General features: G+C 37.0%; 1 protein-coding gene across 4 annotated transcripts; it reads right to left on the bottom strand.

The window, feature by feature from the left end:
* Positions 1-24,653: 24,653 nt before the first annotated feature.
* SLC6A15 (solute carrier family 6 member 15) lies at positions 24,654-68,783 on the bottom strand. 4 transcript variants are annotated; one of them, XM_032346862.1, is made up of 12 exons: positions 68,476-68,781; positions 49,231-49,703; positions 44,021-44,178; positions 43,531-43,657; positions 42,002-42,183; positions 40,256-40,366; positions 36,358-36,599; positions 36,056-36,248; positions 34,629-34,821; positions 31,652-31,811; positions 27,582-27,744; positions 24,654-26,014 (listed from the first exon to the last, which is right to left on the bottom strand). In XM_032346862.1, the coding sequence occupies exons 2-12, from the start codon at positions 49,517-49,519 to the stop codon at positions 25,643-25,645; spliced, it is 2,190 nt and encodes a 729-aa protein (XP_032202753.1). In that variant the 5' UTR covers positions 49,520-49,703; positions 68,476-68,781; the 3' UTR covers positions 24,654-25,642. The 4 variants fall into 4 exon arrangements, with proteins under 4 accessions (XP_032202753.1, XP_032202755.1, XP_032202754.1 ...); XM_032346864.1 differs by lacking the exon at positions 68,476-68,781 and adding an exon at positions 68,072-68,420; XM_032346863.1 differs by lacking the exon at positions 68,476-68,781 and adding an exon at positions 67,804-68,045.
* Between the last annotated feature and the right edge of the window lie 204 nt (positions 68,784-68,987).

Genomic DNA, 68,987 nt, shown 5'->3' with positions numbered 1-68,987 from the left:
GAAATTCGCTTTCTCTCTCTTGACTTCTTAAAAATTTTCATTCCAGATCCCCCTCCAGACACCTCCCAAGACACACCTATATCTATGCGCACTCTTGGCAGAGAAAACCATTCATGTAAGTCGGTGGTTCACCTCCCTGGCTGAGACTCACAATCTTACTAACTGCCCACATGTCGAAGACTCACTTGGGTGACACGGGATTCACATCCGGGGTAGGGCCCTGGCCTCTCTTGGCTGAAAACCTCCCCAAAGCAGCTTCGACAGGCAGTCAGGTATAGGATCAATTGCCTTAAATCCTGGCTACTCAGACTGTAGTTTAAGCAATAAGAGCATTATCTGGGAACCTGTTAGATGGGCAGAATCTCAGACTTCATCAGATAACTATGGAATCAAAAGCTTTATTTTAATGAGTTCCTCAGATGATTTGTATGCACATTCAAATTCAAGATATACTTCTCCAAATCATTCCCTCAATTCTCGATTTTTTTTTTTTTTAACTTAGTCTGAGAAGATTTGCCGAAGTACTTCGGACCTGTTTCTTAGATGGAAGCAAATGTTAACCAATAGAATACAAGTATCTCCCCAACAGAAACTCTTCATGGAACTTCTTATGTAAATCTCTTCTGGTTCTCATAGTATTTTTATAATCTGGAAACAATTTGTTAAATAGTTTATGTGAAAAAAAAATAGTTATGTGGCCAGAAATCTATCACACTAATTCTATGTAATTTGATATCATGATTATATAATTATTTGTTAATTCACTGGAGAAACATTTTTAAAAAGTTTCTCTGAAACATTCTTGAAATTTATTTTTTTTCTTCTAGCTTGGAAATATGAGTGGGCTCTTTTGCATGTTTGAAATTAGAAAATGATCAAATTCATATAGGAAAAAATTTAGGGAATATATTTCTTAGGGTCTGGCAAACAATGTAACTTCTTTTCAATTTGTCCTTTTTCTCTCTTCATATTTGATCAGTAGACATGAGTAGTACACTTACACGTTCAGAATCTTTATCCACATAGGTTTTAAGAATAAATAACAGCCTATAATTGAAATAAAATATTTTAAATTAAACAAATAAATTGAAGGAAAAGTACTTAGGGTTTCTTCATTATAAACATATGTATATATGCATATTATTCTTACATATATCATTCATATATATATACTGTGTTAAATGCAGTGATATATTCAACAAAAATAATAAACTTCAAAACAGTATACAATTATACCCACTAATTTCCACAGCTGTCAGAGTGATAGCTCACAAACCTCAAAACCACAACCAAGGAACAAAAATATATATATATATCAGAAAATATCTTTCTCTTAGGGTCATGGCAAAAGGGACTTATAATCCTGATTGAATCATCACATCTGGAAGTAAAAATAGTATAGAAGTAGCAACCTGTGGTTGACGATGAATTGAAGCCATTCCCAATGACTCACATTTGTTTCTGCATGGTCAGCCAGTTGAAAAGCTGATTAGTCTATTTAATATCCAATTTTGAAGCTGAAGGTGTTTCTTCATCATTAGGAGTCCATGGTTTATGACAGGGGAGAAATTTCAGTTGAAAAAGAACAAGGCTGGTTTGTTAAATGATACTTCGCCCAATTCTATATGGTACACTAAAAGCTATCGCATGTTGGTAGGGTCACCTCTAATGATGAAAGTTTGTTAATTGAGCCACAAATCAGCCAAATAAGTAACTGATTCAGGAGAGCAAAAAGTACATAAATTGTTTTGCGAGAAACTCAGAATGCTGTTACAAGTTTTTAAAACTGGCCTGCATCTTCTAAAGGCAAACTTGATTTAAAACATTGTGAGATAAAATATACCACGTGTAGAAAGTGTTCCTTAAAAATGAGTAAATTTTTCTTTTTAGAGAAGTTTTATATAAAATATTTCATTTTAGCCACACTATAATTCTGTGAATTTAGGACAAAACCTTAGTTAGGAGTGTCTCGGTGGGGGGGGGGGGGATCCTCTTTAACAATTTATTAACCCATCTTCTATCTGAATGTGCACATCCTGAATTAACTCTTGTCCAGTCGCTTCCACATCTTCCAAAGATCCAGTGGTATAAGGGAATGGAAAAATAAAAAGATGCATGCTATCTTGTAATTTGATCTATTGGCATAGGTTCAAAAGGAAATGCCACTAATTCTTCCATGTTTAAGGCTACAGAAATTGTTTATTATACTTAAATTAAACTGTCCTTATTTTAACTAAAACCACCAGAAAGGCTAATATACAGTCATAATAGCAGAAATAAGAATAAAATGAGAGGTTTTCATATGGTATTAAAGTAGTTTGAATAATTCAGGCAATTTTTTTTTTAAACTGAATTACCTTGGTAGAACAAAAGCATGGGTTGTATCTCTTTGCTTGAGTTGCAAAGAAATTGGAAAGATAAGGAACTAACTAATCAATGACTATCTATTTTTAGCAATCCTAAACAATATTATCAAAACTTCTTCAAAATAAAGTCATTGCAAGACCAGAAATACAAATTTGATTGAGTCACAATCAAGAGGGTGTCATCTTGGGGAAAAAGATTCTGGAAGGAAGTTCAAATATATTGAAGACAATTTTTAAAGGAAAACAACTTTTTAGTGACATCACATCTTTGGCCTATTTTAGTAGTTCTTGAGCTTATCTGCACACTGGAGTTGCACATATTATTTAATAAAAATGTAGAATTCAAAAGTTAATCCCTGGAGATTCTGATTCAGTGGAGTTCCTAGAATTGGAAAAATGTTTTAAAACTCCTCAACAGACTCAGATGGGACTGGTCTACATATAAAGATATAGGATCTATGCCAAAATATGAAAATCGACAGAATCATGTAAAGGAGAAAGGAAACCACCACCACCACCACCACCAACAACAACAACAACAACAACAACAAAAAACAGGTAATATATAACAACTGCCTAAAAATCTATCAGTATTGTATCTGAGTGCAGTTCCTACTTGAAAACTTAGATAAATTACACTTTTTCTTCCTATAAGCTATTTAACCTGCTTTAGGCCATTTATTATCTCAGAGATCAACCATATTAACCACTAAATGCAACTGGACACTCACGCCAGTGTCCTGTGGTAGAAGGAATGATTTCAGGCAAGAAGAAAACCTCAAGTAAATATCTCTGCAATTATTATTTTCCACACTCCATTATGCCATATTTATTTTTACTAGTTTTTCCTATGAGATTGCTTCATCTATGATTATTTCAAGATTCTGCTTAGGTAAGAAAGAAATGCAGTGTTTGGTATAGAGATTTTAGGGCTGTTTGTAAAAAGCTTATTAAAATTTTTTCTAGATTATTTTCCGGTTGCTGGAATTATGGGTGATATACTCTTATGATTTTTTTCTGTATTTTCCAAATTTCTATATAATGTATTTGATGTACTTCCATAATTAGAAAAAAATTATGTATTAAATGGGAATTGTGAATGGTATGAACAATGTTATAATCATCAAAAATATCAATACCAGTAGATTAACTCAGGTGACAAGATAAATTAGTGATTCAATAGTTTGTGCATTTTTATTCTTGATAACTCCCCTTTATCACGTCATAATTTGGGGCTCCTTTGTCTCAGAAGCAAAGCAAAAATTGCTTGCAGCCTGCCTACTATTCTCTCATGCAAAAATTTTAGTTTATTGAGAATTAAAGACCTAAGGTTGGGGGAGCCTGGATGGCTCAATCTGTTTGTTAAGCATCCCTCTGACTCTTGGTTTTGGCTCAGGTCTGGATCTCAGGTTGGGGAAGGCAGGGAGGGAGCCCTGAGCCCATGGGGAGCTCAAAGTCGGCTTTTCCTCTAGGTTCTCCTCTGCCCTTCCCCCTGCTTTATAAGTAAGTAAGTAAATAAATAAATAAAATTTCAAAAAAAATTTTTTAAAGACCAAAGGTTTGAGGGAGAACAGAAGGAAATGGGTCTTTGTGGGGGGAGACAATGAGCCAAAGACTGTATGGAAGCAAGATCCTTTGCAACGTCCCGTGTTTCACAGTGTGCTGGAGCTAAGAGCTCGAGGGAAAGTGAAATAATTGGCACATCTGAGTTAGCGATACACGATATATACTGACTACACTGTTTTCTTCTCTCAATTACTGAAGTTTATTTTATGTGTTTCTCATATTTTATATTATAAAGTTTATTTTATATGTTTCCCATATCTTATATGAATCCCTGTCCGGAAGGATGAAAGGTTACTCCAAATTTTGCTGTGAAAGAGAGAGAAGGGAGGGGAGTCAACACTCAGAGACGAAGACCCTTTGCTCTTTGATCCTGCTTTTTATTGGTCCTTTAAGATAATTACACCTCTTTAGTGCTGTTTCTCAAGCACGTGACCTGACGTGTGACAGGGGTCTTATTGGAACGAGGAGATGTGTTTACCGGAAAGATAGGATATGCTAATCTGCGTGTTCGATGAGTTCTGCCATACATAGCCTAAGTGACAATGCAGAAGTCTCTTAGGTCACAGGGTGGTTTTGGGGCTAGGAAAGCTTCAGGGAAGGGAACTCCAAGGGCATTCCAAGGGCAGAGTGGTCACACAGGCCTAACATCAGCTATTCCAAAGGCCTAGCATCTCTCAGAAACCTTCCCTGCCCTCAGTGGCCTCCTTGTTACATTTGAGCAAGTCGGATATTATGGCTGATGTCATGCTCTACATTAACCCCAACATGTTGATACTCTGTGACAAAATACTTCTCACAGTGAATGAAGATCATTTGTGTCCAGATCCCTGAAGGTATTGGTTAAAAATTATGCTGATCACTGAGTACCTCTCAGACTTCTTGAATCAGAATTTCTGAGAATCAGAAAGCTATAATTTAAAAATAAGCTTCCTAAATAGTTTTAATCACAGTTGTTTGAAAACTATTATTATAAAGGCAAAACTAATATGTATTAAAGACTTCAATGCTTATAAATTAACATCATATCATCACACATATAATTTTAATACTGAGGGAAAATCTTTCATACTTCTGTCAGTCTAAGAGGAAGTCTTTTCTGGCCCACAGTAAGGTGGGAAAATAGGGATAATGCAATGACCGTGAGTGTCACTGAGCGCACACCCTCTCCTTTTCCTTATTCTTGACCCACTGGGGGACTAATTACTATGGACAGGAGGATAATAAATCCTTATGCTACTCCCATTCATTTACATCAATTTGCTTCTGTCTAAACTATGGTAAATGTCTTTTTTCCTCCTAAAAGAGTTTTTGTAGAAGAAGGTATCCACAAGGGACAGAGGCTTCAGCATTGTACAGCAATAAGCACTATTTCTCATTGGCCCATTGCCCTCTGTAGTTGGGAGAAGGGGCATTGGTGTGAGAGATAACATGTTAGCATCTGCGTGATAGGTGAAATACCCTGGAAAGAATTTCATGTATTTAATATGAATCTGGATCATAATGATCCTGAACTTACCCTCAGGTATGGGTTTATGATCATGTAAACATTTTACATGAATTACCCACTAACAACCACACATCAGACTACGGTAATGGAGGGGAAGAACTGATTTTAGAATGAGATTTGATTCTGCAATTATGGATGGAGTTTTCTAACATGGATATCTCTCAGGAGATGGAGAAACAGGCAGGCTTTGAAATAGTGGGGCATGACTAGGTTCTGAAAATCAGTCTACAAGGGACTAGATTCTTCTGCAAATCACTTGGTTAAGTAGTTTATAATAGCATGGTGGATTTCCTACCCCTCATCATAAAAGAAAACACTTTTTCCTATCCTCACAGAGTTTAGCAGGGATATAACTTTTGATTGTTGACAATTTACCTTAATATCTGCATTAACTTTTGCAGAGGAAGGTACATTAACTATAATACAAGCAACATGTATTGATTCCTTGCTATTTTATGTTGTTTTTAGAGAATAGAAAGGGACCACCTGTTCATTAACCCTATCTGAAATGAGGTGGTAGAATTATGATAGCTTTTTATCATGACCTATTGTTTTTGCCTAAGAGGAAGTATAAAAGTGGCCAAACTCTCTCTCTACTTTGTAACCAACTGTCACTTTGCTGTAAACAAAAACCACTATGGGAAGCCTCGAACTGCTCAGAGTTTTAGAAAAGAAGGAGGAACAGAAGGAGTCATTTTCATTAAGACTGAAGGCCGAAACATATGGGGATGGAACCTGAATGTGTTTAATAAACTGTGTGTTTGTGTGTGTCTGTATAGTGGGGGCGACAGGGAGTTGGTGATGAGAGGGGAGGGTAAATAATAAAGAAGTACAGCGGACTGGTTTCTGCCCCTGTCTAAAGTTTCACTTAGAAATAAAATTAAAATTATATGATGTCTGAAATTGGCGTTAAAATACTCCCAAGAGGGTGCCTGTGTGGCTCAGTGGGTTAAGCCTCTGCCTTGGGCTCAGATCATGATCTCGGTGTCCTGGGATCAAGTCCCGCATCGGGCTCTATGCTCATTGGAGAGCCTGCTTCCCCCTCTCTCTCTGCCTGCCTCTCTGACTACTTGTGATTTCTCTACCTGTGTGTCAAATAAATAAATAAAATCTTAAAAAAAAAAAAAAAAAGTACTCCCGAGAAAGGGTACCTGGGTAGCTCAGTCAGTTAAGCATCCAACTGGTGATTTCAGCTCAGATTGTGATCTCAGGGTTCTGAAATCAGCCCTGCATTGGGTTGCATGCTCAGCAAGGAGTCTGCTCAAGATTCTCTCTTTCTGCCCCTCCTCTCCCTGCTCTATCTTTTTGCAAATTAATTAATTAATTAATTAAATAGTTCAGGGAAAACATAGTTGTAGAATAGAATAAACAAAAGAAGCCAATCCTTTAAAAATTTTTAATTTGTGTGAAAGAAATTCATGAGTGCTTATTTTATTCTTTTCTATTCCTTGCATATACTTGAAAATTATATAATTAAAACTTCATTGTGTTTTATCTTAGGAAATGACACCATCTTTGATTTAAGCCAGCTCTAAAGCAATGATCTTATTAAAGTACTTTTTTTCCACATTGCAGTATAGAATAAGCCATATTTACTGTGCGGTTTCATATTTTTTTCTTCTATGCTTAAATTGTCTATGTATCTCCAGGTTTTCAGTAATGTCTTACAAATATATAGCCTTTAATGGGGAGCACAAAGATACAGCACAATAAAGGTTGACCTTTTGCATATCAGTACATCTTATAGGCAATTGTAGCATCATTCTAGGGAGGCAATGATCCAGAAATTTTCAACCATAATCAGCAAAGAAGTTGCAGTAAGTGGGAGATGTTAGAAGTAGGAGAATTGAGAAGGAACACTAAAGAAACCTGCCTTAAACTAATCTAGCTAGCCAAACATACAACTCCTTTTGTTCCTGAATATAGTTGAGGAGAATGATCCTTGAGACGTGTCTGTGGTATGTCTGCCTGTGTCTATGTTGAGTGGTAAGGTACTGTCCTTTCTGTGAAGGACTGACTTTGATTTTGATAGTATTTTTTCCCACCATTTCTATTAAAATGTTTTTCTTTGTGAAGTGATGGCGCTAACATATGGTAGCATGACAATTTTTTTTTAATGTTGATTTTATATTGGCCTTCATAATAGCTTTAGAATTATTCCCCAAAATTAAAATCTAGGAAGAGAAGATCTAGGAAGAATCTAGTAAGAGATTTGGAGGCCTCAAAAGATTTATTTTTAAAAAGACATTCAAAAGGACACATGCACCCCCATATTTAGTGCTTTCAACCAGTCTCCAAGTTAATGCTGGTCCCCAGACGCAGGGCACTCTCGGATTGGGGTATTACTTTCCAACCAGTCGCCTCTGGTGGCTCCCTCCCCCTTTCGTTTATCTTCCGATATCAGTCCGCCGTTCCCACTCTGCTTTACCTGCCCACTGGTGTCTTCTGCCCCTGTAGAGATCCAGACGTGTATAATTCTGATCTCAGGCTGATTTCATGGGTAATCGGAGTTCTTTGGTAGGTAATCAGCTCACTTTAGGGTACAGGTTGAAAAAGCGCCTCCTCCTACTTCCCCGCCATCTTGTCCCGCCCCCCGCACCCCAATGTTTATAGTAGCACTGTCAACAATAGCCAAATTATAGAAAGAGCCCAGATGTCCACTAACTGATGAATGGATAAAGAAGATGTGTCATATACATATGTGCAGTGTGTGTGTGTGTGTGTGTGCGTGTGTGTGTGTAGTGGCATATTATTTGGTGACCCAAAATAACAAAATCTTACCATTTGCAACAACATGGATAGAAATAGAGTATATAATGCTAAGCAAAATAAGTCAGTCAGAGAAAGACAAATATCATATGGCTTCACTCATATATAGAATTTAAGAAATAAATACACATGAACATAGGGCAATGGAAAGCAAAGTAAAATAAGATAAAAACATAGAGGGAGACAGACCATAAGAGACTCTTAACTATAGAGAACAAACAGGTTTGCCGGAGAAGGGGTGGGTGGGGAGTTGGGGTAATTTGGTGTTGGATATTAAGGAAGGCACTTATTGGGATAAACCCTGGGTATTACATGTAAGTGATGAGTTACTAAATTCTACTCCTGAAACAAATGCTACCCTGTATGTTAACTAACTTGAATTTGAAGTTAAAAAATAATCTAAAAATAAATAAAAATTTTAAAAGGTAGCACAAAGATAGTACACAGAGAAAAGAGCTACCATTAGTAGGTAGGGGGGAGGGGAAGAGGTTGAAAGGATTAGAACGCAGAAGCTCGGAGAAGAATTTCTGTAGAGCTTTTAGGAGGGTCACAGCAGTTCTAAGACCCATGCCTTGGAATAGAAGATACTGCCTATCCAATGCTTGGTACCTCAGGATCTCAGAGCCAGTGTTTTTGCAAAGAGGGAGCCCAGATTTCTAAGGGAAGAGTTCTACTCAGCTGGAACTTGTACTTCTGAGGGGACATAATGAGACTGTTTGGGGAAATGTGTTAAAAAAAAAAAAAGGAAAGAAAGAAAGAAAAGAAAAGGTTAGAAACTTGAATTAAGTGCTGCTCCCAAACTGAGAAGCTATTGCTGGGGAAACACTATCAGGAACAACCTGCCATCACAGAACACGGGATGGAAGGATGGGTTTGAAGATGAGAGAAAATAGATTAATTACCAGCATGGTGAATCCCTTCAGCTACACACCACCTCTATTCACTCTTACCATATGCTAGAAAACAATATAACAAAAATAACAATTTATGCTTTCACCTAAAAGTATTCAATTATCTTTTATACTATAAAGATCTTTTCATCTACTCCCTAAAAAGGGTGACACAAAATCCCATTGGTCATAGATTCCACCGCTGGATATCGTAATTACTCCCCATATTCTGTTCCTACCTCTATATTGCATAATCTAAAGACCATATCATAAAGTTAACCATGCACAACGATCCTTAATAAAATAAGAAAGGTAAGAATAAGAATGGGAGACAAAGTAATTAGTATACACAAACAGAGTATGCCAACGAAAACAGGCATAGCTGCTGCAGTATTTTGCTTCGTAATAGGTCCTGAAATAATGAGCTATACAGGTCCTGCCTTATAGCATTTGCCGATTACTGTGGTGTAAATATTTCCAAAGGCTGATTTCAAGCTTCCAAGGATGTGTCACTGAAGACAGAATGAGAAATGACACACACCATCAGTTCTTGGGAGTGCATACCCACCTGCTCCTGTGCACTCCGGCTTTCATAGTCCTGGAAGTTGATACCTGGCCATGTTGCACTCCTCATGCCATTCAAGCAAGAGGCAAAGGGAGTAGTATACTGGTCACATGATGGATTGGAAATAAACAGGATAAACTGTGGTTGCTTTTACATAGTGGAGGAAAGAAAACTTTCTCTGGAATCTCTGGCCTTCTCGAGGGTTACTTTTCATTGCTTCCATTCCAATCAGTAAAGATAATTACAAAACAAACAAATAAACAATCAAGCAAGCGAAAAACCAAACCAAACCAAACAACAGACAGATGAGGCAGGTCCACTCATGATTCAGATCCTTCAGAAAACAAACATTAAACATCGCATAGAGAACTTCAACCAGTTGAGATCCCGACATTAAGTAAAGGGCTTTGGGAATGTGTAATAAAGATCATGGCCTATTAAATTTTGTGTCCCCCAAACCTAATAGAGTTTCAGATGCATTTAAGTGCTTAATAAATATTTGACAACTGAATAAAATTTATCTACCAAGTTAATTATCTAAATTGTCATTAAACCAAGTGCTCTTTTCAGAACTAAATTATCAGATTCATTACTGACTTCAGGTTTGAAAGTCCATTGTTTGTTTCCCATAAGTGTGTGTCAAGTGTAACAAAAAAAGTGACTAAATTAACTTTACCGTCCTGATAAAGATCTGAGTCATCCTGATTAGAAATTCCCCAGTTTCTCACATTGCTTTTTCATTATATTGATATAAGGATTCTGGAGAACTACAGACAAAACGTTCACTTTCAACTGACTTTAATATCAGGTGTGGAGAAATAAAAAACCATTAATTTGAATATTGAGCTCCAAGAAAGAGTAACATCAGTCCACCTGTGATTGATATCGTTTGCTGACTCTCAGCACTATCTTTGTCCTTCAAAGCTCCCCCAAAGGCTGCAGGGCAAGAATGCCAAAAGCCATACTTCCCAGACTTCTTCATGAGCTGGGAGATGGAGGTGAGAAAAAGGGAGTATTCTATGGTAGCTGCAAACAGGTGTGTGGGCATCAGCAGGCAGGCAGAGATGAGGATTTTCAGCAGGCATCCAATTTTACCTATTGCCAAATTCAGTGTTCTGTGCCTTTGGGGTCATTCATGGGAGCTTCCAGAAGCTTCCTCGAGTCCTCCTGAAAATAACCCACACAGGTACTGCAGGCAGCTGAGGTCACTGGTGATGATCTTCAAATTCTCCCATTATTTCCCTGTTTCTTAGAAGGGCCTTTTCTGCCCTCCACATCTAGAAAAGCCTCTAGTTAACCCATTTAAAAGTCTTTTCTGTATCACATTAATCTAGAATGTCCTCTGAATGACATACCATTCTATCCCACACTTTTTTCCTCATAAGGGATGTGACAGAGATGGATGAAGCACAAAGAGGCAAAAAAGAAGGCAGCAGAGAGCAATATTTGCTGATTAGTCTTTGAAATTCATGCAGATCTCCTAGTACCAGGATCCTTAGAGAAGGATCAGATGAACATTGGTCAGAAAATACTGAAATACAGTATTGTTTTATTAGTTACTTTCAAAATTACTTTTAATGCTACCATATTGTAATTCTAGGAACCAAAAAATAGCAACTAAAGAGTGGGCATTCCGAACCATTATGGAATGATTATTAAATGATACAAAATGTCATAGAATAATAGAGGCAATCATATCGATAGCTTACATTAGCACTTTAAAAATTTTCAGGGTAAAAAGCCTGCATAATTTCTTCATAAAACATTCACTATAGAGACATTATTCTATAATTACATCTACCCTTACAATTATTTTCAAATGATATAAAATTATCAGTAAGCAGATATAAAAAAACACTGGAATATTTCATATATGCAAGACTGTATGCTATGCATATACTTTGGGACATAACAAAGAGTAATTTACATGTTCCATATTTCACAGAGAGCCTCAGGGTCATTCTTAATCCCTCCACTCAGTAGCTGTAGTTTCTAACTCCAAAATATATGTAAAATCTACTCCTTTTCATCTACCTTACAGTCACACTGGGTAAGCAATCATCATCTCCCCCACACCTGCCTTACTCCTGTTTCTATACTTCTCCCCACCCCACCATCAACAACTCAATCCACACTCAGCACAGAGTATGGTTTTAAAACATAAATCAGATCGTGACAATTTACCTATCATACAACTTTCGGGGCTTCTTCCTTTCATGATAAAACCCAAATACCTCTGTCCAGCATAGTCTTCTTGCAAGATAGAGCTTCTGCCTAATTCCCAAGCCTTATCTGGTTCATACTATATGCTTTCCCTCACGGTGCTCAGCAATCCTGCCCTCCTGGCTCTTCCTCCCTTCTCTGCTCTAGCCGCTTGCATTTGCTGTTCTGTCTCCCTGGTAAACTACTTTCCTACTGCTTTTTGTTGTTGTTGTTTTCCTTTTTTTTTTGAAGTATTCCTTTTTATTTTATTTTAATTTATTTTATTTTATTTTATTTATTTGACAGAGAGAGAGAGATCACAAGTAGGCAGAGAGGCAGACAGAGAGAGAGGAGGAAGCAGGCTCCCTGCTGAGCAGAGATTCCCAATGTGGGGCTTGATCCCAGGACCCTGGGACCATGACCTGAGCTGAAGGCAGAGGCTTAACCCACTGAGCCACCCAGGTGCCCCTCTTTTGAAGTATTTCAAATTTATATAAAAGTTGCCAGATAGTATTAAGAGCTCCCATATATCTTTTCTCACATTAGGACACTTGCTTTCATAAGCACAGTAAAATCATCACAATCAGGAAATTACCATTGATTAAAACTGCTTAAATATTACCATCTAATTCACAAACCCCACTTGAATTTCAATGATTGTCCTAATAATATGCTTTAAAGGACTAAGATCCCATCCAGAATTTATGATATACTTATTGGACATGTCTCATCAGACTTTTCAAATCTGGAACAGTTCCTCAGGCTCTCCTTATATTTCATGTCTTTGACAGGTTTAATGAATACAGGCCAGTTACTATGTAGGATATTTTATATTGATTTGTGTTCTCCTTAATACATTGTATTAGGAAGTACACCATGGTTAATTGTATTCCTGATGATGCTAACTTTTACCATTTGGTTAAGATAGTGCCAGATTTCTCCACTACAGAGTTCATTACTTAATGTATTTGTTAATAACTTTGAACTATTTTATAGAAAAATACCTTGAGATTCTATAAACATTATGTCTCTCATTAATGTTTGCATCTATTTATGATTCTTATATGAATTATTTGTATGATGGTTGTCAAATGCTGATGGTCCAATTCCAACGTTGCTTTTACATATATTAGTTATTGTTCTACTTAAAGAACTTGCTGTTTCTGTAATTTAATACATAATTATTTTTGTATAGATAGAATTTGAACTTCTGTTTTACTCAAAATGTTGATAATTGTTACAATTGTTATTTGTTTTGATACTCAAATTCTCCTCTATCTGGTCACTGGAAGCCTCTTCAGAGGGGTTGCTGTATCTTTTCGACTCATCTATGTCATTCTTAGAGCACTTCCTCGTTCCTAGCCCGAGGAGTTGACCTGAGCTCATCTTGCTTCTTCCCTACACAATCCTGGAGTCAGCCACTTCTTCAAGATCCCTTCCATCATTTTCATGGAGAATAGTATTTAAATATAAATAGTATAAATAATACACACATACACACACACACATAGTATAAGTAGTATTTATAAACCAAGGTCTGTGTGCTAGTTGTGGTCCTTTCAAATGGGACATCTGTATTCATTGGCTGGTCAGTGGAGAGAATTGGGAAATACATATGTGTATATACATACACACGCACACATATATGTAAGCATGTATTTCTACACCTACTTCTCTACAATTTTTTTTATTTTTATTTATTTTTATTTTTTATAAACATATATTTTTATCCCCAGGGGTACAGGTCTGTGAATCACCAGGTTTACACACTTCACAGCACTCACCAAAGCACATACCCTCCCCAATGTCCATAATCCCACCCCCTTCTCCCAAACCCCCTCCCCCCAGCAACCCTCAGTTTGTTTTGTAAGATTAAGAGTCACTTATGGTTTGTCTCCCTCCACACAGGGGCACACTGGTCACAAGTAAAAATACAGAAAGATGGCCTATCTAGTTTTTGTAAACTCTTATTTTTTTTTTTAAGTGTGTCCACTTTTTCATGCTTTCTTCCAGCCAACTGGTTAAAGTCTCAGGTTCTTGAGACCTGATCTGCCACTTACTAGCATTGTGAACTTGGGCAACCAGTTTTAATCCTTAAATATAAAAAGGTGATCATAGTATTAGGATAGCTAACACAAACAGATATCATGAAGAATAAATGAGACCAGAACTGTAAAATTCTGCTGTGAGCTCTACTTGGCATGTAGCAAGCACTTCATCAAAAAACGCTGTTTATTGTTGCTGAAATATATTTTGGGTAAGATTGTTATTGATATTAACTTCACTTTATCTTAATACTAGCATTAACACTCCAGATTTATGTTCTTCAAGAACATAAACATTTGTGTCCCCCAAATCATACCTTACACAGCCACCATTAAAGTATCTATACATTTTTAAAGAAACATTATAAATGTATATCAACATTACATACCTATCAACACATTATACAAAATAATGAGAATAGGTTTATTTTCTAGACTATCTATTACAAAGAGGTACTATTTATTTTCAAAGATGTTTCATGGCACTCTACACACTAACACACACACACACACACACACACACACACACACGCACGAGTAAATATCCAAACAAGGATGGAAATTGTCTAGTATAGTATATTTTAACTACTTATATTTTGATTTAAAAAAAAGTGTTTTCAAAATATTTTATTAATATCCAGAATTGTTACTGGAATATCAATACATTATGTCAGTTTTCTTGATAGTTTGCTTTCATTGAGGGAAACAAGATTTTTTAATGATTGTTTATTTGTATTTTGTTTTTAAGAATCAATTATGTTCGTCTTTTCGTATTTTTAAAAAAGGTTTTATTTCTACATAGAAATAAAATTTTTTTTTCTTTAAGTTTACAAGGCAATAGAGGTGTAAAACATAAAGCTTCAAGCCATAAAAAACAAGATTTTTACATAAACATACACCTTCCAAAGCACCAATTATTACTGTCAATTTACTGGGACATAATGTGAATGAAAATATTTTGAAATCTATTGATACAGAAATGTACTACTGCCCTCTTATGGAATATCCTTGAATGACAGTCAGTGATTTTACACCTCTCTTGAAGTAGAAATAAAAAATATTTTAAAAATATGATTCAATTCATTATATTCCATTCTACTCATGTCGTGTTTTGTTAGTTTTCTGACCACAGCACATTTCAAAAACTTTATTTGTATGATTTTCTTTTCCCCTAATCAATACAGAATTTCTACAAATTTCCTTCTCACATAGTATCCTTTTGAGTTTGTATCAGAATTAGGCTAGTATATTTAATGGAAAACTGAAATATAATACTTGACCATCTAATTTTGAGGGTGGCTGAAAATACTCATTTTAATGTTTAAATCCTAGCTGGTCAAGATGGCTAGTTAATCCAGATGGAAAAACTGGCACAGTTTTTGTTGAAAATAATAATTATCACTATATAACACGTACTGTTTGATATGTATTGTTCTAGGTACAAAGCATTCTAAATGTATTAACTCACTGCCTTCTCACATCAACCTTGTGAGTTAGTGCTATTATCATCCGTAATTTACAGGTAAAAAAAAAGGATGCAAGGAGATGTGAATTATTCAAGGTCACTTGGGGGACTAAGTACCAGGGCTGGCATCTAAACCCTGGCAACTGGCTTCCCTGTGTTGAATGTCAAAACTCTACTGGTTCTCTGTGATCAAGACAATTTATATGAAGATCTGATACATTTATCAATGATCCCTGAAATCACCCAGAAATCGTCAGCTCATCTCTGTTTAGATCATTTTAATGAGCTTGAACAAATTGAGTGGGTCAGTGAGGTGATCCTGTTTAATAAGCGTGTGGACATTCAGATACGTGTTTATTCTCCTCTAATCCTTCTTCCTCTTTCAATTTCTCCTCCTCTCCTATTCCTCTTTCCTTTAAAAAGGGGAAAAAAATAACGTGCATGTCGTTTCTGTGCCAAGCACTGTGTAGCTCCAGGAAATATAATTCTAAATAAAACAAACGTCTAACCTCTGGGAATTTGTTAGCTAATGTGGGAAACAGAGAATTTGAATATAATATCAGGAGCGCTGTTCCAAGGGTAAGGAGAGCATGCAAACTGGGCAAACAAATCCACAAAGGAAAATGCTTTTTACACTGGGAACTGAAAGATATGTTGACGCTAGCCAAAGACAAAGGGAGAATGGGGAGGAGTAGAGAGCAATCTGGATACACAGAACAATATGTGCAAAGAAATGGGTTCAAAGGGATTTAGAACCTCAAAGAAACACAGCTATAGTGATTGTACATGACCGCAGGGTAGAATGTGCTAGAGAAGAGATGAGCCGGGGTAAGGCAGAAACTTATTATGGAAAATCAGGTCTACCATCTTAAGCAGTTTGTAATTTATCCCAAGTATCTTAAGTACAGAGCCTTAGAAGGACTTTTAAGAGAGTCATAAGACCAGAATCACACATTAAATGTTCTAGTTATCTGCATTTTTCCCCAAAATATGAAGGAATATGGTGAAACCTATATTTTAGTATTACTCACAGCCGTGTTAGACGTACATTTCACCTGGAAGGCTGAACCTAAATGTTGTGGCTTGACCTGTGTCTCCCAAAAAGGTATGTTGACGTACTAACCCGTGGTACCCATAAATGAGACCTTATTTGGAAATGGGGTTTTCAAAGATCAAATCAAGTTAAGATGAGGTGTTACTGAATCAGGGTGGGCCTGAATCCAATAGGACTGGTGTCTTTACAAGAAGAGAAGATACACAGACACATGAAGACAGAATGTCCTATGATGGAGAAGAAGGCAGAGATCTCAGTGACGCATCTTTGTCCAGGAACACCAAGCATTGCCCAACCCCGCCAGGAAAAGCATGGGACGGACTCTCCTCTAGAACCGTCAGACTTGGAGCTTCCAGAACTATGAGAGAATACAATTCTGTTGTTTTAAGCCACCCAGTCTGTGGTACTTTGTTTTGGCAGCCCTGGAAAATGAACATACTCTCCTTCCTAGCTGTATACTGACTTCATTCCAGGAGCACACAGAGCCCTACAGAATTCACCAAGGGATAGGCAGTTGTCTTAGGAGAAAGAACCCTCATTGTATCTTGCAAGACATTTTTACATAGTATTTCCCCCTCTCTGAATTTTCTACACGGTTCTCTATTTAGGTAAATGCAATGATCCAAGCAGTCATGTTTCGTAAGTCTTGTGTCTTCTCATTCAAGCAGTCATGTTTCAGAAGTCTTGTGTCTTCTCATTTGCCTGCGAAGATAATAATAGTGTACGAAGAAGTATTCCCTGGTCATACGATTCTCAAGAGTTTGGAAGGACACAGATGAGATATTGTGGATGGGTGAGGTTGCACACTGGCAGCCTGGGTGCGGAATCTGGCGCCCAGACACGTTATTCCCTTAACACGTGTGAATCTTAGTTTTGTTTTTTTTTTTTGTAAACAATCATTTGGAATGAATTTAGACAAGTAGTCAATCCCTAGCATTTCCTCCTACTCTCTAGGTTATAAAATTTGCTTAATTTGAAGTTTCTGAGTTTGTCACCATCTACCTTGCTTTCCATGGATATATCTGTCATCTGGCTATGCTTATGCTAAGAGAAGGCAGAGAGGGTTGGCATTGATCTGGTTTTAAGCCATTGCAAAGATGCCATTGTTTCTTCCATACGAAGGAGATTTGGTATCCCCGTTCACAAAGTTTGATCCCTCAGACCTCATTGTCTCCTTTGAGTCTTAGCTCCTGTTTCTTCCTTGGGTCTCTGACATCTATTTGACTTGGAGGCCACATCTCCCATACCCAGCCCTTCATTCATTGGTTGGATCTTATAACTTATTCTGTACCTATAATTTGGCGGTAATTTACACACAGCATAGGCTTGGAAAATGTATTTGGAATGGAAGAGAAGTATGTAATGCCTTGGCCATCTCTAAATAAAGAGGAGTAATTTGTTTTGGCATCTCAAGTCTAGTATTACACATAAGAAAAATAGGGGAAAATGTAATATATGGCTCAATTCTTAGGGATTCTCAAAAGCTTCAAGTTTATAAGGATCATCTTCAGCCTTTGAAGAATGCCTGAGTTCTAAGGCTCGCTGCATCTGGGCCAGCAGCGGTGCTGAACATTGCATCTCATTATCTTTTTTCATTTTCATAATAGCCATACGTGGTGGATATTGTTACCAATCCCACTTTACAGATAAGGGAACTGAGGTTCAAGAACAGCTTGATAAGTCGTTCAGAGCTATGTAACAATAAGTGGTAGAGCTTATAGTAAGAAAAAAATTAATCTGACTCCAGGACCAAAGTGTTTTTATTGTGTGTGTGTGTATGTGTGTGTGTGTATATCCATCTATCTATCTAATCTAGATAAATACCTAGCTATATAAATATCTATTATCTATATTATATATAGAGAGAGAGAATTTGCATATAGCCTCTTGTAAACTCGGAATTCATATTTTTTAATAAAATGTTACCCAACCTAAAAACAGAAAAAAAAGTGGAGCTGCTTTAGTTGAATAGAAGAGGGGGATGGGGTTGAGTAGAAGCTCTATCTACTCCCTCCCTAGGCACTAGGAGCTCCATAGATTAAAAGCGGAACTGATTTAAGACTGTACTCGCCAGAGGGAGCACCTGAGTGGCTCAGATGGCTAAGTGCCACACCCTTGGTCTCCGTTCAGGTCTTGATCTCAAAGTCATGAGTTCAGCCCTGTGTTGTGCTTCATTCTGGGCATGGCACCTACTGGAAGAAAGAAAGAAAGAAAGAAAGAAAGAAAGAAAGAAAGAAAGAAAGAAAGAAAGAAAGAAAGAAAGAAAGAAAGGAAGGAAGGAAGGAAGGAGGGAGGGAGGGAGGGAGGGAGGGAGGGAGGGAGGGAGGGAGGGAGGGAGGAAAGAAAGAAAGAAAGAAAGAAAGAAAGAAAGAAAGAAAGAAAGAAAACGAGGAAGGGAGGGAAGGAAGGAAAGAAAGAAAGAAGGCTGTATTTTCTAGCAGCTGCCCCTGGGAGTGGAGCTAAAACCTAAAACTTTTCTAATTATTTATTCACTGACTGATGATAAGAGTTAAGGAAAAGAGGACAGAAAAGTGCAGGAGTTCACTACGGCCTCAAAATGGACAAAGAAAGAGGAAAGACCCTGGGAAGACGTGGTCGGCTTTAAACCTCAGTTAAAACTATACGGATCATCCCAGAATTAGGATGGTTTGACTTATGAGGCTTCAGCTTATGATGGTTCGACTTTATGATGTTGCAAAAGCCATATGCAGTCAGTAGAAACCACACCTCTACTTCTGAGCTTTCTCCAAGCTAGTGATACATAGTGTGATACTGTCTCTTGTGATGCTAGGATGTCACTGTCAGCCACAGCTCCGGGTCAGCCACGTGATCCCAAGGGTAAACAGCTGACACATGACCCCTACAACGGTGTTGTTTTTCACTGTCAGTACAGTATTCAATAAACTACATCAGATATTCAATAGCTTCTTGTAAAATAGACTGTGTTAGAAGATTTTGCCCAACTGTGGGTAACTGTAAGTTGAAGTTAGGCTAGGCTTACCTATGATGTTCAGTAGGTTAGATGTATTCAATGCATTTTTGTCATGATATTTTCAACTTACAATGGGTTTATCAGGATGTAACCCCTTCATAAGTCCATTCATAAATATCTGTAAATACCCAGCTTAAATGGTGTTCATAGAGATTAGGATGCAATAGGTAAGTTCTCTCTACCTAGCTGCCCAGGTCTCTCTATATTAGAGCTCTTACCTGGAATGTTCACACTTCACTGTTCCAAAAGCCTGAACTATAATTTTCAGTAGCTAAGTCTCTAAACTTTCAAATCCGTATTACCTAAAATATATTGTGCTTCATAAAACATGAGTAATGGGTGGGAGCTGCTTTTCCAGAATTCCATAGTTTCTGCTAAGCACTAACCCTGCTCTCAATTAGTTCCCATGTGGTTTTTAAGACGAGGCTACTGTTAGGGCTACACTCTAATGTGACAGCTCCTAGTTTTCCTTTGTGTGAAACCAGCTGGACAGATCTGAAACCTGGACAGCACAAGGCTCCAAGTCAGCCTTGAGAGTTAATCAATAAGAGCGGACAAGGCTGCCATGCCTGGCTGATCAGCGAAGGGCATCACAGCATGGGAAAGGGAAGCAAAGTCCCACAGTCTGTTCATCCATCTAGTGCACACCAGGAAGCTCTTCTGCCAGAAACATTTCCCTCTTTTCTCTGAAAAGATCAGAGCTGACTGACTCGTCTTTCTTTAATGATATCACATAGGAAATACTTTTTTTTCTATTAAAAGACAAAGACTCATTCACAGATAAATTACTGTTCGCTCTGATGACCGGAACAGTGATATAAAGACAGATTCAGAATTTTCAGACTATTGTCAGATAACGATCAGCATTATTTTTATTCAGAAATAGGACCGTTTAATGCCAAAAAATATTTCCTCCCCATTACAAGAACTTCCTTTGTGCCCTTGACGTCAAGTCCCTGAAATTACGTAATTATAATAATGAAATATTTGTGTCTTAATCATTTACAGCTATTGAGTTCCCTTGAGACAAACTACTTGTGAAATTCCAAGTACTTTTTCATCTAAATAGTGGCAAAATCTCTCAACTAGAGCTTGTCAGCACTATATGCATTACAAAGTTTACTTCTGTGATAAGAATAAAAAAAAAAAAAGTGATGCTTCTACACTCCCATTCTGGAGGTGTTTTGCTTACTCTGCCTAAAAATAGAGAAACAGTCTTAAAAGTCTTATCTGGAAAAGTTAGAAATGCAAAAACTTAAAAAACTTCAAAAAATTCAAGTTTAGGATGTGGACTACTATATTTTCTAAAACCATACAGAAGATAAATTAACCACAGAGTGATGGCAAAAAGTGTGTGCTGTTTTGCTATTATAATTCATCTGTAAAACTCAAGAGGAAGGCAGCTTCATCTACTTGTTTTGGTTGGGGTTTGTTTGAATATAAATATTTTATGAAGAGGTGGGAAACAATGAAAAGTGGAAGAGTTTTGGATGAGAAAGTGCTATTTTTAATGGATGTGAGTTACAAGCTAAAAAGTGAAAATAAAATAGATAATACATTCCATATCATGATAAAGTGTGCATTATGTAAATAATTAGATTTATTCTATTAAACCTAAGTCTCAGATTCCGTTTATCAGTGACCTCACGTGGCTAAAGTAATGGGGAGTAGACCGTCTTTTCTGGAATGGCTGGTTGGTTAGCTGTTTGGATGTCCTCATTGATACAGCGCTACTTCAGACAGTAACCCGGAAAAAAGGATTGAGGCGATTCAATCTCATAGGATTATAAAAGGCTGAACTGAATGGCTGATTCTACCTAACACTGTATTTTTAAACTATATAATGAATAAACTTTGATTTGATTAGTTAAGCCGAGAGACTGGGCCATCCAGGTTCCCTCTTTTGCTCAGAGAGGGCATCTGCTTTGTTCAGTTCTGTCAGACATTGACTTAACTGACCCTAAGTGATCTCAGATTGATCCTCTTAATATTTATTCAAATTAAAGCAGAGTTTTAAAATGAAGGGGGGGAAGATGACATAATCCTGACAAGAGAGAGATACCATCGCTCTAGGGAAAATGAATCTAGACCAGGCATCTGCCCGCATGAATTCTGTTGACCTGGTCCGTGAAGTGGGTGGAAGCCAGTAATGAGCAGATCAGGTGAACACATGGCCGCCATGCTTGAAAATGCTTTACTCAATCTTTACAAATTGGTGTACACTAGAGTATTGTGTTTTGCCTTTTTGTTCTTCATAAGCGTCCCCTTAAAGAACAGTAAAATGACATATTTTTGCAACTCTTTGAAAGGCTTTTTCTAAAGAAAATTGTATTCTCAGAAACATAAATGCCACTCTCTTCTAAAATCTTTATCTTCCTTACTATGTGATGTAAGAATATATTCTGAAAAGGCCACGGGGCGGGGTAGGGGCGGGGAGAGAGAGCAGCTGGGCTACCACCACTAATCTCCAGGGCCTGGTTCCTTGTACTTACATGGCACCACAGTTCTCATTGCATGGGTCCTACAGGGCATGGTTTTTGCTGTTCATGGTGTTTTTATTTTTGTTGCTATTGGTGGTTGTGGTGGTGGTCTGGGTGTGTATCTGAAGATGGCTCTGGGAATGAAAGGGGTGTTAAAGCAAGAGCAGAACCGAGAGGTCATTGACTTTAGGACAAGATAACATCCCAGTCTTATTACCTCCACATGATAGGCATTCCACAGGCAATGTTTTAGGTGGGAACATATGTCTGAATAAGCAGACAATCAGCCAATTTTGAAGTCAGTCATTTGATGAAAAACAACATATGAAATAATTTGCTTCAGTGCTAGTTATGAAAGTAATATGTTATACTTGGTAATGACTAGCTTATGGAAAGTGTTATCATAAATATTTCCAGTAGTTTTCTAGAGTTTTATGGGGGTTTTTTTGGTCAAAATTTTACAGCTTAAAAAATTTGCAACTAAAATTTATGGGAAAACCCATATAATTGGTATTATTTTATTCATATTTAATCGACACAGATATGGGTCTTTTGGGGGGAGTGTTCAGGAAACAGTGACCTGAATAGTCTCAAAAGGAGAAAGACATTTCACTCTTCAAAGCATTTTTTAAATTATGATGTCCAACTTCTATCCACCCAAATTATTTTTCTCCCCGGTTATCACAACTGCAGCATCTTCATTTTCATTCTGCTTGATTGAAGACAATTAGAGTTCATATTTACTTGTCCTTCTTTTCATCTCCTTCATACCCACGGTTCCTAACCAATAATGCACATTAGAATAAGTTAAAAAAAAAAAAAAAAGTCACGTCCTGCATCCAATCCCCAAAGAATTCACATTTACTAGGTTGGAAATACGTCTCTAAAAAGGTCACAAGAAACTCTAAAGCATAATTACAGTTAAGAAACACTGCATTTTAATCTAAAACGTTCTGGATCACTTGTCCATCTGAAGATGCATAATGAAAGTAACTCTTTCCTTTAAAAAATGCATATACACATAAACACATGGAAATGAAAAAATGCTTTCATGAAATCATATCCTAAGACTTGCCCGAAACTAAGTTGCCCGAAACTACTAGACTCCCACCTTGTGATTCGAATACCTAACAGTGAGTACTTCTTCTCCCCTTACTTTTTTACCCACTGTGAACACTCTGTTAGCCCTATTGTCACACTCCCCAGCCGCCTTTCCATTTGAAGGTAGACAACATTTGACTACATTACATCCAGGTACAATTTAGGCCAGAGTTTACAAAAGTAGTGGAAAGTAACACAAAAACAGGGATAGCTCATGTGCACTACTGTTTACTGGTTTAATACTACACTGCCTGGGAAAGGGAAGAGGGGTCTCCCTAACAAAGAGGAGAACAATAAGGTAAAAATGAATGGTTCACACTAATTACAATAGTGCCTTGGCTTAGTACTAAGGATAGGGTAAATTCTTGGTGGAGAGATACTCAAAGAAAAGGGAGCAAACGAGTAAATGAATGAAGAGCTGAAGAACTAAGTAAGCAGAAAGGAGAGAGGACCATATTCTTTCCACTGTCTCATCTCATTGGCCATGTAAGGGCATTAGAAACAATTTGGCTTCTCTTCCATCACACAGGATTCCTGCATGCTTCACATTACTGTGTCAACAGAAGGAAGGAGGTCCGTTTACCAGTGGAAGGCAGGTATCCAATCTGTAGATTAAGAGCCCATGGTGAGAAGGAGCCAAGAGAGATAGTGCTATTTGACAGCCTTTAGACATGATTAGCTAAAGGCCAGCAGGTAAAGTAAGTATTTGCTACAGACTTTTTAATATTGGGGGAACTTATAAAAAATAGTGCTTCAACACAAAAATAATATTCTTTCAACTTCCGAAATAATGAGGCAGACCTATGTGCCTGCACATGAAACAATGTCCAGGATACAGAGATAAGTTAGATCCAGAAGACAGAACACAGAATGCCGTTATTTGTGTGATGCGTATACACAGAACATTGCCAAAAGGATACATAAGATATTGGTAATGGTGGTTGCCTTTAAGGATGGAATTGGGTGGCTAGGAGAAATGTTGGGAGGGAAATTCACTCTACACCAAATCGTTATAATTTCTGAGATTTGTGAAATGTACACACATTGCCTATCAATGAATATTTTTTAATCTTAAATGATACAAAACCAAAAGTTTTAGTCACCAGTGGAATTATATTTTAAATGCTGTGATGTAGTCTGATAACATATGTCTCTAGCAGACCAAACATATTTGGCCAAAAATACATTAATGGATATGGTGTGTGTACTACCTTCCCTATTTTGCTGTTGTATTCATTGTGATTTTTTAAATGTGACGCATATAGCAGTAGGACAGTTATAAATCAAAGTCCTTTACTGAGATGGGAGTCAGTTGGAGTTCTGCTTCATCCACTTTCATGGATGCCAACAGTTTCATAAAAAAGAAATCATCATAATTTCTTACACTTACTGACTCCACAAGCAGTCAACTGTACACACGGTCTCCTAGGAGACTACTTTTTCAAGAACTATGAGACTACGTGAGAACACCATTCAATCATAGTACTTTACTTCCCTTTTGTCTCTGAAGTGGTGGTAACTCTATTAATCAACCTATTAATCCCTCTTGGAATGCAATGATTAATTATTACACAATGCCTAAGTGCTGGCTGAAATGCAAGATAATCCAACTCCGGTGATACAAGAAAAATCAGTGTGGAAAACAAACATCATTTTTAACTTCATTTATTTGTAGCTTAAAATGTAATGCCATACAATCTTAACAATCACTTAAAAAAGGATTTATATTTGCATAAAACAGAAGCAAAACAGAAAGATATGAAATAAAATGCCATCTTGCTTCAAGTTTTCAAATCAGTACTTAGAGTACTAATATACATCTATATACATTGCAAGTATATATAAATATACTATGAGTAATCTTGAAACCACAATAAATATCAAGTAGGTTTTTAGGCACATGGCATAGGAAAATGCAGAATCTGCATAATTCTTGAGAGTGCTGAGTGACTCATTCTTAGATCATTTTCACACATATATTTTACACAAAATATACAACCATCGCACACATGATCCCCAGTCACCTTCGAATCTAAACTGTCATCCAGCATTAGTGCCTTCTTATTCTTTGATACTATTGCTCTATACAGCTATTACATAAGAAAATATTTTGCAGTTTTCTTCAGTTAATTGCCTAAGAAGGTCTCAATGCTACCAAAATAAGTACAGCCTATCTACACAATATATTCACGGAAGTGTGCTTAGAGGCACCAACTTACAGAACGGTTCATTGTAATACTGGGAGTTACCCTCAAGGCAAACGTAAATTTTAAATTATGCCATTTTTGAATTGCCAATATTATTAAAACAGAAATTATTAGAAACTGAGGTAACGCCTGTTTTTTTTTTCTTTTGAGATAGAAATGCTTGAAAAAACACCAGAAGTATTTTTAAAAATTCTGACAAGTCTGGACCTCAGTCACTATAAGCTCTGTCTGCAACTCTCTTTCTGCGCAAATGTAAACCGAAGAATCCGAAGGAATGCTCTAGTTGAATGTACATGTACTTAGGATTAAAGATCACAGCCAAGGAACACCTGAGATCGCCCTCTGGTAAGTGAAGCCTAATGCTTCTCTTAGTAGAGCCAATGTTCATTGATAAAAATGAACCAAATAGAGCCCACTGATATTTTCCTCCCAGCTACAAGTCAGATTCTGGCATATCCGGCATATCTGCCATCAAGTACCCTATTCCATAGCGTCCATTGGGAGCAGTATCCAGAGTAGGTGATCCACTCTGTTTTCGGTAAATATTTTTACCAAAATTTGGAGATGACATCTCGCTGGGTATCTTCCCATGAATGAGGCTTGCATCATCTCCCTCTAAGTTTACAGGCTCTTTCAGGACCCTTCCTCTCTTATAGGTCACAGATGCTAAATTACCAGAACTATTGTCTATTAGGTTGCAGTGACGAATGACAAAGACGGCTGGGACAGGGAGAATTGCCAGGACCATCAGCAAGATACAGACAACTAGTCCCCATGTTGGATAGCTCAGAAATTCTTCAGATGCCTGTGAAAGCAAAAAAAAAAAAAAAAAAAAATCATTATTGACGATCTTGCTCTTGTAAGTACATGAAAAAAAAATTATATTTGTCTCAGGTCTATAAGCAAAGAGTCTTGTGATATGCTCTGACCAACAGAACGCTGCAGATCAACTTTAAAGGTGAGGCTTTACAGGCCTTGTGAGTTCTGCCTCTATTCTGTGGGATGTTGCCCTGAGTCCATTATGCTAGGAAGAAGCCAAGAATGAAAGATTACATAGAGAGTGACTGGCCCTCTAAGTTCAGTCAACTGTAGGAGTTAGCTTAGGTAAAGCCTAGAGAAGAATGACCCAGTTCACCTGCAGAACGCTGAGAAAAATAAATGAGCACTGCTCTCAGTCATTAAATTACATGGGCCGCACTGTCTTTCTAAAATCTGAAAATCTAACTCTCGAAGCACACCTCGTCCCACGGGCTATAGTAAGGGTTAACAGGCTTGTTAATGCCCCAGTCGTGAATTTAGTTGTTATATAGAGTTATTGACCATAGAACAGTTAAAGGTCAGAGATATCTCTGAAAAATAAGCATTCTGGAGGAACGGGGTGGCTGGGTGATGGACATTGGGGAGGGTATGTGCAATGGTGAATGCTGTGAATTGTGTGAGACTGGTGAATCATAGAGCTATACCCCGGAACAAATAATACACGGTATGTTAATAAAAATAAGCAATTTTTTAAAAATATAAGCATTCTGATTTTATAACAATATGTATCTTTATTATGAGGTAGCATAATTTAATTTTTGCATCTTGAAAACAAATTGAAAATGTCATTGCTAATATATTTCCTTTAATATTTATTTCAGTTATGCCTTCATGGCTAATGCACATGTTCTTGTTACATAGTATCTAGGATATGATTTCATAAGTTTTTTTTTTTTTGATATGACATGGCTTTTTTTTTATTAATTTATTTATTTTCAGCATAACAGTATTCATTATTTTTTCACCACACCCAGTGCTCCATGCAATCCGTGCCCTCTATAATACCCACCACCTGGCTTCCCCAACCTCCCACCCCCCCCCCACCACTTCAAACCCCTCAGATTGTTTTTCAGAGTCCGTAGTCTCTCATGATTCACCCTTCCAATTTACCCCAACTCCCTTCTCCTCTCTAACACCCCTTGTCCTCCATGATATTTGTTATGCTCCACAAATAAGTGAAACCATATGATAATTGACTCTCTCTGCTTGACTGATTTCATAAATTTATATAGGAAAAATATTCCTGGTGTTTTGTGCAATATATTTTCTAGGGTCAAAGGCCCCATAATTATTGGTTCATCTATGGTGACATAAACACAGCTACTTTGGTGAGAACCAAGTCCATGTTTCTCACGTATTAAAAAAAATCTTCAATCTGTAACAAATCATGCATGTCTGGGGCCAAACAAAATATAAATCTCAAAATCCTTGCATTAAAAACAACACCATTCATTAAGCAGCAAAATAAAGTGTGAAGAAAGCAAAAGACAAAAACCCCTAAAATAATATTTTACATATATTTTTTCATCTAACTTCCTTATTTTCTATTTTACCTTATCTTCAATCCATGCATTATAGCCAGGAGGACTTAATCCCATATTCACAACGCTGGCTATTAGCAGTGATAATAGCATTAGAGGAGAAATATATTTCCACATATAGTAGTAATATCTATTGGGAGCAAAGCCCAGCATATCTTTCAGGTCTTCCACAAATCTAAATAAAAAGAAAGTACTTCATTATGCCTCGAGTCAATTTTTCTATACCTTAAAAATGTGCATTATATCAACAGTTTGACAAGGGTTTAGCTAAGATACCCTATGACATTGTATACAGAATCAAAAAATCATATTGGGAGATGACTTAAAAATTAAGAACACTTAATAAGTAAAATGTAAACAGTTAAGTACTGTGAATTTTGTTTGGTGAAAGCCCTCTTAAACCAACTGCTGAAGGGTGTCTTGGGTGGCTCAGTGGTTTAAGCTCCTGCTTTCAGCTCAGGTCATGATCCCAGAGTCCCAGGATTGAGTCCTGCATTGGGCTCCCTGATCAGCAGGGGGTCTTGCTTCTCCCTCTGCCCCTTTCCCACCTCTCTGCACCTATGCTCTCTCTCACACAAAAAATAAAATCTTTAAACCAATTTCTGAAAAGCCTCCCACTGATGACTTTCTACTCTATAAACACAATATTCACAATACATTAAAAATTCCTTATGTCGGGGAGCCTGGGTGGCTGTCATTGGGCGTTTGATCATGATCCCAGGGTCCCAGGATCAAGCCCTGCGTCGGGCTCCCTGCTTGGTGGGAAGCCTGCTTCTCCGTCTCCCACTCCCCTTGCTTGTGTTGCCCCTCTTGCTGTGTCTCTCTCTGTCAAATAAATAAATACAATCTTTTTAAAAAATTCCTTGTGTCTTTTTTTTTTTTTACTTAGCAATAATTACTTCAAGTCACCCAGTATCCAATCAGTGCTTACATAATGTGAACTTTCACTCCTTGTCATCGTCTGTTTGAACTGAAAGAAGGTCCACACACTGCTGCTGACTGATGTATTTCTCAAACTCCTCGTTCATCTCTACGTTCCTCTCACATGTCTTTTTTGTTTCTTCCCATTTTTTTGCTCAGTCAGCTGGAAACTTTATACTATAGGAATCCCACAGTCTGGATTTTGCTCTTACATCCACACAGTGTTGCTTCACAAGCGCATCTGATCCTCCTACTTCCTGTAGATTAGTACTTAGACTAGTAACCGTTAGGCTTATGTTGCTGTTTTAAGTAAGGTTATTACGGTGTTATTTACATGAAATAAAGTTCACCCTTTCAGGTATATTACGTTAATGCTGACAAGGCGTAGTCATTACATAGTGGTCTATATCCTTCATTGTTTGTCTAGAGATAATCACCGCCCACCCACCAGTGCTTGCCCCAATGTTCCAGTAGATTATTTGGTTCTGTAAAGACAGTTCTCTAGCAGAGACTTCAAAGAGAGCTCATAGTAACTGTATTTCCTAATTTCTTGTATGTTCATAATTGTCTGTCTCTGGCCACTATACTTGAACGTGAGAGTTGCTGGTTGAAAAGCCTGTGGCTTATGTTTCTTTCCTTGAGAGTTGTAAATATTTCTAACTACCCTAATATTGTTAACACAAAGTTTGTTGACTATCAGAGTGTTCTCTCATGAATAATTTTGTTTTGTTAGTTAGCGTTTTTGCTTGGATGGCCTTTTGTCTTTTTTTTTTTTTTTTTGTCTTGAAGTAAGAGCTTAGACTACATCCTGGTGTTGGCTTTTGTCTATTTTTCAAAGTGTATCATGTGCCCTTTCATCATTCAGGTTGTCACTTATTTCAGGCAAGTTTTTCAATTACAGCACTTAGTATTGCTCTGGCCACCGTTTTTAGAGAACTTCATTGTTGTACACACATGGAGTCATCTTTAACTCCTGGTTCCTATTCCTTTTCTTAGCTCCTTTGTTATTTCTCCTCCTTTTTTAACATACTATTCCAGAGAGAGAGAGATAGTGAGAGAGTGTGAGCAAGGGGGAGTGGGAGAAGCAGACTCCCTGCTGAGCAAGAAGCCTGAGGTGGGACTTGATCCCAGGACTCTGGGCTCACAACCTGAATCTAAGGCAGACGCCCAACAACAGAGCCACCCACATGGCCCTAGTATTTCTTCTCGATTAAAAAAAGTATTTTTTGATTAAAAAAATTATTCCTCCTTTCTAGCTTCTAATTCTTGTGGAACTAGCCATTGTGCTTATTGTTGTTGTGTTTTTAATCTGATCATCATTTCTGAATATTATTATTCACATTCTTATTCACATTTCCTGAGTTCTATCACCTGTTTTCAAATCTTCCTTTTCTCTAATTCTTATATTTCTTGATTTTTAAACAACTGATATATGCTATTCTTTTTCTTCTTGAAAAATATATTTCAACTCATTTTTTGAAATATGGTTAGTTCTCCATCTATTTTGCTTGTGTGCTTTTGTTGTCTGCAGGGATCTATTCTGCTCCTTTCCTTTTTTCAAGAAAATTTTTTCTTAAGATTTGACCACATTCAAGGAAAATAAATTTTCTTGTATTTTTAGACACTAAGATATACACTAAAAAATGGCAGAGCACTTTTTTGGCATTTTCAAAAAAAGAGATTTCTATCATGAAAGGTTATTGTTAGGCTCGTAGGCAATGTATGCAGAGTACATTACCTCACATACAATAGGAATTTAATAGATATCAGTTTAATAACTACCATTAGTAGTAGTATCACTTCTGCTGTTGTTAACTGTTATTATTTAGGGACATTAACTAAAAAAAAGAGATAATTTGTACTATGGCTATTGTAAATTACAAACTGTGTAAATGGAAATCTAAATTATGACCTTATTGATCCACAGATCAGTCCAGTAACAATATCAAATTCCAACACAGTAAAAGTTAGGGGCCAGGGATATCTTGGTAGAGTATAGAGATACCTAATTTTGAAATTAAGGTCTATATTACAATCCTGGCTCTATAACTAATACACTTGTTCTCCTGTACAACCAAGGCCAATTTTCCACCTATAATATGGATGATATTAGTTACCACAGGGTATTTTTATGAGGATTCAGATTTAATGTACGTCAAACAGCTATTACTTCTATTGCCATATAGTACATGATTATTAAAAGTAAGTCTCCTTCCCCTTCCTTGCCTGGAGCTTTTGACACTAATAAAAACATTCATCAATCTTGTCACGAAGCTCATTCAATACCAGTAATATTCTCTATGTTGTTTAAGAGAACTCTGGTCTCCATGCAACACATTCCTCCTTCACACAGACCTCTAATAAGCTTGTCAATCTTATTGCCTTAGTCCATATATGTTAACTAAAGACAACAATTTTTTCAAATATTGTACAAAACCTCCAGTAAAATTTTTCTTCTGAGATGACTCTAACGCCTCATTTCACTCCAAGTATATATACTTTTCAACATTAGAGGTTTAGGCATCTAGTTGTTCAAGTAATGACTCCACGTGAACATGAAGTTTGTGCATATTAATGCCATACATGCCTCAGAGCAGGATAGATCATTTCCCAAAACTGACCTGCTACATAGGACGTTATATAGCATAATAAAATAAGGCATTATGTATCATAATAAAATAAAATTCCTCCCATAAAAGAGATTAGCAAAGTAATTAGGAAGGCAGGCTTTAAAGTTAAGCAGAGACAGCTATGAATCCCAGGTGTGCCTCTGCCCAGGGGATGAGCAAGTCACATGGGGTGTCTCATAAGCCTGAGAAATGTGAAATATGGACAATAATAATAACACAATTTAACAAGGTTCTTGGAGCATAGCTATTACTCACTAGATCCTGGAAGTTACTATTTGATAACTAGAATTAAATAAAACGTCAGAATCCTAGATTATATTGCCATCTGCACAATTCTATCTAATCCACCTAATAGGGGAATATACTTTATTAGAAAGGATTGAACAAAGAAGAGCATACAAAAGATTTGATTTTGTTGCAAAGATTTTTTCTCTCCAGTCATTTACCTCCTCTTCTAAATGAAAAAGAATTGACAATCGGTCTTCCCAATATAGAGATGAAAAATGAATGCCTAAAAGCAAATATACTTACTTATCTATGCCATAAACAAAGGATACAGCAATATTCTCCAAAATAACTACAATTAGCAGAGGCAGTGTAGCAGAATAATCATCAAACATTGTAACGAAGTAATTTCCAGAGCGTTGCACAAATATCAGGCCGATAGAAAATGCCAGAAGACAACAAATAACTGTACAAAAGAAATAGATGAAAAAATTAAGTTTTTATTCAGTCCAGTCTTTTAAATTTAATTATGAGTTATTACATGCAATCATTGTGGTGTTCATTTTTATAACTTGTCAATGTTAAAAGCAGGCAACACCTTTCTTGATACTATGCAATATAATACATTGGGAGTTTCCCAGATTTAGCCCCGTATTTAATATGAATCCATTGTAAGAGAGTGACCTTTGACCAGCTACTACTACTGTAAGAGCTTAAAGAGATTTCTGGGATCCATATAATATTCCCATATTTATGTCCGACTCTGTTCTCTCACATACTTTAGTAGAGAAGCTTTCAAAAATAAAAGATGAGGGGTGTCTGGGTGGCTTAGTTGTTGGGCGATGGCCTTCAGCTCAGGTCATGATCCCAGGGTTCTGGGATTGAGCCCCATTATCGGGTTCATTGTTTGGAGGGAAGCCTGCTTTGTCCTCCCCCACTCCCCCTGCTTGTGTTCCCTCTCTCATCGTGTCTCTCTCTGTCAAATAAATAAGTAAATTTTTAAAAATAAATAAATAAATAATACAAAATGACTATGTTCTATTTCTCAGCCACCTTTAAGCAGAGATGTAAAAGAAGCAGAGCAGGTACTGGCTGTTTGGGAGGGGAGAAAACAGACATCCTGGGGTTCAATCACAGGGCGGTTCCCTAACAGTCTCCATAAGCATGGGTTAAGTGAAGTTATCACCTCCATCTCTTAAGCACAATGCTAGTAGTATGAGTCGCATCATACATAAATGGATGTTATACATAAACATACAAGGTAGAGAAGGAAAAGTAACAGTTACTTGGAGTCTGTCACATGTGGAAATATTTAAATGCTTGTCCCAGTATATTGCACGTGAAGTCTCAGGATAGAAGAGTAGGGCTTGAACCATAGGCCTGTGTCACATTCACTCTCGCCTACTTACACTGTGGTTCATGGCGAACATGAAGAAAGCATACTCTAGGTAGTACAGATAGTAAGAAATTGGCTGGAGATTTGAGAGTAAAGGTTGTTAAGTAACGTATCTAAGTCCTACTGTACTATCAGAGAAGACGAAAGCGCATCTGGCCAGGGTGATGGAGGAACGTTTCATCACAGCCAAGTATGGCTTTTTAAGTATAGGTGTGATCCCAGAAGATAGGTAATGGGAAAAGAGAGGACATTCCCCTTTGCTCTGACCAAACAGGATCTCCAGTGGGGTTCACCAAATACTACCTTGTGTGTTTATTCCCACTATGCTGTCGCTCTTCCCTTATTTTTGCAAGCCCTCTTATTATAGGAGGGTTTAGATACGGGGCACAGACGAGGAAAGCAGCGAAGATGTTGTGTAGTACGCACATCAGGTGGGATACTGGTAGCTTTGAATTCAATAGGAACTTCAGAAGTGGAGACTGCCTTTTTGGGGAGAAGATGAGGAAGTTTCTCACTTATGTCCAGCTGAGTAGAGGATATTAAGACATAAGTATTCAACAAACTGCTGAAATTGTTTTACACATACATGCACAAACTTAGCAGAGTGGTAATTTAAAAAGATACGTATTTTGAAGGTTATTTACACAGAAGTAATTTATTACTAAATCTTTCAGAGCTAAAAACAGAGCATTGAGGAACTATATACTACTGCCCAGCATTCAATATCATAAAGATATAGATACAGTATAGAAATATTTCCCAATTTGGTTTTTTTTTTTTTGCATCATTACCAACATTATGCCTGCACTCTGGTCTGGCTGGCTTCCTTAACAGTTCCCTTTATCTCTGCTTATATATGTTAAACTAAAGCTATTACTAAAGCTCTCCTCTGACCTCTGCAAGACTCTTCCCCTTTCCAATTCAACTGCCATCCCGTTCACTGAGAGTGTCATCACATATTCAGATGACCCTCAAAGTGCCTTAATTCCTGTAACATGTTAAATCGCTACTATGTCATCTATCAGTATAGTACATGGTATAAGTCTTATATACCACATTTGGTTTTGTTATTATGCCTGGTACTATTATTTTTGGAGACAAGGCTCTCCTATATCTCTCTCTCTTTTATAAGTTCTCTTATATCCTTCAAATGCAAGGGTGGTGCAGTACAAAATGGGAACTTCATTTTTTTTTAAAGGTTTTATTTATTTGACAGTGAGACAGAAAGAGAGAGCACAAGCAGGGGGAGCGGCAGGCTATGGGAGAGGAAGATGTAGGCTCCCCTGCAGAGCAGGGAGCCCAAAGTGGGGCTTGATCCCAGAACCCTGGGATCATGGCCCAAGCTGAAGGCAGTCACCCAACCAACTGAGCCAGGCAGGAGCCCCCAAAACTGGTACTTTAATAATTGCTTCCAGATTGGACTTACAGTAACTGTAAATATGGATTATTTTATTTTATTTCCTACTTAGAGCTACTAACTACTAGTAGGCTACAAGAGCTATTTTATATGAGAACTGAACTTGGGTTTATCAATTTCAATGATGCACTTTTTGGAAAAGGAATATTGGATCTGAACTTTTAAAAATAATTACTTGTTTCATTTACAAAATTAGATATGAACATTCTGTGACTTCATTCTATTCATAATAGATTCACGATAGTGACATTACTATTAATAAAAAGTAATATAAGTAATCACCAAAAAATAATATAGTCTACATTGAGTCTATCACTTGCATTGTATGTAACATACAAATAAATAAATAATAGAAATACATATTAATAACTGGGGATTAACAAAACACTTTCCACTTCTATCTGTGACCTCTCACCAAGAGAAAATGGCCCGTATCAGTTCAATGAGAAGTCAAATAGCTAGATACTCACCAGTAAGAATTTCTTTCCTCACTTTGAAAGTGTCCACAACAGGCGTGATGATGCCTTCAATGGTTCCAAACATGCTGCCAAGCCCTAGATTTACCAGCATGAGGAAGAACATCACTGACCAGAAGGGGGAGGCAGGGAAGTGCGTCATGGCTTCCGTAAAGGCAATGAAAGCTAAACCAGTCCCTTGAACAGCCTGTAAATTATACAAAACAGCAACATTAGTACGGAGCAATATTAAGGGATGGCTATATATATCAGTCACAGAGGGGAGGGAATGCTCAGAACAATGCTTGGCAGTTACTGGAAATAGATAGGCTGATATCATGCTGTCTCCTGAGAAACTGCCTCTAAAGAAAGGTTGATTGTGTTATTTCATAAAAACAACAGATAGACCAGAACTTAAAAAGGAAGAAAAACAAAAACTTTAAAGGTTAAGTTAGTAAGTAATTTTTTCTTTGCTGAACTCAAAATTTTTATGATAGCTCCATCCATAACTTCCTGCATGTGAGTCTTTATGTTTTGTCTTATGTATGGTGTACGCTATCTTACTGCAAGGGATCAATGGATGATTTCTCCATTATATTTCCCTTTTTGGCAATAGAGCAAAAGGGTAACAACCAATACAGTAACACTTACTAATGTTCACCTGTTTCATGGTTATTAAAATAAATTAAATTAAAATAAAATTTTTTTGGCTGAACAAAAAGAGTTAATCGTGACTCATCAAACATAAATATTAAAATGGCTAAATATCAGTTATGTGTCCAAATAGTTGTGCAATATATAAATGGTATTCATAATCTAAATTTTGTATTAAAGATCAGACTAGGGACGCCTGGGTGGCTTAGTTGGTTAAGCAGCTACCTTTGGCTCAGGTCATGATCCCAGCATCCTCGGATCGAGTACCATACCAGGCTCTTGCTCGGCAAGGAGCCTGCTTCTCCCTCTGCTTCTACTTGCCATTCTGCCTGCCTGTCCACTAGCTCACTCGCTCTCTCTCTCTCTCTCTGACAAATAAATAAATTGATAAATCTTTAAAAAAAAAATTAGACCAGAAAAAGTATCAGACTAATTTCACTTTCTATGACAAAAATCAATTTATATTCATATTTTACATTTTTGCAGCTGAATTAGGAAGAAGGCTTTTTAAAGTAAAGCAAATATTTATAATTTAAGTACATTCTTTTGATTTCTCTCATGTTTTCCTCTTTACTTGTTTGTTTTGTTCCTTAAATTCACCACGTTAACTAACTGGAATTAAAATAAAAACTTTAAAAGTATGTTCTCTGAAATGAAAAATGTGAATTTTGAAACAGCATAATCTTCTGCCGGCATTTGAAAGGTCATTTTCCAAAAAGAAGTCTTCTGGATAATGCATATTTTACCCGAGTGATAATTACTGTATTGCTTAAACAGAGGCTACTCACTTTATTTAACTCATCCTCGATTTGACAGGAATTGAGATGAAGAGCAGGAAATTCTTCTTCTTTCACTTTTTGAATGATGTCATAAACTAAATGATAATCTTCTGCAGTAACGGATGAAAGGTTGATATGATGAGGAATAATATCCTTACTAATATTGCCCATTTTCAAAAATTTTACGATCATTTTGGAATTTCTAAAAAAATAGAACAACATAATGAATGAACATCAACGGGTCCGGGGAGGGGGGTCATACTTTTTATATAATTATACCATCAAAAGCTAGAGGAAATTAATATCCATACTCTGCTATGCATTTCTCATTTATGACATTTGCTTTAAAGCCCAGAACTGCAAACACCACCAATGTTGCCAGGACGGATGTAAAAAAATTAATGAAGGACACCAGAACAGCATCAAAGTGGCAGTTGTTGTCTCTTTTGTTGTAGCTTGAAAAGGCGATGACGCCACCAAATCCCAGACCTAAGGCAAAGAACACCTGAGTAGCAGCTTCTCTCCAGACCTTGGGTTCCAGCATCATTTCAAGCTGTTCAAAATTAAACATAATAGAAGTCAGCTGCAAAATAGTACTTCAGAAAAATCTACACGGAATTAGTTCTACTATCTAAATATATCATAATGATATTTATGCATCCAAAGTTTATTTAAACTGGGGGAATAATCTGTTCTTAGTAAAAATAACAAAGTTTTCACTTAGTAGTGAGACAAGAAATATGAGTAAGAAAAACTAAAGACAATCAGGTAGATGGAGATTTTATTCAAATGGAGACTTTCTACTTCTATAGGAATTTTTAAGTTATCTTTAAAATAAATCAAAAGGACTATTTTGAAATTAACTATCTTCAAATCATTTCCTATTTAAGTCTTTGTTTTCTTTCCAAAGCAAAATAAGTTAATTACCAATAAAATCTCATTATTTACCTAACACTCTAAGTTTTGTGTTTTCTGGGGGTAGTCTAATAGTCAAGGCAGCTAATAAGCAGATTATAAGCTTGGGAGAGTTAACTATGTACTTCTCATATTCATGTATGTATTAGGCATCCCTTTCAATAGTTTTCTGAAAGCTTTTTCTTTGAAAACTGAAGCACTTCCACTACATCATCTCTAAGACCCTTTTGGAGTCAAACGTCTACAGTTCTGAACCTGTGCTGAACATATATTTCAAGGAACTCTGCTTTACTTCTTAGACAATTATCACTGTACATAATCCAATTTTTTAAATGGAACAATTAATATTAGCCATATCTGACCCAGATGTCAATAAACAGGTTTGATTTGGGTAACTAAAGTGTTTAAATTGGTATTTTATCTCTTTTTTTTATTGCAACGAGATTGCCCTCACGGGGGGCAATGTCAAATGTGGCTAAGAAGATGAGTTCCACAGTTTCAGATCCTGAGTCTGCCATTTAATACCTGTAAATGGTATAATCTCGAATAAGGGGCAGCTCTCCCGGAGTTTCAGCTTCTTCAAATGAAGATGGGCACTCCCAAGCCATATGGCACTCTATCGCATTCTCTACCACACTCTTAAGTGTTCAATAATTGTTGATGTATATGGACTGTACTGGTAGGAACACTGATAACCACTTTGCACGGATTATTTCATTTAATCTTCAAAACAATCAATGAAATTTGTTGCTACCATTATCTGAATCTTGAAAAGGTTAAGTAACCTGCTTAAAGTTACATAACAGTTCTGGTAGTAGAGAGGAAATATGAACCAAAGTGGACTCCAAAATGCACATTTTCTCAAATGTTAGGATTTTTTTTGTTCAAATATAGTTACTAGGATTTAATTATTTCTGTTACTAGTTACTAGGATATATTGCCCAATTTCAGTTCAATTTACCAATTTTAGTGACTATTACTGAAATTGAATATAATACAATATTATATAATATTGTAATAGTGTTATTATAGGCAGACATCAAACATAATCACACCTGTATTTATAATTTCTTAAAATTTAACTGAAATATGCATACTGTTTGTTGATCTCTTTGCTACATTACCATTCTATCATTAAAACTGATTTCAAATACACTCAACTATCTATCTCTACTTTAACCACTAGATGGCAGACAACACCCATTTACTAAAGACATTATTCCACTTCCTTCCAATTTGGGAACTAAATCTCCATTCGCTGTTTTGGGGATAGTTTGTGTGCTTTACTTCCCCCTTGGACAAACAATGTAAATTAAAAATTAATTGATAACTTATCGTTATTATGACCTAACAATTTTATCTATAGTCCATGAAAAGTGAGCTGAGAAACGAATTAACTTTAATAATGATTCCTAGTCCTAGGTTAAAATGTCAATAATGCCATTGTTTTAAATATGGGGCCATGTAAAAGTGTCATATCAAAGTAGCTGAATCCTAAGATAGCTATTTAAATCAAATATTTAGAATTATGTCACAAGCAATTGCCAACTTTTTTTTTTTTTTTTTAATTTGACAGGAAGAGAGTGATCACAAGTAGGCAGAGAGGCAGGCAGAGAAAGAGAGGGAGAAGCAGGCTCTTTGCTGAGCAGAGAGCCCGATGTAGTGCTCAATCCCAGGACCCTGGTATCATGACCTGAGCCGAAGGCAGAGGCTTTAACCCACTGAGCCACCCAGGCACCCCAGCAATTGCCAACTTATATAAGGTGATATTCCAGAAGTTCATATCAAAGCTGGTTGTTTTAAAATCAGCAATCTTTTAGATATTACAATATAAATATTTTTCAACCATAAATATGGCCCATTTGAAGCCAATTTAAATTCTAATGCAGCTATATAGTTTATATATCTTAACTAGCTATTCACAGAGGAGTTGCAACAACTCTAAATGCTAACCAGGACTTTTGAATTAGTCAAGAAAATCAGATACCAGTGGCAGCATTTTTTGCTACTAGAGAATGAACACTCAGCTGAAACCTGATACCCAAAGAACACAGCCTCTTTTACATAGTATCCAGGCAGTTGCCAGGAGTGACAGAGAATTCCAGGAAAACTAATTTCTGCCCAAATCCCACAGCATGATGCTGGATGCACATTCACCCTTCAGGTAACTTCCAGTTTCTGAACTAATTTTTGAAACCTGATCTTTATAACTCCATGTCTGCCTATAATAGTGTTAGTGAACTAATGAGGTGTTAACTTCATGTCAGGGAGTAACTACATGTATCTATACCTCAAAACTTGTTGTTTCCTGCCAAATCATTATACTAAGACCAGAAGGACTGATTAATAATCAGGTTCAAGGTGCCCAGCATTGAGTTCAGCTCTAAGGAGGATGAGAGAACATAAACTCTGAACCTTTTGTGGAGCCTAATGAGAACTTTTCTGAAATGTATATGCATTTACAAAGATTACAAAACTTCCCAAACTGGCCACTGTAATTATTATTCTAGAAGGCACAAAACCTCAAAATAAGAACATGGATATTCTCTGAGACAGGATTTAGAGTACAGAAGCCTGGGTTCATGGCTCTTAGGCCTTCTGTCAACCTTCTAAGACATTAAACAAATTAATATGCTCATTATATTTCTCTGGTAAGATCTTATTATCGTTTTTTTCAAAGTGGTCAATTACTAAAAGTTAAGAGCCACGGACATTGAGAAGGAAGCGGAGGAAAGATGGAAAAGTCCTGGGGCGCCTGGGTGGCTCAGTCAGTTAAGTGTCCAACTCTTGATTTGGGCTCAGGTCATGATCTCAGGGTTGTGGGACGAAGCATCACCACAGACTCCCTGCTCAGCACTGAGTAGGCTTGTCCCTCGCCCTCTGTTACCCCCACCCCTGGCTCATGTTCTCTCACTCCCTCTCAAATAAATCAAATAAATAAATAAATAAATAAATAAATAAATAAATATTTTTTAAAAAAGACGGAAAAGTCCTAAAATTTATCAATGTAAAAAAAATCAGAAATTAATTTACTATAAAAGGAATTTTTAAAGTTCACATAGTGACTGTCACTCTAGAACTAAAACGGGGACATTTAAAATTGGAAATGGATGGATATAATTATGGATATTTAAAAGCCCTGGTTTTTCTAGGCTGGTTAACATAACAGCTATAATTTAAGAGGCCAGTATACATATGTTAGAACGATTATGCTTTAAATCTAACTGTGGGAACATGTGAACAGTAAACAATGCTTTTATGATCATAAGGCTTAAACAGAAATGCAGTACATACCTTAGGGGTAAACATGTGGCGGATGCCATCAACTGAACCATTTAAAAGGAGTGCTCTGATTAGGAAGCATATAAGTACCACATATGGGAACAGAGAACTAAAGTACATGATCTACAAAGAAAAAAAAAAGTAAATATCAGTGAGACACACTAACGACTGTATTCCTTTCGGTAGTTAAGATTATATTTTATTCTATATTTTGACAGTCTCTGTTTTCATAGCATGACTAATAGTACTATTAATACTTTGTATGGCCATCATATTAGAGTGGCTTATTTGTCTCAATGGAATGTGATTTATTTAAGATCCTATTTAAGATATAATGAGAAATAGGGAACCTCTATTACTTACACTGCTTTAAAATAGTCCACAGGTATGATGTAACTTGAACAGTGTCCTTATCTTATAGTTCACAAGACAAGCAAAATTTAAGAGAAATAATGGCTGCTTTCTCCCTAATTCGTACTTTTGTTTTAGGTAACAGCAACAGCAAAAAAAAAAAAAAAAGAGTCCTTTTTTTTTTCATTAATCAAAATTCCATTGTAATTCTGTAAAGCTTCTGGAGTAGAGAGCGGGCCCCTGTTAAGACTCCTAAGACTCTGAATAATTAACAATGTCAAGGTTTAACTTCCTGCTTCACAAGTGTTCACACTCAAAGTTACACGAACGTTTATCGTAGAAAAGCAGTTGTCCTGACCAGATATTTACTGCTTCCTTGACATCTCAGCGTGGAAGCCTAACAGGTCTCTACAACTTTTCAGGTCCAGAAAAAGAACTTCTTTTTTTTTTTTTTTTTTAAAGATTTTATTTATTTATTTGAGAGAAGAGAGATGACAAGCAGGCAGAGAGGCAGGCACAGAGAGAGGAGGAAGCAGGCTCCCTGCTGAGCAGAGAGCCCGATGCGGGGCTCGATCCCAGGACCCTGAGATCATGACCTGAGCTGAAGGCAGCGGCTTAACCCACTGAGCCACCCAGGCGCCCCCAGAAAAAGAACTTCTGACTTTCCCCCAAAGATGTCGCCACCCGTCTCCGTCTCAGCAAATGGGGTGACCATCCATCTAGGTGCTAAAGTCAAACATCCAGACGTAGTCCTGCCCTACTGGTAATACTCTCCGAGTTTCCAGGCTACCACTCAGGTTATCTTACTCCTGAGTCATGCACTCCAGGGATCTTTAACACAATTGCAATAAAATGTGAATTCCTCTCTCTTAAGCTGCAAAGCCTCTCATTAGAGTGCCTCCCCTTCCGCCCCACCACCCCTTCCCCCAACTGAGCTCTGCCCCCAGGGCCTTGCCAGTGGCCTCAGACCCAGCTCTGCCACTTCAGGACCCAGCAGGGCTGCACCCTAGGTCTGAGACTCTCATCTCCTGGTCTGTAGGACTTGCTCTCCTGCTATTTGTGTCTCACCTTCATCACCAGTGAACTGAAACACGGGTGTCAACGGAATGAACAGCAAAAATACAAATCTTCTAGGTATTGACATAAAATTTCAAAAAATTTCTTTGATGAAATAAGGAAAGATTATGAGTGACTTTAGCTTTCACTATAAAACACGTCTTTATGTTCTTTCTTTTCATTTGAACACATTTTTTAAAGCACCACTTCTCACCGATTATTATTGAACTCCCTAGAATGACATGGTCCTTGTAGCTTGTCCACAGACATTTCTAGGGGAGCCTGAGGCAGGCACCATACACAGGAGTGGTGATTAGCAGAAGCAGGAGGGGCTCTGTCTAGCATACTAACTTTGCCAGAAGACTGAATGCCTCTGATCATAGCCAAGCAAACCACAACCCAGGCAGCCAGCAAGCAGACGGTCATCTTCCAGTTTAAGCCTCCACTTTCAGAAATGGAACTGGAAATATTCAGGGCTTCCCTGTACCAGTAATAGGTGGTGGCAGAACTTTTTTCACATTCCGGCTCGACAACTGTAGAAAGATATTACAATCATTTCAGAGGAGGAAGAGTAATGGCATTTTTCTTCTCCCCAGTAAGCCTGTAAATCAGTCCTTAACATTTCCTAGGAAAGTACTATTATTCTAGAGATGCATTTAAATTCACAGTGAAAACTCAATTGAGCAAAGTTGTCAAAAATCCACAGACATGTATTCTTGCTGGTGGTTTTTATTACACATTTCTGAAATAGGAATGTGTAAGCTTTTTTTTTTAATCAAAGTAAGTGAAGCACATCAGGTTTATAGCCCCTTTCATGCCCAGAATTATTAGACTGACTTCCTGTGACAGAGCTGTCAAGTATGTAGCTGCTGGTCATTACGTGACTCATGAAATGAAGCTAGTCTAAAGTGGTATGTGCTATAAATACAAACTGCGAAGAAAATTTCAGAGACTTAGTCCAAGAAAAATAATGTAAATGAGTACATCGATAATTTTTATATTAACTATTTATTGAAATGTTAATATTTTAAGAAAAACATTTCCCCTACTTCTTACTTGTTTCAATGTGGCTACTAGTAAATTTTAGACTATATATGTGAGTTGCATTCCAAATTTACCGGACATCACTACTATAGGGAATTGTCATTTATTTTAAATGATTTTTAAGGATTTAAAAATAAATGATGGGAAAACTATGAAACAATGGAACTAAAGGCATAAAAACAATTACTTCAATCCAAATTCTTTTTGTCCTATTTTCTACGTTATTTTTATTTATTTATCTCCTCTATGATTACTTGCAGGTCTTTAAAAAAAAAAAGAAAAGAAAAAACTTGTGTTACTGAAATATAGTTGACATAGAATGTTATATTCATTTCAGGTGTACAATATAGTGATTCCACAGTTCTGTACGTGACGTTATACTCGCCACAATAAGTATAGTTACAACCTGTCACCATACAATTATTGCAGTATTACTATCTTCCTTATGCTGTACTTTGCATCTCCATGACTTACTTATTTTATAACTGAAAGTTATATTTATTTTAACCAAAATTTAAGGCATCAAGAAAGATGTACAAAATAAAAACTGTCAAAATTAGCAACTGAAGGGTTATGATATTTGACCCTAATGTCACACGGCATGATAAAATAACTTAGGAAGAGCTAGTAAAAATTAGATGGTGTTATCAGTCTTCACTCTAAGTATGCCAATCCTAAAAGTGAGAAAAGCTTGTTATGACAATTTTGGAAAGATTTTTTGACCTTATTTTTTTTTTCCCACCTTATTTTTAAAAAAGAGAAAAAAAAACCCTCAAAATCTCATCAGCAACTTTATGATCATTCTATACCAAAACACTACAAGATACAGGTCTTACAAGTGTTTGAAGCATTTTTCACCAAAGGACATTGATCCCAAGGAAGAGGTTGCTGAAAAGACTGAGAAAAATAAAACAGACTCCAGCCAATGATGACATTGTAGTAGAGAGCCACAAAAAAGCACACCTGCAAAACAAAATAGTGAGATGACGTTACACCTCCCATGCCCCTTCCTTTGGAACAAGAATGAAATGCATAAAACCCCATTTAACCTATTAAAAATCCTCCTCATTTCATTTTTATTTGGGACACCTTATTTTTTCTAAATAGATGTCCATGTTAGATCTTAAGAACATGCATTATCAAGATGAACTGTGTTAGTATTTACAGCTTGGTTAGAGTATTAGCACAAACTCCAATGGTGTTTTTTAAAAACCTGATTAAAGAGTTGAATGGAAATATACACTCAAAAGGTTTCATTTAAATGCAAACCACACAATTATAAACCCTGTAAAAGTTATATGGCATGTACCATACTAGGAAACTTACTACACAACTTGCAAATCCAATGCCACCCAGTTTAGGGCTTATGTAATTCCACACACCAATGCTTCCTCGCCGAATTCTTTGACCCACAGAGAGTTCCAGGAAAAAAAGGGGAATACCTATTACCAGTAGCAGTATTAAATATGGCAAAAGATATGCACCTACAGAGACAAGAACAAATAAAATAGATGACATTTTCAACAGTCACAGTAGAGAATACACTAATTTTGAATATTTCATAAAATATTTGAACTTCTATATAGTATAATTACAAAAGACTCTAAAGAAAATGCAACTACACCATTTTAACCTTTCTAGTATTTGAAACCTGAATGTGACTGCTACATAGAGTTTCTTTTAATAAATAACTATAATAAAAATGAAAATATAGGGGAGCCTGGGTGGTTCAGTGGGTTAAAGCCTCTGCCTTCAGCTCAGGTCATGATCCCAAGGTCCTAGGATCCAGCCCCACATGAGACCCTCTGCTCAGTGGAGAGCCTCTTTCTCTTCCTCTCTCTCTGCCTGCCTCTCTGCCTACTTGTGATCTCTGTCAAATTAATAAATAAATATTTTTTAAAGTGAAAATATAAAGTTTTAATTTCATTTTATTGAAAGGGTAAAACAACTTCATATTCCATTTAAAAAAAACTGATTCCTTAAAATTAATTATTTTCTCAAGTAGGTTCCACAAATTCCTGGAATTCTCACTCACACAATGCTCATGAAGTCATTTATTAAATATTATTCAAACTCAACTAAACATGCATTCCAAACTAGATAAATTAGAATGAATGAGATTTTATAGTATTAAAGTTTACTTTTTCCCCTAAATAACAATAGGGGAGGAAAAAATGGCTGCCTAGATTGAAAAAGAAAAAAAAAAAAGGAAAAGGAAAAAGAATTTCTACCTCAGACAAATGTAATTTTTTTCCTATATACACTTCATTTAAAAAATAAGTTTCAGGGGCGCCTGGGTGAGTCAGTGGGTTAAAGCCTCTGCCTTCGGCTCAGGTTATGATCCCAGGGTCCTAAGATCAAGTCCTGCATCGGGCTCTCCGCTCAGCAAGGAGTCTGCTTTCTCCTCTCTCTGTCTCTGCCTGCCTCTCTGCCTACTTGTCTGTCAAATAAATAAATAAAATCTAAAAAAATAAATAATATGTTTCAGAATTTTTTTTTTTTTTAAGAGAGACAGAGAGCATGTTTGCATTCTGAGGGGTGCTGAGGGGTTGGGAGGGCAGAGGGAGAAGAGAGTCTTAAGCAGAATCCATGCCCAGTGTGGAACCTGTCACATGGCTGGATCTCACAACCCTGAGATCATGACCTGAGCCACAATCAAGAGTCAGAAGCTTAACAAACCAAGCTACCCAGGCACCCCAAAAGGAATTTTTTAATTTTTGAAAATTCTGTGAAGGGGCAGTGAGGCTGAGTGAGGCACTAAATATTTAATAACTATTGTAAAATACATGTGCAAATATATATATATCCATGTAGTAAGGTTTCCATACTTAAGAAAATTATCTTATAGCCAAATCTCAAATTAAGACATATGACTAATGATTTTAAAGTGGTTTGACAATGTTAATATTAGGCTCTCTTAACTGATAAAGTTAAATGTGAAATGTATCAATTCCTACATAAAAATACATATGCAAATTGTTCATTAAGTAACCACTAAAATGGACTTCCTACATTCAGATTTCTTATCTGGAGCTTTGTCCAACCAGAGACTGTCAAGTCAGTCATGAAACTGATGGTGTCAATGCCCTTTTCAAATAAGAGGCCATTATTGTATTTTCCTATTTTATTTTATTTTATTTTATATTATTTTATTTTATTTTATTTTATTTTATTTTATTTTATTTTATTTTTTAAAGATTTTATTTATTTATTTGATGAGGAAAACCATATCAAGAGAGGGAACACAGGCAGGGGGAGTGAGACAGGGAGAAACAAAACTTCCCGCTGAGCAGAGAGCCTGAAGTGGGGCTCCATCCCAGGATCTCAGGATTATGACCTGAGCTGAAGGCAGATGTCCAATGACTAAGCCACCCGGGTGCCCCTATTTTTCCATTTTAAAAAAGTGTTTAATGGTATTGAATAGATTTTGGAAGCTATTCAAATTTTTCTGGTAGCTATTATGTTAAAGAAGTAAACTTTTCTTTTTTCAAGGTATTTATCTCCGTTTCTCTATATAGCTCTGAAATAATGACCACATAACAAGAATTTCCCTAATATAGTGGTCCACAGAAAATCTCTACTTTCTTATGACTGATTTGCAGTCCTTTGGACTTGAGTTGATTCTACAGATGGGTATGTAATGTAAAGCATGGATGCATGAACTCATAAAACAGAATGATAAAATACCTAACTCTAAAAAGATTAGGAACGTTGGTGCTAATGATCTGAAAATGTTTCCCAAAGGACTGAAAGTGCATACAGGCACCTAATCCTAGAATGTGAATGAATTTACGTATGTGTAAATAACTAGAGACAGAATGAATTAAAACGGAATTCACTGGGAATCTTTCCTCAGTTATATGTGCATGGCATGCTGTTAGATGCTTAGCTTTCTCTTCTAACTCAAATTACTGTTAGCCCCCATATTAAAAATAGTCATCATTAAATAATTTAACTAAATAAAAACATCATAACTGAGATATAACTGAGCATTTACTACTTGCCACTCATACAAGGATGTTAACATGTATTTACAAGAATCCAGTGGGGTAAGTACCATTATTATCACTTTACAGGTGTGGGAACTAAACCGGAAGAAGTAAGTTAACTTGTAAAAGGTCACATGGTTAGTGTTGGGAAGAGCCAGGCTTCAAGGCCAAATTGAATTCAAAACTTGGGCTGGTGGCTTCTATATTACACTACTTATTAAGTTTAACCATTGTACTTTTAAGTTTAATATCTTCGGACAAATCAACTCATGCTTGGTCTATCACTTCTTTTTTTTTTTTTTTTTACTTTAAGAAAGAGAGTGTGAGCCGGGGGGAGGGGTAGAGGGAGACGCAGACCAAGCTGAGGAGGGATCCCGAGGTGGGACTCGATCCTAGGACCCTGGGATCATGACCTGAGCTGAAGGCAGACACCCAACAGACTGAACCACCCAGGCGCCTGGGTCTACCACTTTTTAGTTGTATTACTCATGAAGTGCCTCAAGTGACAAATGAGATTCAAGTTAGTCTGAGGCTATTTGACTAAACAGCCAGAAAACACTACTCAAATACCTGGAAGGCTCAATGCTAAACTGCATGTTGTGTACAGACTTTTGTTCCCTGACACCATTTTGAAACAATAAATTCCACTGGCATCTTATAACATCACTGTCTAGTATTTGTGATTAAAAGGGAGGAAACAATAGTAGGAAGAACATTTTGACTCTACATATGAAAATGAGGAGGAGCAATTTTTGTTAAAGACTAATTCCTAAATATGAAATCCTTTGAGTTCTCCCTAGACAAAAATGGTATTAAATGGAAGGCAAGGTGACTTCAGCCAAGACAGTCTTCTTCCTTAACAGTCTGGCCAGTAAGGCTCATGAGGTAAAAGGCTTAAAAATCAGAATTCATCTTCTGCTAGTCTTGGCAAATGGGCTGGCCCCTGAGAAACAAAAGCAGGGTAGTATGTAGCTGCTTATAGCTGATTTGATAAATAATTCATATGTAGTGTTAATGACTAGCAAGGAGCTTCCAGCGTAGGGGAGGGATGCGTAGTGTATCACAGACTTCCTGTATTGATTTTTACCTCTCAGACTGATACATCAAACAGGCAACTTTTTCCAAACCTGCTGTTTTGTGCCTAATTGAATAAACTAAACAAGATCTTTAACATATTTTGTCATCAGAAGACCTCAACTTTTTATCTCATACTCTAAAAAGAATTTTCACGTATGATTATACTTATTTCATTTGATTTGTACATCAGATATAAAACCATATCTTTGGCCAGTCAACAAAACTATCACAAACTGGAATCAAATACCAAAATATTCTTTCTACCCTTTGTGTGCTAAAATGTAGTTAATATAATACTTAATTTTTGACCACATTTATTTTAATAGTTTCCAATAAAACTATTATTTTAAGAGTTTCCATTTAATAGTTTCCTATATATAAGTAACAAAGTTCAACCCAAATGTTAGTTAATATTATTTGACTTTGGTGTACTATAGAGCCTGTGTCCTACCTGAACAATCCATTCCTTTGTAGATGCTTTTTTCCTGATATTTAAGATAATTTTTGCTAAATAACTGTTACTAGTTATATGCAAAAATCCAAAAAACTAGAATGTTATGTATGGGAGATATTTTTGTTTAAGATTAAGGGCTTCCTGGGTGGCTCAGTGGGTTAAGCATCTGCCTTTGGCACAGGTCGTAATCCCAGTTCTGGGATGGAGCCTCCGCATGGATTTGGGCTCCCTGCTCTGTGGGGAGTCTGTTTCTCCCTCTCTCTCAGCCCCACCCCCTCGTTCTCTCCTGCTTTTTCTCTCTCCCTCAAATAAATAAAATCTTTAAAACAAATGAAATTAAGGATGCTAACTTCTTTGAAGTTTTCTTTGAAACTAAGCATTGTCCCCAAATACTGCAGCATTAGAAATAAAATATATATTATATCTAAGGATGAAGAATGTCTGCCATTACATTAATTATCTGGTTAAATCCCTTCTCCTGGGATCTACAAAGTTCTGGTCAGCACTTCAATACCACAATTATTCTAAATTATATGCAATTTTGTTTTTGAAAAGTGAAATAATTTAAAATTCAGAGTTAATAAATTGTGGAGAGAACACTCTTTCTGACTTATTTCACCAGTACTGTCTTATACCGGAAACTTTGGGTTTTTTGCCAAAGAGAATAACTGACAGGCACAAGGGATGCCTCTAACATTTTTGTTAGAAAGGTCAGTAATTTAGCAATGTTTAATAGCATCCACAGAAAAAATCTGAGAATGTATTCCCCTCAAGCAATCTTTGAGTATTCATAACAAGCCATCTGCTCCTACGGAAACCTAATCCGAAAACACAACTGAGCTCACTTCCAACAAAGGAATCTCCCTGGCTTTACAGTGGAATCCGTGGCTTCTGAAATAATGAGGCTGCAGAAACAACACGAGCGATTCAAGACAGTCAATTGCAATTTATTCAGTAATGTATCACTCTTAACAACAGAAACCAAAAACAAAAACAAAAACAACCCCCAAACTTACCGCCTCCATTCTTCTGACATAGGTATGGGAATCGCCACACATTTCCTAAACCTACAGAAAATCCAACTTGGGCCAAGATGTACTGTAGCTTACTGTTCCAAGCCGGCCTTTCATCCTCGACTTCGGACTCTTCTTCAGCATCTATATCTTTCTCTTCTTGAACATCAACAATTAGTTCACTCTTCTTAAAAGCATCATCAGCTGAGTCTTCATTGGAAAGAAGGTCTTTAACAGACTCAATAACTTCATCGTCTAATTCTCTTTTTACCACCTTGCTATTCTTCGGCATTGGAAAGTCTGGGTAGAACAATTTTTGTTTTAAATTTCCTGATGGTAAATGTGTTAATTCTTTTTTGAAATATGTTAATTGATATGAATAAAAGATGGAGAGGAGTATCAAATAAATCCTTGGCTCAAGGTGACAGAGTCTTAATGGATCCTGGATCCTTGTATGTCCAATATCTTATGGGTACCTGTAAAATTTTAAGTTGAAAAACAATAATATTTAATGAGGAAAAACACTTAAAATACTGAAAACTCTTTATTATTAATTTTTATGACAAAAACTCTTTCTACAGAGTATAACAACATCTGATCGTCCTTTGCCCTTCAGAGCTTGATATGACCAGAAGTGTAAACAGTATGAAGTACACATGTGCTTCAGACACACTTTCTTTTAACTATGTCTTCCTTCTTGCACAAGTCTAATTTGATCTCAGGTATATTCTAATGCCTAACAGATGCTATTTGTTAGTAATTAAAATTTTCTGACTTTTTTTTCTTAGTTCTTCCTTTTTACCTCTGACTACAACATATCCCGCATTTATTCCTTCTAGAATTTTATATACAATTGCATGCCATCCTGTAAATCTGTCTTACACAGAATCTCTTCTGTCCACATATTCATCATTCACTCACTTGATATTATTTGTAAGATGGATAAAATTCAGAGATATAAACAGTAATGCATCATATGTGATCAGCTTTAAAGGAGCTTATCTCTACTGGAGAGAAAGGCACTCCCCAAATAACTACATCACATTTCATAATTTATATGACCCAACATCATTAGAATGCGAGAGAACAGGAAGGGTGGATAAAAGCGGCATTACTGTTGGGCAGGGATGGAGTGGGCCCCACCAAACATAAATACCAAAAACAGAAGCAGGACCGTTATTATTTGTATTATTCTCTCACATGGCCCTGAAAAACCCACTGCACCACTTCGGCATTTTTCCCTTTCTTTATATCTTTGTATGTTATATCCCATATCCTTTTCTCTGTTCAAATACAGACCAAGTAAGGGTATGTATAGAGTATGTCTACAAACCAGTGACATTGTCTATTTTAAAAAGTGTTAAAACATATGAATTTTTCTCTTCAAAGCTGGCTTGGGTGCTTTAGAAATAATATCCTAAGAATTCTGTCACTTATTGCTAGAAAAAAATAGAATTCTTTGATAGAACTGTGTTAGATTTATTTTCAAAGTCAGAGAAATAGCCCATCATACTTTAATTCACAATCTTAATGAACAAGACAGGGTGCTGATTAACTCAATGCAAAAGAAAAAAGGAATTCATTAACTTGACCATGTAGCTTATTTGCTGCTGTTAGGCTTGGAGGTGTTTAGTTGTTTCCGAATTAAAATACATACCCTAAGAGGAAACCTTCATTTTGGATTTGGTGAAGATTAAGAGGTAGGCTGTAAAGGAAATTCTGAAAAAACAGCACTGCAAAATTTTTAAATAATAGACCCATCTCTAGAATAATGTAAGAACTTCTCACAGTGACTACTGTGAATAGATCACCAAGTTTTTGATGTGGAAATAGTTTCAAGAGGTTAGGGATTATGTCTGTTTAGTTTGCTTTCTTTTCCTGAGAGCTTGGTAAATATTAGTTGAGTAAATGAGTAAATACAACTATTGAAAGACTGAAATAAGCTAACTTACCAAATAATTTTTACTGTAAGAAAACAATCTGGCATATAGGAAACTGTAATTTGTGAGACATGAATTATGTAAAGATCCACACTTATTCAATTATCTAAAGATAAGCTGTTGGCACAGTAATTTAACAGATACATAGATAAGAGCATTGGCTTTAATCTGACAAACTTGGAGCTGAGTCCTAGTTCTTCTATTTATCAGTTGCATAACTTCTGGTAGTTAAGTTATATCATTCTAAACCTTAGTTTCCTCAATAAGCTAAGGTTATTAGCTATTCTTTTTGCTTTTTCCATACAAATAGAAAGGTAAGGAATGTATCAAAGTTTAGACATGCTTTTACAGTAAAAATACCCACCATTTCATAAAGAAAAAAATTAAGACGGTTACTCATGAGCCTCCCGCAAATCATCTCATAAACTACAGTATTTCTTCTATAAATGTCTAGTCTTTGCAGAAAAAAAACAAAAAAAAAAATTGAAATGAAAAATAACAACTGTGGACACTGCAGAATGTTTTATTACATTTTTAATGAATAATCATACAATTGTACGTATAATATCTTTTGGCAAAGTTTACATTTAAAAGTTCCTTTCTTAAAAAAAAAAAAAAAGTTCCTTTCTATCAGATTGGGGTGCCTGGATAGCACAGCTGATTAAGTGTCCAACTCTTGGTTTCAGCTCAGGTCATGATCTCAGGGTCATAAGATCAAGCCCCATGTGGGGCTCTGAGCTCTAGGCACAGAGTCTGCTTAAAACTCCCTCTAGCCCTCCCCCGCCACCCTGCACTCATGCTCTCTCTCTCTCAAATCAATAAATAAATCCTAAAAAAAAAAAAACCAAAAAAACACAACTTTCTACCAAATTATCCAGATTTTGTATTTTCCACAAAAAAGTCCCAAATGTAAACAAAATTTAAATACAATGGTACAAATGCCTGAAATATACCTAGTATATAAAACATATCTATATATACATATTATATAATGTAATAATCCTAGGTAACATTTATAAAATGAAACATATTTAAAAAGATGGCTAAATATCTTGTTGCATTTATTTAGAGCTGTCTTCTTAACTAGGCCATAAACTCTGCCTGGAAAAGGACTTTATTTCACTCATTTCACATTTTCAAGGTTTAAAGTTGTTGTCATATGAATGAACCTCAAAAGTAGGACAGAATAATATTGTATGATATCTACAAGTATTCTGCACTATTACCTGTTTGGTTGTTTGGGGATTTTTTTTTTTTTATCCTAGGTCAGAGACCTTCTTTTCAGAGGCCACATAAAGCCAAAAGTAAAGTAACTTGTAAAAAGTTAGTATACAAGACAACAGTTTGGAAACCCAATTAATTTCACATCTTCAAGACCCAACTTTTCTAAAAGATAACATTTTTTTTTATGATGCCAAATGCTTTCTTGAAGGACTTAGTTCATAAAAGTAGACTATACGATAAATAGCAAGGTTGACCACTGCCAAAAACATATTAATCATTGCTACATTTGAGAAAAGAAGAAATGAAGCAGAAATGTCCAGAAAACAAGCAAGGTGGAAGGTCATACAACATCAGTACTCTACAGGTCACAGGCAGTAGGATAATCAGTTTCAAGTTAACTGCACAGCCAAGTTAGCACACACCATCCCTGCAACAGAAGTTAAGCTATCATCCACTGCACTTCATCTGCACCTAGGAGTTGCATCAGCAGTCGACATCATGACCTGGAAAGGGCCTCCTGTCTACCCCTGAGCAATAGACAGTCAAGATCAAGGGTGAAAAAATTATTACTTATGGGTTAAATACAACCTATTATGTGATTTTATAAATAGAATTCCATTGGAACATAGCCATGCCCACACATTTACATATTTCTATAGCTAATTTTGTGCTGCAACAGCAGAGTCACTTTGTACAAACTGCAAAGCCTAAAATATTTACTGACTGTATTGAAAAAAATTTGACAACCAACGCTCCAGAGAATATATCTGAACTGAAGATGTGGAGTCCCTCAGATCACTTCATCTAAGCTCCATTTTCATGGCACTAATTTCTTTATCAAACAGTATGACAAGATAAAACTCTCCTCATTTAATGATAATTACTAAGAATGACAAGGTTCTATAGAACCAGGGAGATGGGAGTGGTTATAGCTGAAAGGGGAAGAAACAGAAGCAAAAGACAAATGTAGAAAATAGCTTTAGAGTTTCAAACAGGTTACTTATTTAAGAAAACTCAGATACAGGTGCCTGAGTGGCTCAGTGGGTTAAAGCCTCTGCCTTCGGCTCAGGTCATGATCCCAGAGTCCTGGGAGCCCCACATCAGGCTATCTGCTCAGCAGGGAGTCTGCGTCCCTTCCTCTCTCTCTGCCTGCCTCTCTGTCTACTTGTGATCTCTGTCAAATAAATAAATAAAATCTTTAAAAAAAAAAAAGAAAGAAAAAAAAACTCAGATACAATAAAATCAAGATTTTTTTTAAAAAGTGTCCCTTTAAAAAATAACTCAAAGAAAAGATATAAAAGATGATTGGGAAGAAAAAAGTTAGGTGGATATATACAGAATACAGATAAGAAATGGGAAAATTCAGTATAGGAATAAAAGGCACATTAGAAACAAAGTCTGCTACAAGTACATCCATAGACATAGAGAACAGACTTCAGGAAACTTCTCAAAAAGAATGAAAAGAGTCAAATATCTTAAAGGAATTCAGAGAAAAAGCTAATGGAAATAGAAGTCAGATAAAGGTGATCCAACAAACTTAGAATTGGATTTTACAAATCCATTGAGAAACTAAATTTATATCTATACTTTTGGCTTTATGCAGCCTCTGAAAGGAAAGCAAGAAAATAGAATTAATATGACACAAAATTCTGAAAGATAAATTAACAGAAGTTTTGCCTAGATTCATATTTTCAAATAATAATAATACAGAAGGGTGAATACTGAAAAATACTGGGCTAAATATTCTTAGGGATTTCAAGCAGAAGTAGAAAGGGGAAATAAAAGGACTTCTCAAGATGTTTAATAACCTCCAAAAAAAACTAGAAGGAAAAAATACTCGATCTCCATTTTTTTTTTTTAATTTTACTTACATATTTGACAGAAAGAGACACAGCAAGAGCAAGAACACAAGCAGGGGGAGTGGAAGAGGAAGAATCAGGTTTCCCGCTGAGCTGGGATCCTGATGTGAGGCTCTATCCCAGGGTCCTGGGATCATGATCTGAGCTGAAGGCAGATGCTTAATGACTGAGCCACCCAGGTGCCCCCTCACTCTCCAATTTTTATACTCACTTATTTTGTATTCCAATTATAAATGCCACAGGCAAATAATCTTGTCTGTGAGAAATCCGACGATCCCTTTGAGGAGGGAGAGGAAAGGTTACATGATCGGGAAATGTGGCTAACCAAGAGAGACAACAAAGTACAGACGTCAGTAAGACAGAAGTCATGTTAAAGGATAAAAGTGAACATTAATTTAAACAGGAAATAAGCTTTAAAATCTAAATGAATTATGTTTAAGGGGAAAAATATAAGTCAAAAAAGGAAATAACTAACAAAATCAGGAATTGAAATGGGAGAAGATAGAAATAAAAGTATGAGAATATCCTCATCTTTCATATGAGGAAGCAATTTAGGATACTGTCTAAATATAAAACTCATAGTCAAAAAGGGGATAATGACCCCAACCTCTTCACATTTTCGTATAATCTTTCTTACTTACTTTTTATGAGATCTTATAGAAATTTATATTTATTGCTGGGAAGAGACATGTATTGATGCCACACACTCTATCTAGTTTCTAGAAACAGACTGAGTTCGAATCCTAGCTTGCTCTATCACTTATGGTTTTATGACCTTGGCTAAGTTACTTTGTTATCTAATAATAAAGTGCTTAGATAAATGCCAAAACATTGACAGAACTCAATATATGCCTTCTTTTGTTATTTAGAATTATTATCACTCTTATAGTTGTACACTATTACAACTGGTTTATTGCAAATTATTAAGGATAATGTAGGTCTAGAGCCAATGTTATATGTTTAAATTGTTTTAACATCACTTTTTTTCCTAATGCTAATTTTCTTTTGCTGCATAACAATTTACCTCAAAACTTAGTGGCTTAACAAATGTTTTATTTGCTTATGATTCTGTGGGTTTGCAATTTGAACTAGGCTTAGGCGATCAGTTGTTTTGCTGGTCTTGACTCAAGTCTCTTCTTCCCTACAGTCATCTGTCAACTCAGCTGGGTAAGGATGGGCTAGGATGGTCTTACTCACATTCTGGCAGGAGGCAGCCTACCAGCCAGAGCACTTTTATTCTCCTATATGTAGTCTCTGCAAATGCTAGCTTCAACTTGTTGACATTATAAGCTCAAGAGTTCCAACCCTACCCAAAGGAAGTAAGCCCAAGATGCAAATGCTAGTAAAGCCTCAGTGTAACATTTGCTAATGTTTCAGTGGCCAAAGCAAGTCACAGCTAAGTCCAGACTGATTTGAGTGGGTAAACTCTACCTTTTGATGGTAGAAGCAACAAAGTCAAATTGCAAAAGGTGTACATAGAGAGAAAAGAAAAATACAGCCAATATTTTGAAATTTTGAAAATATTTTTTGAAAATAATCTTCTACACTTGTCCAGTTAGAATTCCCCTCTCTGGGGCACCTGGGTGGCTCAGTGGGTTAAGCCGCTGCCTTCAGCTCAGGTCATGATCTCAGGGTCCTGGGATCGAGTCCCGCATCGGGCTCTCTGCTCAGCAGGGAGCCTGCTTCCTTCTCTCTCTCTCTCTGCCTGCCTCTCAGTGTACTTGTAATTTCTCTCTGTCAAATAAATAAATAAAATCTTTAAAAAAAAAAAAAAAAAAGAATTCCCCTCTCTGGATTCTGAATCTTGGGGACAGGAACAAAGAGATCAAAAGGTTGGCATCTCACTCAATTCCAAAGGCATTATGCCCAGGCTATAACTACTACTGTAGTCATGGATTCTGGTTCTTAGTTTTAAGAACTGCTTTCATTCTTGTCCTTTCCATCTCATTGCCAAGCACCCCATTGTTCTTTCGAGCCTCTGAGCCTTGCCAATATTTCTTCTTTTTTTAAATTTTATCTTATTTTTTATTTTATTTTATTTTTCCTCTCAGCCAGCATCAGTTTCTACAGCTTTCAAACAAAGCACCCTAAATTATACACCCTATTATAAATTTACAACAATTGGTGTCCTTACACTCATTTACTGTGTAAGGACTTATATAAAAAATGTTGGGAACAAACATTACCTTACTTAATTTAGACTTATATTTACATTTTTCTCATTCTCCCATTTTTGTATTGCTTTAATTATCTTCATATGCAACTTTTCAGAAAAAAATCTATTTTAAAGCACTTGAAACTAGATTCAAAACATTTTTAAATCAACATAATAAATTTCTAACTCAGTGTTTCTCAATCCTAACCATTTTTAATGGTCTTTTTCTTTTTTGAGACATTTTCCTTGCCTTTCCACATAAATTTTGTTGTCAGCTTAATTTCTTTTTTTAATTCTTAATTTTTTAAATTTTATTTATTTGTAAGAGAAAAAGAGAGAGAGAGTGTGTAAGCATGAGCAGGGGGAGGGGCAGAGGGAGAAGCAGACTGCCCACTGAATGGGTAGTCCCATGTGGGGCTTGATCCCAGGATCCCAGGATCATGACTTAAGCTGAAGGCAGATGCTTAACCAACAGTGTCCCTAGTTTGTTCATTTCTACCCCAAATAACCCAGGCCTGTTAGAATTTTAACTGGGATTACATTGGTTCTATAATCCCATTTGGGGAACACTGACATCTTCAAATTTTGAGCTTTCCATTCTGTGAACTTGGTATCTTCTTTAAACTATCTGTGGGAAAAGTTGATTTTTAATACAAGCTTCCCATCCTGCAATAGTGCTAATTCAAGTTGATGTTGTTTTAGGACACACAGTATGTCAAAGGTAAATAAAGATAGTTTAAGATTTCTCTAATTGTTTATCTTTAATTTCTTTTTCTTGACTTACCACACTGGCTTGGACATCTACTAAAATTTTGAACAGAAGTGTTAATTAAGAACAGACATCTTAATCTATGCAGCAGTGCTAATGGGAAAGTATTCAATATTTTACTGAGGACAATGTTAATTATGGGGTTTTTTTCATAGATGCATTTTGTCAGTTTAGGAAAGTTTCTTTTTATTCCTAGTTCAGTGAGGGTCTTTTTTTTTTTTTTAATCCTGATTAACTGTTGAATTCTGACACATGATTTCCTACTGCCTACCTTTATTAAGATAATCATGTAGCTTCTTTTTTTTTTAAGATTTTATTTATTTATTTGACAGATTAAGAGAGAGAGCACAAGCAAGGGGAGCAGCAGAGGGAGAGGGAAAAGCCGGTTCCCCGCTGAGCAAGGACTCGATCCCAGGACCCTGGGATCAGAACCAGAGCTGAAAGCAGTGGCTTAACCATCTGAGCCACCCAGGTACCCCATTAATCATGTAACTTCTTAATCTACACTGGTTTTGTATCTTAGACCAATCTTTCATTATGAGATAAACATCACTGGTCAAGATGTATTACCTTTTTAATATATTACTAAAATCAATTTGCTAGTGTTTTGGTAAGGATTTTTTCAACTATATTCATAGGAATATGGGCATATAATTTTTTTCTTGTATTTCACTTCTCTGGTTGTGGTAGACTCATAAATATAATTTTTAAATGGTCTCTCGTTTATTTTCTGAGAAAATACATGTAGAATTAGTTTTATTTCTTCCTTAAATGTTTGGCAGCACTCACCAATAAAGCCATCTGGACCTGGAGTTTTCTTTCAGAGAATACGTTTAATTAAAAATTCAATTTATTACAAACATTCAATTTGTTTCAAGGAATTTATCCATTTCATTTAAATTGTCAAATTTGTAGAAAGTGATTAGTAATATTCTGTAGGGCTTTTTTTTTAATCATGTTAGAATTTGTAGTCATACCACATTTTTTATTCCTGATACTGACAATAGGTGTTTTCTCTGCCTTTGTCTTTGTCTTGCTAATATTTTCACTATGTAACTAACTCAAAATATTATGCAATTCTTACTCTTTCAAGACGTTTTAGGTCTTAAACTATTGTTACAACCTCTTCTGAAACTGTATTAAATTCTAATTAACATTTCCAGTGAAAATATGCAAAGACCTAAAATAACAGGTAGGCACTTGCATCTCAGAGACATGTCTGCACTGGCTAATTACTGGCACTTGCCAAAAGTTTAATATTTTATAATAAAGAATTAGAACAGGAAATTACCTCCTTAACCTGGACAATTACAAATTTTACTGATAAAATTTTCTTTAAATATTAACTAATTATGAACAGTGAATCTGAACTTCATTGTGGATTCAAATGAAATACATTTTTCTAATTCTTATATATAGGGTAAAAAGTAAAGGCTATCTGAATAACAACAAAATGTTAAACCATATTGCAACACCCAAGAAAAAAATGACATATCTTGAGAAGTTTTTAGTTATGGAATAATTCCAAGAGGAAAAAGATAAGGGATTCTATAACACCCTGCAATAATGATCTTGACAAACAGCACAAAAAACCCAACAATATAGAGTTCAACCTAAACATTTCTTCTGCAAATTATATCCCCTTTACATAAAATGTTTGCACTGTGAGAAAAAAATAACAAAAATCACAGAGCCAATCAAAAGGAGAGAAACATTTTTGGGGATGCCTGGGTGGCTCAGTGGGTTAAATCCTCTGCCTTTGGCTCAGGTCATGATCCCAGGGTCCTGGGATCAAGCCCCACATTGGGCTCTCTGCTCAGCGGGGAGCCTGCTTCCTCCTTTCCCTCTCTGCCTGCCTCTCTGCCTACTTATGATCTCTGTCTGTCAAATAAATAAATAAATAATCTTTAAAAAAATTTTTTAAAAAAGGAAACTTTTTTTTTACAAATGACAACAAAGTCACAACTTACACTTTTATGTATTTTGCCCAAAAAGGTGGACTACAACATACTTATGAGGATGGCTAAAACTAAAAACAAACTTTAAAAAGTAAAGACACCAAAAGTTGGTGAGGATGCAAAGACACTAGATCAATCATATATTGCTGATAGAAATATCCAGGACAGCCAGTCTAAAAAAACAGCTGGCAGTTCCTTTTAGCACTAATAATCGAGGTAGCACATAGACCACCAATTTGCACTCTTAGACATATACCCCAGAAAAATAAAGACTTATTTTCAAGCTGGAACTTGCACATAAATGTTCACATCAATTTTACTTACAAGAGCCCCCAACTAAATGTCCTTCAGTGGGTGAATGATGAAACAACTAGTGGTAGTTTATATCCATACTGTGACTTATCAGCACTAGAAAAGAATTACTGACACATGCAATAACTTGGATGAACCTCAAGGAAATGATGCTGCATGGGGAAAAAAGCCAATTTCAAAAGGATACACATTGCATAATTCCATTTATATAACATTCGTGAAATAAAAAAATGATGGAGATGCACCACAGAACAATGGTTGCTAGGAGCGAGGATAGGGAAAGGCAGGTGGGTGTGCTAAAAAGGACAAGGGAATCTTGTGAGATGGTACAGGTTAGTATCTTCATTATGGTGAAGGGTTACAGGAAGCTACACATTTGATAAAACTACAAAGAACTACACACATACACACACACACATGGAGAGAAAACGAGTGCATAATCTGAAAAAAACTATGGATTACACCAATAGCAATATGCTGGTATTGATATTGTATTGATACTCTACGCAAAATTATAAAATGAGAGAAGCTAGGTGAAGGCTGAACAGGACCTCCCTTTGTACATTCCTAAGAGCCTGTAATTATCTGAACATCATAAAGTAATTTCCATAAAGTGAAATGTATCTTTTGCTGACTTCTATGAACCACGGACAGATTTTAAGTCTTAATAAAGCATTTCAGTAAGTCTTTTAAACATTTTTAAAACAGACAAAAATTATTTTAAATACTTAAAATTCTGTTAATACATTGAGAACACTTCAGATTTAGATGCTGTATTCATTTCCTAAGAATTCTGTAACAAATTGCCTCAAATTTAGTAGCTTCAAGTGGCATAAATGAATTCTTTCAAGGCTCTGGAAACCAGAGATACAAAAGATACAAAATAACTTTTAATAAACCAAAGTCAAGGTGTGGGCAGGTCCCTCCCTCAGGAGGACCAAGGGGACAGTTTGTCCCTTGCTTTTTCTAGCTTCTGGAGGCCGCCAGCATTCCCTTACTAATAGCCACATCCTTCCCATCTCCATCTCCACACTCACACTGCTGCCTCCTCCTCTCTGGGTGTCTGATCTCCCTTTGACTCTTTCATATAAGGACACTGTGATGGCATATAGGTACCATCTGAATATACCAGGATAATCTCTTCATTAGAGGATTATGTCTACCAAGACTCTTTTTCCAAACAAGATAACATTTACAAGTACCAAGAACTAGTAGGTAGAAACATTTTAGGAGCTACTTTAGCAGACTAGAGGCATATAATATTATATTGCATTTGTTTATATATTTGTATTATCACGTCAGGAAAAAAGAAATTCGAACCAATTAACATGTTTAACAATTCCACCCAATGAGGTACATGTCTGCTACTCCTCCCATTAGGAAGTGGAATCTATTTCCTCTTCTCTTAATTCTGGGCTGTACTTGAGCTTGAATTTGAATTATGGGAGTATGGGACACTGCCTTGACCAGTAGATGGCAGAAGTGACACTGCAAGTTCCAAGGTTAGGCCTCGAGAAGCCTGGCAGTTCCTGCTTTCACTCTTCTGGAATCCAGACACTATAAGTAAAAGTCCATCTGCCCTGCTGGAAAAAGAGAGAGCGCCTTATTGACTGAAGCCCTAGGCACAAGAACAAAGGCACTGACATTCTAGTGCCAGTCCAGCTGCTAACACATACTAACTGGAACAGATGAGGTATCTAGCTGAGCCCAGCCAACATGAAGAATAATAAGAAATCATAATTTATTATTGTTTTAAATCATTACAATATCAGAAAGGCAACAGAGGGTAAAGGGGCTCAATAAGCCATTGTTTTGAACCTACTGAAAAAAACACAGTGGCAGGGAGGATTTGGTACACAGCAATAGATAACTGAAACATTTGCCAAAAGGGATACAAATTGAATATTCATTGAATTTAACTGTAAGTCTTTACTGAAATTTAAAGTATCATCCAAGGAATTGTGCATAATAAGGCTAGACCTGTGTAAAAATCGTGTAGTTTAGATTTTTAAATCCATGCAGTGATTCTTCTTCTAGCCATAAGGTAAATACTAACTTTGAGAGACACATTTAGTTATTCTTTTTTAAAGCCCCATGTGGTCAGTTTTATATTTAAGGCATTTGTATATCAGAAATGCAACAGGGACTATCACAACAAAACCTACAGACATCAAAATGATCATACAGACAAACAGCAAAACATTCTACACACATAAATTACCAACTTAGATAAAATGGACAAGTTCCTCGAAAACACAAACTACCTCAACTTACCCCAAATCAGATCATGTAATAGCTCTATATCTGTCAAGTAAGTTAAATGAATATTATTTAAAATTCTCACAAAAGAAATCTCTAGGCCTAGCCAGTTCCACTAGGGAATCCTATTAAACATTTAAAGAAGAATTAACACCAGCTCTGCATAACCTCTTCTAGGCAATAGAAGATAATGCGGCTCTGCACATTCATTTTCTTAAGCTAGTATTACTCTGATACTCCGAAGCAGTACTAGGAAGAAAAACAATACAAAAAATTATAAACCTATATTCCTCATAAATACAGACACAAAATTCCTCAAAACAGTATCAGAAAAGAGAACTCAGCAAAATATAATAAGAATTATATACCATGACCAAATGGGCTTTATTCTAGGTATACAAAGCTGGTTCAGTATTCAAAATCAATAATGTAATATACCATAACAGGCTAAGGGGAAAAAAATCACGACTATATTGATTGTTATAGAAAAGACATTTTGACAAAATTCAATATCCATTTGTAATTTAAATATGTTCCCAAAAAAACCAACTAGGAATAAAAGGAAACCTTCTCAATTTTACAAAAATCATCTGCAAAAAACATACAGTTGGTATACTTACCAATGAAAGACTGAAGACTGTGTTATCTTTGCAGAAGGATAGATACACAGATCAATAGACAGAAGAGAGTACTCATAAATAGACCCACAAAAATACACCCAACTGATTTTTGACAAAGGTACAAATGTAATTTCAATGGAGAAAGAAGGACAGCCCTTTTGACAAATGGTTCTGGAATATTCTAGGCAAAAATATAACCTCAACCTAAATCTCACATCTTATACAACAGTTAACTCAAACTGGATCATGCACTTACACGTAAGGCATAAAACTATAAAACTTCCAAAAATAAACCATTGGAGACAATCTTTGAGATCCAGAGCAAGTTCTTAGCTACAACATCAAAAGCAAAATTTAGTAAACTGAACTTCAAAATTAAAAACTTTTGCTTTGTGAAAGAACCTATTAAGAGGGTAAAAGAATAAGCTGAAGACTGGAAGAAAAACATTTGTAGACCACGAATCTGGGGAAAGGCAGGTATTTAGGATCTATAAAAACTCATAAAACTCAACAATTAAAAATAATTTTAAGATGAATAAAAAATAAACTGGGACATTTCACTGAATATGATGTCTGGATGGCCAATGAGCACATGAAATAAAGTTCAACATTATTAGCCATTAAGGAAATGCTAATTAAAACTACAATGAGACGTCACTGCATACCTCTCAAAGTGGTTAAAACATAGTGACAACAAAACTCTGGCAAGGACAGAGAGAAACCTGATTATTCACACATTGCTGGTGATAATGCAAAAAGGTACAGTAGTCTGGAAAACTAAACATCCATCTACCATATAACCTAGCAATTATACTCCTGGGCATTTATCCTGGAGAAATGAGAATTTATGTTCCATAAAACATGAAAATGAGTATCCATAGCAGCTTTATTCATAATAACCCTAAACTGGAAATGACCCAGGTGTCATTCAGTGGGTGAATAGTTAAACCAACTTTGGTAAATCCATACCATGGAGTAGTACTCAAAAATAAAAATAAACATACTACTGATATACCAACTAACTTGGAAGAATTTGTAGACAATTATGCTGAGTGGAAAAAGCCAATTACAAAACGTTGCATACTATAAGATTCCATTTTGGTAACATTCTTGAAATGCAAAATAATAAGTATGAAGAGCAGAGTGACATGGTTATGGTTCTAAAGGGCAAGACAGGGATCCTTACAGTGACACAGGAACTCTTCTGTAACTTGACTTTATCAATGTCAATACTCTGATTATGAAGCTGTCATACAGTTTTGCAAGATGTTACATTATCAGGAAACCGTATGACGAGCACACAGAAGCTCCCTGTGTTATTTCTTAACGATTACATGTGAATCTATAGCCATCCCAAAATAGATTTTTTTTTTTAAAACCCCAGTCAACTCACTAAAAAATTTATTGTAGTTTTATGCTGGTGCAACTGGCTAAATTTAGTGAATCCAGTAAATCTCATCTGCTGCACTAATATAATTTTATTACTAAGATTGTTGAAAGCAGAAGCTTTCTTGTAAATTCAGGAACAATGGAAATCTTGGAGCCAAAATACCCATCGACTTTTATACCTTATTCACTCTACAGCATCTGATGCCTGGATACTCCCAAGGATATTTGCTTCCCAAGGATATTGTCTTCACTTTAGAATATATTTTAATGTATACTTTGAATAAATAGTACAGTAATAGAGTATTAAAAGGCATAGAGTGAAAAGTATCTTTCCACTCTGTCCCTCAGCATATCAATCAGTCCCACCCCTACTTCCCTGTAAGTCACCAAAGTCCTCCACTGGAATTGGTGTGTGTAAATTCAAGCTATTATGTGTTTTCTCCCCACCGTGCTGTGTGTTTTTGCCCCACCCACCCAACCTGTTTCTTTTTACACAACTGTCACTACATGCATAATTCCGCTTCTTGGTTTTTCACTTCAAAAGCCTTCAAAAGCTTTTGCTCTCAATATAATTGTTTGGTTTTTGTTTTGCTTTTTGTTTGTTCTGTTTTGTCTTAATTGTATGACAGACCATGGTATGAGTATATATTTAGGTCATTTCTGATAATCTGCCTCAATTAGTCCAAGCAACTTGACTCTGTATATCTGGCATTTGCAGATCTGTAGAATAAATTCCTAGAAGTGGAACTACCTGATCAAAGGTTATATGCTTCTAGAATTTTGGTAAATACTGCCAAGTGACCCTTTATAAACGTTGTCCCAACTTGTACTACAACAAGCCATATATGAGAGTGCCTGTTTCCCTCTGTCCTCTTCAATATAGTGAGTAATGTTTTGATCTTTGCCAATCTGATAGGTGAAAAGGGTCCCAGTATAAGCATTTGATTTAAAGATAACAATCAATGAATCCTTTGTGAAAGGATACCTTAGTGCATTAATCACAAGGAAATAAAGTGACCTTCAAGACTGAAATCAGTCTTCTATATCAAGCGACATTGTGTATTTAAAACTGTCTTGTAGGGCGCCTGGGTGGTTCAGTGGGTTGAGCCGCTGCCTTCTGCTCAGGTCATGATCTCAGGGTCCTAGGATTGAGTCCCGCATCAGGCTCTCCGCTCAGCAGGAAGTCTGCTTCCCTTCCTCTCTCTGCCTGCCTCTCTGCCTACTTGTGATCTCTCTCTGTCAAATAAATAAATAAAATCTTTAAAAAATAAAAATAAAGGGGCGCCTGAGTGGTTCAGTGGGTTAAGCCGCTGCCTTCGGCTCAGGTCATGATCTCAGGGTCCTGGGATCGAGTCCCACATCCGGCTCTCTGCTCAGCAGGGAGCCTGCTTCCCTTCCCCTTTCTCTGTGATCTCTTCCCTTCCTCTTTCCTACTGTGATCTCTCTCTGTCAAATAAATAAATAAAATCTTTAAAAAAAAATAAAAATAAAAATAAAACTGTCTTGTAGCCCAGTGTCTAGGGCTTATTGACAGAGAAATATGAGAAAATCATAATTGGTCAAAGTAAATATTTAAGTAGATAAATTCATAAAAATTTTACTTAATACATTCAGAAGAGTAGTTAGGGCTTATTTTAAGTTATAAGGGAAATTGGAAAAAAATATAAAGATTCCTCCTGCCATGTTTTTGTGCATCAGACTATGCCCATGGAATTTTGTTCAGAAACTATTTTAATATTACTCTGCATAGGGGCACCTGGGTGGCTCAGATATTTAAAGGTCTGCCCTCAACTCAGGTCATGACCCTGGGGTCCTGATATCCGGGTCCCTGCTCAGCGGGGAGCCTGCTTCTCCCTCTCCCCACCCTCCACTCATTTTATCTCTATCTCTCAAATAAATAAAATCTTAAAAAAAATTACTCTGCATAGAACATATAAACATATCCTATCATGCCTATGTATGTAATAACAGTAAAATTTTCAGAGCTTTTAATAACCAGCAAGGTCTCTTTCAGGTCTATCATTCTAAGTCAATGATATTTTTACTACCTAAGTAATAACCCCAGAGTTCAAAAGAATGCAAATTTCTTACCTATTCATACACCAGCTTTATTTTATGACAGGACAGCATATTTTCTAACATGCACACAGCAAAATCTGAACTCTGATCACTGAGTAAATTAATGATTATAAACATAAGTGGAATGCCTGAGTGGCTCAGTGGGTTAAAGCCTCTGCCTTCGGCTCAAGTCATGATTTCAGGGTCCTGAGATTGAGCCCCATATCGGGCTCTCTGCTCAGCGGAGAGCCTGCTTCCTCCTCTCTCCCTGCCTGCCTCTCTGACTACTTGTAATCTCCATCAAATAAATAAATAAAATCTTAAAAAAAAATAACCGAAGTTTAGGTTTTAGAAGTTATTCTAACTTATTTTACTTATTAAGTTAATAACTGACAAGTAAGGCATTTCATTTGATTATTGGTATCTCAAATAGCTATTAGCCAATTAAATTTTTCTACTATTTGCTATGGCTTGAATGTTTGTGACCACCACTCCAAATTCATATGTTAAAATTCAAACCCTAAGATGGTATTAGGAGAGGGGCCTTCTGGAGTAACAACAGTAACCCCAGGAAGCTAACTAGCCCCTTCCAATATGTGAGGACACATTGAAAGGCACCATCTAACATCTAAGAATCAGGAAGCAGGCTTTCACCAGACAACAAATCTTCTTGTATGTTGAATTTCTCAGCCTCCAAAATACTGAGAAATAAATTTTCTTTTTTTTATAAAGCACCCAATTTATGGTATTTTGCTACAGCAGCTTGAACAGAGCAAGAAAGTACTTATTATTTACGTTATTATTTGGATGACAGAGCAATTACTTTCTAGAAACATGTACAAATATCTTTCTTGATGCAATTAAAATATTATATCTTGAGTTAGCATATATTGGGAGTATAAAATAATTCTTGAATCAAGAATACCGCATGCAATCAGAAAAAAAAAAAAACACCTTGTCAACATACAGAGATTATCGTCCTTTCAAAATAGTGTTAATTCCTGCTTTCCTGTAAAAAGAACGCATTAAAGTGTTTTGCTTGGCAGAAAATGGTCAATGAATTCAGTAATATATTTTACTCTCATAAATCAACGTGGATCATTGATCATGTGGATACAGAGGGTACGCACACAAAAATAAAAATATGACTCTCATCATTGAATACTCTGAATTTAATCAGATAAAAACTCTTCAAGGACAATTCAGTCCGTCATCAAGTACTTATTAAGAACCTATTACACAAGTCAAACCTAGGCGCCAAAGAAGTAAGGAGGTTTGTATCTCAGCCTCGTTCTTGTGGACATGAAGCTGGGTGGGGTAAGATGCTCTATGAGGTTGCTTGGTCAGAGAATACTTCAATACTAGCAAACACATTGCTCTCGGTATCCCGGGAAAGCCAGCAGGCCATGACAGGTATAAAACAGCTTTAAAAACTAGGTGATGAGGCGCTTAAACCCAGTGCATATTCTTCAGTCCTCCCGTGTTTCTGGGTAGTGAACCACACAAATGGTGCAGACCAAGTAAGGCTGCGTCTACCTTTAAGACCTGGAAGAGCACGGCCAGACGGGGAGAAACGGACGCAGCCTCATTTGCATAAGCACCCAAACACTGCTGACGTCGCCGCGCCCGAGTGCGGACCCCGCCCCGTCTTACTCCAGCCTTTCCCTCGGAAGGAAGAAGATGGAAAGAGGGGAGCGAGCGAGACACGAGAGAGCGCGAGCCTAGGGGCGTCCCTCTCCAACGCGCGGCCAACGCCGCTCCTGGTCTTAACCGAAAAGAATTCCCGCTCCCGCGGCCTCTGCGACTGGGTGGGTCACACCTGTCCCCGGGAAGTCTCAGCCGGGCGTTTCGATTCGTTCGTGATTTATAAGGCTGGGATGCCTGCGTGCTAGGATGTGAAAGCCTCTCCCTTTATTCAGAATCATCCTCTGCCCAGGCCACGCACAGACAAGCCGAGTGAATGGTGCAGAAAACGATCTGAGTTTCCAATGCCTCCCATCCTCTCCTTAAAATCCCCCGCATCACCCTCTCACCGGCACACTCTCATATTCCTGGATGCGCAGGAACACACAGGTTGTGCTTTCCTCCGTAGCCACGTGCCTCGTGCGCGGAAAGGCCCACTTACGGACCTTTTATCGCAGGGTTCCTCGGGCAAAAGGGAACGGGGGTCACGTGAAAACACACAGCCTCCGGTAGTCGCCCTCGGCAGTGGCAAAAGCGACGAGAAGCGAATGAGGAATGAGACTGGCTCCTCTCCCCGCCCCACCGCCCACCCGCGCGGGGGATCGGCTTCCAACTCACCTAGAACCTCGCAAGCGCCTCGCTCCGTCCCGACCCTACCAACTTTCCTCTCGGACTCGCCCCAGTCGGACCCCACCCGTCCAGCCAGCCCTGACTGGACTTGGAAATGACTAGTCTCTCGGGGATGCTGTAGGCGAGTTCCACGACGAGAAGGAAGGATGGCGGCACGTTTCGACCCATGTGCTTCCCCCTACCCGCCACCTACCCCCCCATTGTGCACAGGTGCAGGACCCAGCCTGGAGGGTCGCCCGCCCGGCCCAAGTTCACCCTCAGAAGCTTCGGAGCTGCCCCCCTCCCCTCATCCCAGGACCCAGCCTGAGTCCTTCCCGGGATGCATCCATCAAGTCCGCTCGCGTTCCCGTCCCCCCCCGCTCCAGGGTGGCTAACGGTGAGCCCCGCCCTACCTAAAACCGTGCCCTTAGCAGCAGGAACGTGTCAGTAGCGTTCGCGTGTCTCCACCGGGCACCTCTTGGTTCTTCCACGTCCCAACAGGAGCAGCAGTGGCCAAAGGTGGCTGCGACGGAGGCCGCGGAGGAGCTGTTCAGAGAGCAGCAGCTGCTTGCCAAGGGCGGGCCCTGGGGCTGGGCAAGAGGGGGTCGCTGCCCTGCGAGCTGCCTGCGAGGGACTCCCGAGCGCCTGTGTGTCGGCCAGGGAAAGAGCACGAGATCCAGGCGCGCGGGTGCGTGCGCGCGGGTGTGTGTGAGGGTGTGAGCGAGGGTGTGACGGAGGCGCCCACGTGCCCGGCCCGCCCGCGCTGCGGCCGCCGACCGGCTGCGGGGGAGAGGGGGAGGCTGCGGGCGCCGCGGGGGAAGGGAGCCAGGTCGCCCGGCTGGGCGCCGCACCTCCCCGCCCCACCGCTCCTTGACGCAGAGGCCGCTGCGGCTGCCCAGCCGCGTCCTCCCTGCGCTCCGGGATG

Source organism: Mustela erminea, chromosome 6, assembly GCF_009829155.1.
Source record: "Mustela erminea isolate mMusErm1 chromosome 6, mMusErm1.Pri, whole genome shotgun sequence".
Classification (NCBI taxonomy): Eukaryota; Metazoa; Chordata; class Mammalia; order Carnivora; family Mustelidae; genus Mustela; species Mustela erminea.
This window is presented reverse-complemented; position numbering and strand designations above follow the sequence as displayed.

Coding starts and splice junctions, on each gene's coding strand:
- SLC6A15 (XM_032346862.1), bottom strand. CDS start 49,519: ATGCCGAAGAATAGCAAGGTGGTAAAAAGAGAATTAGACGATGAAGTT. Junction 36,600..40,255: donor GCCACATGTTTACCCCTAAG/GTATGTACTGCA, acceptor AATTTTGAACAG/CTTGAAATGATGCTGGAACC. Junction 34,822..36,055: donor TCGAGGATGAGTTAAATAAA/GTGAGTAGCCTC, acceptor TATAATTTACAG/GCTGTTCAAGGGACTGGTTT.